Source organism: Cavia porcellus, unplaced genomic scaffold, assembly GCF_034190915.1.
Source record: "Cavia porcellus strain 051 isolate PalLab524CR breed Dunkin Hartley unplaced genomic scaffold, mCavPor4.1 scaffold_41, whole genome shotgun sequence".
NCBI classification, from domain to species: domain Eukaryota; kingdom Metazoa; phylum Chordata; class Mammalia; order Rodentia; family Caviidae; genus Cavia; species Cavia porcellus.
In genome coordinates, this window is record NW_026947524.1 from 2228686 (window position 1) to 2296489 (window position 67804).

A 67804-nucleotide genomic window follows, 5' to 3' on the forward strand; every position below is an offset into this window, starting at 1 on the left:
AGTTTTAGGGTTAGGGTTAGTTTTAGGGTTAGAAGTTAGGGTTAGGGTTATGGATTAGGCAAAGGGTTTGGGTTAGGATTAGGGTTATGTGTTAGGGATAGGGTTAGGGTTAGGCTTATCATTAGGGTTATTGATTAAGGATAGGGTTATGGTTAGTTTAGCGTTAGGGTTAGAGTTAGGGTTAGGGTTAGGTTTAGGCTTAGTTTTAGTGTTAGGGATAGGGGTTATGTTTTGGCTTAATGTAAGTGTGAGGGTTAGGTTTAGAGTTAGTTTTAAAATTTAGGTTTCGGTTAGTGTTAGGGTTATGTTTAGGGTTAGGGTTAGGGTTAGAAGTTTGTGTTTATGGTTAGTGTTAAGGTTTGGCTTATGTTTATGGTTAGGTGTATTTTAGAGTTAGGTTTATGGTTTAGGTGTTAGGGATAGGGTCTGGGTTAGTCTCCGATTACAAATAGGATTAGGGTTACTATTAGGTTTAGGGTAAGGTTTAGTGTTGGTTTTAGGGTTAGTTTTTGGATTAGCGTTACCTGTTAGTTATGAGAGGATATGGTTAGGTTTCTGGTTAGAGTTACAGTTAGGGTTAGGCTTATGTTTATGTTTACAGTTAGGGTTACTGTTAGGTTCAGTGTTAGGGTTAGGGATCAGGGAAAGGGTTAGGTTTAGTGTTAGGGTTAGAGTTAGGGGTTAATTTTACGTTTTGATTTAGGGTTATTGTAAGGGTTAAGGTTAGGGTTACGGATTAGGGATATTTTTTGAGTTAGTGTTTTACTTGGCGTTAGAGTTAGGTTTTAGGGTTAATGTTAGGATTAGGGTTAGTGTTAGGCTCAGTATTAGGATTAGTGTTAGTGATAGTTTTAGGTTTAGGGTAAATTTCATTTTCAGTTTTAGTTTTAGGGATAGGGTTGGCATTAGGTTTAGAGTTAGGGTTAGGGTTAGGTTAGGTGTAGGTTTAGGGTTAGGGATATGGGGTTAGGGTTCGGGTTAGGTTTAGGTTTAGGATTAGGGTCAGGATTAGGGTTAGAGTTAGTGTTAGAAGGTTAGTGTTAGAGTTAGAGTTAGGATTAAGGTTAGGGTTAATGTTTGCTTCATGTTTAGGATTAGGATTTCGTTGTTTCATTGGGTTAGGGTTAGGGTTAGCATTAGAGTTTAGTGATAGGGTTAGGGTTAGGGTTAGTGTTAGGTTTAGGGATTAGGTTTAGGTTTAAGGTTAGGATTAGGGTTAGGGTTAGCAGTTAGGTGTTAGGGGTAATGTTAGGGTTAGGGTTAGGTTTAGGGTAGGGTTAGGTGTTAGGTATTAGATTTAGGGTTAAGGTTAGGGTTAGTGTTAAGTTTAGGGTTAGGTTTAGGGTAAGGGTTAGGATTAGGTTTAGAGGTAAGGGTTAGTGTTAGTGTTATTGTTAGGTTTTGGGTTAGGGTTAGTGTTAGGATATGGGTTAGATTTAGAATTTTAGAGTTAAGGATCTGATTAGGCTTAGGATTTGAGATAGGGTTATTGTTAGAGTTTAGTGTTAAGGTTAGCGTTACAGTTAGGGTTAGGGTTTACGTGTTAGGCTTAGGGTTAGGGTTATTGTTAGGTTTCCGGTTAGGGTTAGTGTTACAGTTAAGGTTCCGGTTAGGGTTATGATTAATGTTCGGGTTAGTGTTAGTGTTAGGGTAAGGGTAGTGTTTTCGGTTAGGTTTAGGGTTAGGGTTAAGGTGAGGGTAAGGGTTATGTGTCAGAGTGAGGGTTAGGCTTATTGTTAGGGTTAGGGAATAGGGTTGGGGTTAGTGTTAAGGTTAGCGTTAGGGTTAGTGTTAGGGTTATTTTTAGCTATTATGGTTAGGGTTAGTGTTAGTTTTAGGGTTAGTGCTTGGGTTAGGGTTAGGCTTAGTTTTAGGGTTAGGGATAGTGTTAGGATTAGGGCTAGGGTTAGGTTTAGATTTAGAAGTTACGGTTAGGGTTAAAGTTAGGTTTAGGGTTACAGTTAAGGTTAGGTTTAAGTTTAGGGGTTAGGTATTAGGGATAGGGAAAGGGTTAGCTTCCGATTATGGTTAGGGTTTGGGTTGCCATAAGGTTTAGAGTTAGGGTTAGGGTTATGATTAGGGTTACTGTTAGGTTTAGGGTTAGGGTTTGGGTTAGGGTGAAGTTTAGGTGTTCGTTGTTAAGGATATGTTTAGGGTTATGTTTAGGGTTATGGTTAAGGTTAGGGTTGCTTTTAGGGCTACAGTTAGGGTTAGTTTTAGGGTTAGGGTGAGAGTTATGGATAGCGGCTAGGGCTAGGTTAAGGGTTAGGGTTAGTTTTAGGTGTTAGTGATAGGGTGAGGGTTACGCTTATCATGATGGTTAGGGATTAGGGTTAGGGTTAGGTTTAAGGTTAGTGTCAGGGTTAGGGATTGGGCTTAGGGTTATGTTTGGAGTTAGGGTTAGGGTTAGACTTAGGGTTAGGGTTAGGGCTATGGTTAGGGTTAGTGTTAGTGTTATGTTTAGTGCTATGGTTAGGGTTAGGGGTTGGTTAGTGTTAGGTTTAGGGGTTAGGTGTTAGGTATAGGGTAAGGGTTAGGCTTCGGATTATGGATAGGTTTAGGGTTACTATTAGGTTTAGGGTAAGTTTTAGGGTTAAGGTTAGGGTTAGTATTTGGGTTACGGTTAGGTGTTAGGTGTTAAAGATATAGTTAGGGTTATGGTTAGAGTTATGGTTACGGTTATGTTTAGGGTTACTGTTAGGGTTAGTGTTAGAGTCAGAGTTAGGGTTAGGGATTAGGGATAGGGTGAGGGTTAGGGTTAGGATTAGTGTTAGGGGTTAATGTCACATTTAGGGTCAGGGTTATTGTAAGGGTTAAGTTACGGTTATAAATTAGGGTCAGTGTTTTGGTTAGAGTTAGGGTTAGAGTTAGGGATTAGGGTTAGGGTTAGGTTTAGGGTTAGTGTTCGGCTCAGTATTAGGATTATGGTTAGTGATAGTTTTATGGTTAGGGTTAAGTTTATTGTTAGTGTTAGCTTTAGGGATAGGTTTAGTTATAGTTTTTGGGTTAGGGATAGGGTTAGGGTTAGTGTTAGGGGTTAGGGTTAGGGATTAGGGATAATGTGAGAGTGAGTGTTAGTGTTGGGGTTAGGGTTAGGGATTAGGGTTAGGGTTTGGTTGAGGGTTAGGTTTAGGGTTAGGGTTAGGGTTAGAGTTAAGGTTACAGTTAGGGTTGGGTTTATGGTTATGGTTATTTTAAGTGTTAGGATTAGGGAGAGTGTTTGTGTTATTGTTAGGGTTAGGGTTTGGGTTAGGGATAGTGTATGTTATGGGTTAGATTTAGATGTTTATGGTTAGGGTTAGGATTATGTTTAGGATTAGGAATACGGTTAGTGTTAGAGGTTAGGGTTAGGGTTAGGGTTAGGATTAGCATTAGGGTTAGGGTTAGGGTTATTTTTAGGGTTAGGGTTAGGGTAACTGTTAGGGTTAGTGTTACGGTTAAGGTTACCGTTAGGGATATGGTTAGTGTTCGGGTTAGGTTTAGGTTTGGGTTAGGGTAGGCATTTGGGTTAGGTTTAGGATTAGTATTAGGTAGAGGGTTAGGGTTAGGCTATGGGTTAGGGTTAAGTTTAGGCTTATCATTAGGGTTAGGGATTAGGGTTAGGCTTAGTGTTAGGTTTAGCGTTAAGGTTATGGTTAGGGTTAGGCTTAGTTTTAGGTTTAGGAATAGGCTTAGTTTTAGGCCTAAAATTAGGGTTAGGGTAAGGGTTATTGTTAGGTTTAGCGTTAGGTTTAGGGTTAGGTTTAGCTTTTGGGTTAGGGTTAGAGTTAGTGATAGGGTTAGGGTTAGCGTTAGGGTTAGTGTTAGGGTTAGGTTTAGGGTTAGAGTTCAGGTTAGGTTTAGGGTTAGGCTTAGGGTTAGAGGTTAGAGTTAGAGTTTAGGGTTAGTGTCAGGTTAGGCTAAAGTTTAGGGTTAGGGTGAGAGTTAGGGTTCAGGTTTGGTTTAGGGTTAGGCTTAGGTTTAGAGGTTAGAGTTAGAGTTTCAGGTTAGGGTTAGTGTAGGGTTAGGGCTAAAGTTTAGGGTTAGGGTTAGTGTTAGTGTTATGGTTGGTGTTAGTGTTAGGTTACGGGTTTAGGGTTAGGGTTAGGGTTATGATTAGGGTTACAGTTAGGTTTATGGTTCGGGTTTGGGTTAGGGTTAGGGTTAGGTGTTCATTGTTAAGGATATGGTTAGGGTTATGTTTAGGGTTATGGTTAAGTTTAGGGTTGCTTTTAGGGCTACAGTTAGGGTTAGTGTTAGGGTTATGGATTGCGGATAGGGCTAGGTTTAGGGTTAGGGTTAGGTTTAGGTGTTAGTGATAGGGTGAGGGTTACGCTTATCATTATGGTTAGGGATTAGGGTTAGGGTTAGGTTTAAAGTTAGTGTCAGGGTTAGGGATTAGGCTTAGGGTTATGTTTAGTGTTAGTGTTAGGGTTAGAGTTAGATTTAGGGTTAGGGTTAGATTTGGTTTAGTGTTAGTTTTAGGTTTAGGTTTATGGTTAGGGGTAGGTTAGGGTTAGGTTTAGGGGTTAGGTGTTAGGTATAGGGTCAGGGTTAGGCTTCGGATTATGGATAGATTTAGGGTTACTGTTAGGTTTAGGGTTAGGGTTAGTGTTAGTGTTTGGGTTATGATTAGGTGTTAGGTGTTAAGGATATGGTTAGGGTTATTGTTAGAGTTATGTTTAGGGTTAGGTTTATGTTTAGGGTTACGGTTAGGGTTAGTGTTAGGGTCAGGGTTAGGTTTAGGGATTAGCTTTAGGGTTAGTGTTAGTGTTAAGGGTTAATGTTACGTTTAGGGTTCGGGTTATTGTAAGGGGTAAGTTTAGGGTTACAAATTAGGGTCAGTGTTCGGGTTAGGGTTAGAGTTAAGGTTAGAGTTAGGGATTAGGGTTAGGGTTAGGTTTAGGGTTAGTGTTCGGCTCAGTATTAGGATTAGGGTTAGGGATAATTTTAGGGTTAGGGTTAAGTTTATTGTTAGAGTTAGGGGTTAGGGTTAGGTTTAGTGTTTGGGTTATGGTTAGGTGTTAGGTGTTAAGGATATTGTTAGGGTTATTGTTAGAGTTATGTTTAGGGTTAGGTTTATGTTTGGGGTTATGTTTAGGGTTAGTGTTAGGGTCAGGTTTAGGGTTAGTGATTAGCGATAAGGTTAGGGTTAGTGTTAGGGGTTAATGTTACATTTAGTGTTAGGGTTATTGTAAGGGTTAAGTTTAGGGTTACAAATTAGGGTCCGTGTTCGGGTTAGGGTTAGAGTTAAGGTTAGAGTTAGGGATTAGGGTTAGGTTTAGGTTTAGAGTTAGTGTTCGGCTCAGTATTAGGATTAGGGTTAGGGATAGTTTTAGGGTTAGTGTTAAGTTTATGGTTAGAGTTAGGGGTTAGGGTTAGGGTTAGTGTTTGGGTTATGGTTAGGAGTTAGGTGTTAAGGATATGGTTAGGGTTATTGTTAGATTTATGTTTAGGGTTATGTTTATGTTTAGGGTTACAGTTAGGGTTAGTGTTAGGGTCAGTGTTAGAGTTAGGGATTAGCGATAGTGTTAGGGTTAGTGTTAGGGGTTAATGTTACATTTAGGGTTAGGGTTATTTTAAGGGTTAAGTTTAGGGTTACAAATTAGAGTCAGTGTTCGGGTTAGAGTTAGAGTTAAGGTTAGAGTTAGGGATTAGGGTTAGGGTTAGGTTTAGGGTTAGTGTTCGGCTCAGTATTAGGATTAGGGTTAGGGATAGTTTTAGGGTTAGGTTTAAGTTTATTGTTAGTTTTAGTTTTAGGGATAGGTTTAGCATTAGTTTATGTGTTAGGGATAGGTTTAGGGATAGTGTTAGGGTTTAGGATTAGGGATAATGTTAGCGTGAGTGTTAGGGTTAGGGTTTGGGATTAGGGTTAGAGTTAGGTTGAGGGTTAGGTTTAGGGTTAGTTTAGGGTTAGGGTTAGGGTTACAGGTAGGGTTAGGTTTACAGTTATGGTTATTTTAAGTGTTACGATTAGGGTTAGAGGTTAGGGAGAGTGTTCGTGTTATTGTTAGTTTTAGGGTTTTTTGTTAGGGTTAGTGTTATGTTATGGGTTAGATTCAGAGGTTTATGGTTTTGGTTAGGATTAGGTTTAGGATTAGGAATAGGGTTAGTGTTAGAGGTTAGGGTTAGGGTTAGCATTAGGGTTAGGATTAAGGTTAGGTTTAGGGTTAGGGTGAGGGTTAGGGTGACTGTTAGGGTTAGTGTTATGGTTAAGGTTACCGTTAGGGTTATGGTTAGTGTTCAGGTTAGGTTTAGGGTTGGGTTAGGGTAGGCATTAGGGTTATGTTTAGGGTTAGTGTTAGGGTGAGGGTTAGGGTTAGGCTAAGGGTTAGGGTTAAGTTTAGGCTTATCATTAGGGTTTGGGATTAGGGTTAGGTTTAGTGTTAGGTTTAGCATTAGTGTTACGGTTAGGGTTAGGGTTAGGCTTAGTTTTAGGTTTAGGAATAGGCTTAGTTTTAGGCCTAAAATTAGGGTTAGTGTAAGGGTTATTGTTAGGTTTAGGGTTACGTTTATGTTTTGGGTTAGGGTTAGAGTTAGTGATAGGATTAGGGTTAGTGTTTGGGTTAGTGTTAGGGTTAGGTTTAGGGTTAGGGTTCAGGTTAAGTTTAGGGTTAGGCTTAGGGTTAGAGGTTAGAGTTAGAGTTTAGGGTTAGGATTAGTGTCGGGTTAGGGCTAAAGTTTAGGGTTAGTGTTAGTGTTAGGGTTATGGTTGGTGTTAGTGTTAGGGTTAGAGTTAGTGTTAGGGTTAAGGTTACCATAGTATAAGGGTTAGGTTAGGGTTGTGTTTATGGGTTAGGTGTTATGGATAGGGACAGTCTTAGGCTTCAGATTATGGTTAGGTTTCGTGTTACAGTTAGGTTTAGGCTTAGGATTTGGGTTAGGGTTAGGGGTTAGGTGCTAAGGTTATGGTTAGGGTTATGTTTACGGTTACGGTTATGGTTAGGTTTAGCATTAGGGTTAGTGATAGGGTTAGGATTAGGGTTAGGGTTAGGGTTACTTTTAGGATTAGTGTTCGGGTTAGGGTTGGGTTAGGGTTAGGGTTAGGTTAGGGTTCGAGTTAATGTTGGATTAGGGTTAGGGTTAATATTTAGAGTTAGATGTTAGGTTTAGGGTTAGGGTTAGTGTTAGAGATTACAGCTATGGTTAGAGTTAGGCTTATTGTTATGGTTAGGGTTAGGGTTAGAACTTAGAGTTAGGGTTATTGTTAGTGTTAGGGTTATGGTTAGGGTTAGTGTTAAGTTTGTGTTATGTTTAGCATTATTGTTAGGGGCTACGTGTTAGAGATAGGGTTAGGGTTAGTGTTAAGGTTAGGGTTATGGTTAGTTTTAGGGTTAGGTTTATGGTTAAGGTTAGTTTTAGGCTTCAGGTTATGGTTAGTTTTAGGTTTAGTGTTATGGTTAGGGTTAGGGTTAGAGTTTAGGGTTAGGGTTAGGGTTAGATTTAGTGTTAGGGTTAGAGTTAGTGTTAGGGTTAGGTTAAGGTTTAGATTTATGGATTAGGGTTAGTGTTAGGTTTAGCATTCGGGATTGGGTTAGGTTTAGGGTTAGGGTTAGATAAGGTTAGGCTTGGGGTCAGGGTTAGGTGTAGGGTTATGATAAGATTTAGGGCTGGGTGAGGGTTTTGGTTAGGGTTAGGGTTAGGGTTAGGTTTAGGGTTAGTGTTAGGGTTAGGGTTAGGTTTATCTTGGGTTAGGGTTATGGCTATGGATAGTGTTAGGGTTAGGGTTAATTTTAGGTTTAGGTTTAGGGTTAGGGTTAGTGTTTAGGATTAGTATTAGGTTTAGCGTTAGGTTTAGGTTTAGGATTAGGGCTAGAGTTTAGGTTTAGGGTTAGCGTTAGGGTTAGCTTTAGGGTTACGGTTAAGTTTAGTTTTAGGTTTAGGGATAAGGTTAATGTTTAGCTTAATATTAGGGTTAGGGTTAGGGATAGGTTTATGGTTAGGATTAGCGGTAGGAAAGGGTAGGGTTTAAGTGTTAGGAGTTAGTGTTAAGTGATAGGGTCAGTGTTAGGCTTCAGATTACGGATAGGGTTAGGGTTTCTTTTAGGTTTAGAGTAAGGTTTAGGGTTAGGGTTATGTTTAGGATTTGGGTTCGGGTTAGTTGTTAGGTGTTAAGGATATGGTTAGGGTTATGGTTAGAGCTACGTGTAGGGTTAGTGTTATGTTTACAGTTACGGTTAGGGTTAGTGTTAAGGTCAGGGATAGGGTTAGGGATTAGTGATAGAGTTAATGTTAGTGTTAGGTTAGGGTTAGGGGTTAGTGTTATGGTTAGGGTTAGGGTTATTGTAAGGGTTAAATTTAGGGTGACTGATTAGGGTTAGTGTTTGGCATAGCGTTAGACTTATGGTTAGGGTTAGGGTTATTGTTAGGTTTATGGTTAGGCTTAGGGTTACGGTTAAGGTTACTGTTAGTGTTACAATTCATTTTCAGGTCAGGGTTAGGGTAGCGATTAGTGTTACGTTTAGGGTTAGGTTTAGTGTGAATGTTAGCTTAAGGCATTAGAGTTAGGGTTAGGGTTAGGCTTATCATTAGGGTTAGGGATTAGGTTTAGGGTTAGTGTTAGGTTTAGATTTAGTGTTAGATTTTGGGTTAGGGTAAGGGATTAGGATTAGGGTTAGTGATAGGTTTAGAATTAGTTTTAGGGTTAGGGTTAAGCTTAGTTTCAGGGTTAGGTATAGGGTTAGGGTTAGGGTTAGGGTTAGGGTTAGAGTTAGGGTTAGAAGTTAGGGTTAGTGTTAGGGTTACAGTTAAGGTTAGGGTTAGGTTAGGGTTAATTTTAGGGTATAGGTGTTAGGGATAAGCATAGCGTTAGTCTTCAGATTATGGTTAGGTTTCGGGTTATAATAAGGTTTAGGGTTAGGGTTAGTGTTAGGGTTATAGTTAGGGTTATGGTTAGGTTCATGGTTAGTATTTAGTTTGGGCTTAGGGGTTAGGTGTTAAGGAAATGGTTAGTGTTATGTTTAGGGTTATGGTTAGGGTTAGGTTCACGTTTAGGGCTTTGGTTAGCGTTATTGTTAGGGTTAGGGTTGGGGTTATGAATTAGGGATAGGGTTAGGGTTAGGTGTTAGGGATAGGTTTTGTGTTAGGCTTATCAATATGGTTTGGGATTATGGTTATTGTTAGGGTTAGGGATTACCCTTAGGTTTAGGGGTAGGTTTAGGGTTACGGTTAAGGTCAGGGTTAGGGTTAGATTTAGGGTTATGCTTAATTTTATGGTTAGGGATAGGGTTAGGGTTTGGCTTAATGTAAGGGTTAGGGTTAGGGTTAGGTTTAGGGTTAGTTTTAGGGTTAGGGTAAGGGTTAAGGTTAGGGTTAGGGTTACCATTAGGGTTAGGCTTAGGGTTAGGGTTAGGGATAGGGTTATTGTTAGGGTTAGGATTACGTTTTGGGGTTAGTGATACCGTTAGAGTAAGTGTTAAGGTTAGGGTTACGGGTTAGTGTTAGTGTTCAGATTAAGGTTAGACTTAGCGTTAGAGTTAGGGATTAGGGTTAGGGTTAGTGTTAGTGTTAGGCTCAGTATTATTATTAGGGTTAGGGATAGTTTTAGGGTTAGAGTTAAGTTTATGGTTAGAGTTAGGTGTTAGGGTTAGGATTAGTGTTTGGGTTAGGTTTAGGGTTAGGTTTAGGTTTAGGATTAGGGTTAGGTTTAAGGTTACTCGTTTGGTGTTAGAGTTAGTGTTAGGGTTTGTGTTAGGGTTAGCGTTAGAGTTAGGTTTATGGGTTGTTAGGGATAGGGCAAGGGTTTTTTTTAGTGTTACGGTTAGATTTTGGGCTTATGGTTAAGGTTATGGTTAGGGTTACGATTAGTGTTTGGTTTAGGGTTAGGGTTAGGGTTAGGTTTAGTCTAGCGTTTAAGGTTAGGTTTAGGGTTAGCGTTGGTGTGAAGTTTAGGGTTAAGGTTTAGGTTAAGTGTTATGGTTAGGCTTATAGTGAGGTTTAGGGATTTGGGTTAGGGTTAGCATTAGGGTTAGTTGTCTGGTTAGAGTTAGTGATTGGGGTTAGGATTAGTGTTTGGGTTAGATTTAGGCTTAATTTTAGCGTTAAGGATAGGGTTAGGGTTAGGGTTAGTGTTAGGGTTATGTTTAGGGTTAGGTTTAGGGTTAGAATTTAGTGTTAGGGTTAGTGTTAGGTTTATGGTTAGTGTTAGGGTTAGTGTTAGTGTTATGGTTAAGGTTAGGGATAGGTTAGTGTTAGGTTTAGGGCTTAAGTGTTAGGGATAGGGTCAGGGTTAGGCTTTGGATTACAGATAGGGTCAGCATTATTATTAGATTTATTGTAAGGTTTACGGTTAGAGTTAGGTGTTAGTTGTTAAGGATATGGTTAGGGTTTGGCTTAGAGTTACATTTAGGGTTATGTTTAGGTTTACACTTAGTGTTAGTGTTAGTGTCAGTTTTGAGGTTAGAGATTAGGGATAGGGTCAGGGTTAGGGTTAGGAATTTGGGTTAGTGGTTAGGTGTTAGGGATAAGGGTTAGTGTTAGGGTTTGATTTAATGTTAAGTTAGGATTATGGTAAGGGTTAATCTTAGAGTTATGGTTAGATTTTAGCTTTAGGATTAGGGTTAGGTTTAGGGTTACGGTTAGGTTTATGTTTAGGATTATGTTTAGGTTAAGTGTTGGGATTAGGGTAGTTTTAGGATTATTTTTAAGGTTAGGGTTAAAGTTATGGTTAGTGTTAGGATATGGGTGAGATTTAGAACTTTAGGTTTAGGGTTAGGTTTACGGTTAGGATTATGGATAGGGTTAGTGTTAGAGGTTAGGGTTATTTTTACCGTTAGGGTTAGGGTTATGGGTTTGTGTTAGGGTTATATTTAGGATTAGGGTTAGGATCAGGATTAGGTTTAGGGTTAGGCTTAGAAGGTTAGTGTTAGAGATAGGGTTAGACTTAAGGTTAGGGTTTGGGTAAGGTTTAGGGTTAGGGTTAGGTTAGGGTTTGGGTTAAGTTTAGGTTTAGTGTTTCGGGGTTATGGTTTGTGGTTGGGTTAGTTTTAGGTTTAGGGATTAGGGATAGGGTTAGGGTGACTGTTAGTGTTAGGGTTAGGGTTAAGGATTAGGGTTAGTGTTAGGTTTAGTGTTAAGGTTAGGGGTTAGGTGTTAGGGATTGGGTGAGGGTTAGGCTTATCATTAGTGTTAGGGATTAGGCTTAGGGTTAGGGTTAGGTTTAGGGTTAGTGTTAGGGTTAGGGTTAGAGTTAAGGTTAGGGATAGGGTTAGGGTTAGGCTTAGTTTTAAGGTTAGGGTTTGGCTTAATGTAAGTGTTATTGTTAGGGTTATGGTTAAGGTTATCGTTAGGGTTACTATTAGTGTTCATTTTAGTGTTAGGGTTAGGGTTAGGGTAGCGTTTAGGGTTAGGTTTAGGGTTAGGGTTATGGTGAGGGTTAGTGTTAGGCGTTAAGTTTAGGGTTAGGGTTAGGCTTAGCATTAGGGTTAGGGATTAGGTTTAGGGTTAGTTTTAGGGTTAGTGTTAGGGTTAGTTTTAGGGTTAGGATTAGGGATTAGGGCTAGGGTGAGTGTTAGGTTTACAGTTAGTGTTAGGGTTAGGGTTAGGCTTAGTTTTAGGTTAGGGATAGGGTTAGGGGTTAGGGTTAGCATTAGTTTTAGGATTAGGGTTAGCGTTAGGCTTAGGTTTAGGTTGAGTATTAGGGTTTGGGTTAGGGTTATTGTTTAGCTTTAGGGTTAGGGTTATCGTTATGGTTAGGGTTAGGTTTAGTTTTAGGGTTAGTGTAAGGTTTGGATTAGGGTTAGAGGTTAGGGTTAGTGTTAGGGTTATTGTTAGGGTTAGGTTTAGGGTTAGTGTTAGGTTATGGGTTAGATTTAGAGGTTCAGGGTTAGGGATAGGATTAGGTTTAGGATTAGGGACGAGGTTAGTGTTAGAGGTTAGGGTTAGGGTTAGCGATTGGGTTAGGGTAATGGTTAAGTGTTAGGGTTAGGGTTAGGGTTATTTTTAGGGTTACATTTAGGGTTATGTTTACAGTTAAGGGTTAGGGTTAGGGTTATGGTTACGGTTAGGGTTATCGTTAGGGTTAGAGTTAGGGTTAGGTTTCCGGTTAGGGTTAAGGTTAAACTTAGTGTTTGGGTTAGGTTTAGGGTTAGGGTTTCAGGGTTGGGTTTTGGGTTAGGGTTAGGGTTAGTGTTAGGGATTAGTGATAGGTTTAAGGTTAGGTTTAGGTTTAGGGCTAGGATTAAATTTAGGGCTAGGATTAGATTTAGGGCTAGAGGTTAGGGTTAGGGTTAGGTTTAGAGTTAGGGTTAGTATAAGGTTTGGATTAGGGTTAGAGTTTAGGATTAGTGTTAGGGTTATTTTTAGGGTTAGGTTTAGGGTTAGTGTTAGGTTATGGGTTAGATTTAGAGGTTCAGGGTTAGGGATAGGATTAGGTTTAGGATTAGGGACAAGGTTATTGTTAGATGTTAGGGTTATGGTTAGCGATTGGGTTAGGGTTAGGGGTTAAGTGTTAGGGTTAGGGTTAGGGTTATTTTTAGCATTACATTTAGGGTTATGTTTACGGTTAAGGGTTAGGGTTAGGGTTATGGTTACGATTAGGGTTATCGTTAGGGTTTGAGTTAGGGTTAGGGTTCCGTTTAGGGTTAAGGTTAAGTTTATGGTTTGGGTTAGGTTTAGGGTTAGGGTTTCAGGGTTGGGTTTTGGGTTAGGGTTAGGGTTAGTGTTAGGGATTAGGGATAGGTTTAAGTTTAGGTTTAGGTTTAGGGCTAGGATTAAATTTAGGGCTAGGATTAGATTTAGGGCTAGAAGTTAGGGTTAGGGTTAGGTTTAGAGTTAGGGTTAGGCTTAGTTTTAGGGTTAGCGATAGAGTTAGGGTTTGGCTTAATGTAAGGGTTAGGGCTACGGTTAGGGCTATGGTTTGTGTTATGGTTATGGTTAGAGGTAGGTTAGGTTTAGGTTTAGGGTTAGGTATTAGGGATAGGGTCAGTGTCAGGCTTCAGATTACATATAGGATTAGTGTTACTATTAGGTTTAGGCTAAGGTTTAGTGTTAGGGTTAGGGTTAGGGTCAGGGTTTAGGTGTTAAGTTATGGTTAGGGTTATGTTTAGAGTTAAATTTACTGTTAGGGTTATGTTTACGGTTACAGTTAGCCGCTAGTGTTATGTACAGGGCTAAGGTTAGGGACTAGGGATAGGAATAGGGATAGGGATAGGGTTAGGGTTAGGGTTAGGGTTAGGGTTAGGGTTAGGGTTTAGTGTTATGGTTATTGTTAGGATTATTGTAAGGGTTAAGGTTAGGGTTACGGGTTAGGGTTAGTGTTCTGGTTAAGGTTAGACTTAGGGTTAGAGTTAGGGATTAGCATTAGGGTTAGTGTTAGTGTTAGGCTCAGGATTAGGGTTAGGGATAGTTTTAGGGTTATGGTTAAGTTTATTGTTAGTGTTAGGTTTATGGATAGGATTAGCATTAGGTTTAGGGTTAGGGATAGGGTTAGGATTAGGTGTTAGGTTTAGTGTTAGTGTTAGGGTTAGGGTTAGGATTAGGATTAAGTTTAAGGTTACAAGTTTGGTGTTAAAGTTAGGGTTAGGGTTAGGGTTTGGTTTAGTGTTAGGGTTAGTGTTAGGGTAAGGGGTTAAGTGTTAAGGGTAGGGTTAGGGTTATTGTTAGGGTTACGGTTAGTGTTAGACTTACAGTTAAGGTTATGGTTAGGGTTACAATTAGTGTTTGGGTTAGGGTTAGGGTTAGGGTTAGGAAAGCGAATATGGTTAGGTTTAGGGTTAGGGTTGGGGTGAGGGTTTGTGTTAGGGGTTAGGTTTAGGGTTATGGTTAGGCTTATTGTTTGGTTTAGGTATTAGGGTTAGGCTTAGCGTTAGGGTTTGTGGTTAGTGTTAGAGTTAGGGTTAGGCTTAGTTTTAGCATTAGGGATAGGGTTACGATTAGGGTTAGAGATACAGTAAAGGTTAGAATTAGTTAGGGTTAGGTTTAGGGGCTAGGTTTTAGGGATACGGATAGGGTTAGGCTTCGGTTACAGTTAGGGTTCGGTTTACAATAAGGTTTAGTGTTAGGTGTAGGGTTATGATTAGGGTTACGGTTAGGTTTTGGGTTAATGTTTGGGTTAGGGTTTGGGATTAGGTGTTAATGATATGGTTAGGGTTTTGTTTAGGGTTATGCTTAGTGTTAGGTTTACATTTATGGTTACCGTTAGGGATAGTTTTATGGTTAGGGATATCATTTAGGGATAGTATTAGGGTTAGGGTTAGGGTTAGTGTTAGGTGTTAGGCATAGGGTTAGGGTTAGGCTTATTGTTAGGATTAGGGATTAAGGTTAGTGTTAGGTTTTGGTTAGTGTTAGGGTTAGCAATTAGGCTTAGGGTTATTGTTAGGTTTATGGTTATGCTTAGGGTTAGGGTTAGTGTTAGGCTTATTTTTAGTGTTAGGGATAGTGTCAGGGTTTCACTTAATGTAAGGGTTAGTGTTAGGATTAGGGTAAGTGTTAGGTTAGGTTTAGAGTTAGAGTTAGAATTTAGGGTTAGTGTTATTGTAGGGTTATGTTTAGGGTTAGGTTTAGAATTTAGTGTTAGGGTGAGTGTTAGGTTTAGGTTTATGGTTTTGTTTAGAGATAGGTTAGTGTTAGGCTTAGGGGTTAGGGGTTAGGCATATGGTCAGGGTTAGGCTTCAGATTGCGGATAGGGTTAGCGTTACTATTAGATTTAGGGTAAGGTTTACAGTTAGTGTTAGGGTTAACATTTTGGTTAGGGTTAGGGTTTAGATGTTAAGGATATCATTAGGGTTATGGTTAGAGTTACAGTTAGGGCTAGGCTTATGTTTAGGCTTATGGTTAGGGTTAATGTTAGGGTCAGGGTTGGGGTTAGGGATTAGGGATAGGGTTAGGGTTAGGGATTGTGATTAGGGTTAGGGGTTAGATGTTAGGAATAAGGTTAGGGTTACGTTTTGGGTTAAGGTTATGTTAGGGTTAGGGGTAGTTTTTAGGAGTTAAGGTTACTGTTAAGGTTAGGGTTAGATTTCAGGTTAGGGTTAGGGTCATGATAAGGGTTAGGCTTAGGGTAAGGTTTAGAGTTTAGCTTTAGGGTTAGGGTTAGCATTTGGGTTACGGTTAGTTTTAGGTTTAGGATTAGGGTTAGGGTAAAAGTTAGAATTAGGGTTAGAGTTTAGGGTTAGTTTTAGTGTTATTGTTAGGTTTAGGCGTAAGGTTAGGGTTAGTGTTAGGGTATGGGTTGGATTTAGAGCCTTAGGGTTAAAGTTAGAAAGAGTTTTAGGATTAGGGATAGGGTTAATGTTAGAGGTTAGTGTTAGGTTTAGCGTTAGGGTTACGGTTACTGGTTTGGGTTAGGGTTAGGTTTAGATTTAGGTTTAGGGTTAGGATTAGGATTAGGTTTAGGGTTAGTATTAGGTTTAGGGTTAGTGTTAGAAGGTTAGTGTTAGAGTTAGGGTTAGGGTTAGGGATAGGGTTTGGGTGTGGGTTAAGTTTTGGTTAAGGGTCTCGGTGTTAGGTTTTGGGTTATGTTTGTTTAGGTTTAGGGATTAGGGATTAGTGATAGGGTTAGAGTGAGTGTTAGGTTTAAGGTTAGGTTTAGGGATTAGGGTTAGTCTTAGGGTTAGATTTAGGTTTAAGGTTAAGGGTTAGGTGTTAGGGATAAGGTTATGGTTAGGTTTAGGGTTAGGGTAAATGTAGGGTTAGGTTTAGGTGCTAGATGTTAGGGTTATCGTTAGAGTTAGTGTTAGGTTTAGGGTTAGGGTTACAGTTAGGGTAGCGTTTAGGGTTAGGTTTAGAGCTAAGTTTAGGGTGAGGGTTAGGGTTAGGCATTAGGTTTAGGGTTAGGGTTTGGCTTGTCGTTAGGGATTAGGTTTAGGTTTAGGGTTAGGGTTAGGGTTAGGGTTAGAAGTTAGGGTTTGTGTTAGTGTTAGGTTTAGTGTTAGGGATAAGTTAAGGCTTAAGTTAGGGTAGAGGATAGGTTTAGTGTTAGGGTTAGGATTATTGTTAGGATTAGGGTTAGAGTTTATTGTTAGGGTTAGTGTTAGGGTTAGGGTTAGTTTGAGGGTCATGTTTGGTTAAAGCTAGGGTTAGGGTTAGGGTTAGGGTTAGTGTTAGTGTTAGGGTTAGGGTTAGGTTTAGGTTTAGGGCATACATGTTAGGAATAGGGTTAGGGTTAGGCTTCGGGTTACAGTTAGTGTTAGGGCTACGAATAGGTTATTGTTACGGTAAGTGTTAGGTTTAGTGTTAGTTTTAGGATTAGAGTTAATGTTAGCGTTAGGTTTAAGGCTAGGGTTACATTAGGGTCTGTGTTAGGATTATGGTTTGGCATTAGGCTTAGTCTTAGCATTAGGGTTAGTGCTACGGTTAGTGTTAGTGTTAGGGTTAGGGTTAGGGATATGATTAGGGTTTAGTGTTTGTTGTTATGGTTAGAGTTATGGTTAGGTTTAGGGTTAGAGTGTTAGGGTTAGGGTTAGGGTTAGAGTTTAGGTTTAGGGTTATGTTTAGGGTTATGGTTCGGGTTTGGGTTCGGGTTAATGTTAGGGTTAGAGGTTAGGCTTCTGGTTAGGGTTATGTTTAGGTTTATGTTTATAGTTTAGTGTTAGTGTTAGGTTTATGGTAAGGTTTATGGTTAGTATTAGGGTTGGGGTTAAGTTATGGGTTCGAGGTATGGGTTAGGGTTAGGTTTAGAGTTTAGGATAGGGTTAGGGATATTATTAGGTTTTGGTGTTTGGTGTTACGGTTAGGGTTATGGTTAGGTTTAGGGTTAGAGGGTTAGGGTGAGGGTTAGGGTTAGGGTTAGAGGTTAGGTTTAGGGTTATGTTTAGGATCATGGTTCGTGTTTGGGTTCGGGTTATTGTTAGGATTAGAGTTTAGGCTTCTGGTTAGGGTTAGGATTAGGGTTAGGGTTAGGGTTAGGGTTAGGGTTAGATTTAGGTTTACTGTTAGGTTTAGCGTTAGGGTTAGACTTATGGTTAGTGGTAGCATTAGGGTTAGGTTTAGGGTTAGGGTTAGGGTTAGGGTTAGGTTAAGGCTTAAGGTTAGAGGTTAATATTAGGTTTAGTGTTAGTGTTAGGGTTAGCGTTATGGTTCTTGTTTAGGGTTAGTGTTAGCGATTGGGTTTGGGTTATGGTTAGAGGTTAGCTTTACATTTAGTGTTAGCATTTCGGTTAGGTTTCGGGTTTGGCTTAAAGGTTAGTATTAGGGTTAGGTTTAGCGTTGAACCTTAGGTTGAGGGTTAGGGTTAGGGTTAGAAGTTAGCTTTAGGGTTATGGTTAGGTTTAGGGTTAGATTCAGCTTTAGGGTTAGGGTTAGGGTTAGAATTTAGGGTTGTATTAGGTTTAAACTTATTGTTAGGGTTAGGGTTTGGGTTGGAAGTTAGGTTTGTGTTAGGGTTAGGGTTAGGTTTAGTGTTAGGGTTAGAGGTTAGGGTTAGTGTTAGTGTTAGGGTTGGGGTTAGTGTTAGGGTTAGGTTTAGGGTTTAAGGTCACAGTTATGGTTAGGGTTATTGTCGGCATATGTTTAGTGTTAGTCTTAGTATTAAACCCTAGGGCTAGTCTTAGTATTAAACCCTATGGTTAGGGTTTGAGTTATGTTTAGGGATAGGTTAAGGCTTAGGATTAGGGTTAAAGGATAGGTTTAGGGTAAGGTTTAGGGCTATTTTTAGGGCTATGGTTAGGGTTTTAGTTTACTGTTAGAGTTAGGTTTATGGTTAAGGTTAGGGTTAGGGTTAGGGTTACGGTTAGTGTTAGGGTTAGGGTTAGAAGTTAGGGTTTGTGTTAGTGTTAGGTTTAGTGTTAGGGATAGGTTAAGGCTTAAGTTAGGGTAGAGGATAGGTTTAGTGTTAGGATTAGGGTTATTGTTAGGGTTAGGGTTATAGTTTATTGTTAGGGTTAGTGTTAGGGTTAGTGTGAGTGTTAGGTTTAGGGTTAGAGCTAGGTTTAGTGTTAGGGTTTGGGTTAGTGTTAGTTTTAGCGTTACGGTTAGGGTTAGGTTTAGGTTTAGGTTTAGGGGTTAGGTGTTAGGAATAGGGTTAGGGTTAGGCTTCTGGTTACGGTTAGGGTTAGGGCTACGATTATGTTATGGTTACAGTAAGTGTTAGGTTTAGGGTTAGTTTTAGTATTAGAGTTAATGTTAGCGTTAGCTTTAGGACTAGGGTTAGGTTAGGGTTCGGGTTAGGATTATGGTTTGTCATTAGACTTAGTGTTAGTGTTAGCGTTAGTGTTACGGTTAGGATTAGTGTTAGGGTTAGGGTTAGGGATATGATTAGGGTTTGGCGTTTGTTTTTATGGTTAGATTTATGGTTAGGTTTAGGTGTAGAGTGTTAGGGTTAGGGTTAGGGTTAGAGTTTAGGGTTAGGGTTATGTTTAGGGTTATGGTTCGGGTTTGGTTTCTGGTTAATGGTAGGGTTAGAGGTTAGTCTGCTTGTTAGGGTTATGTTTAGGGATATATTTACAGCTTAGTGTTAGTGTTAGGTTTATGGTTAGGTTTATGGTTAGTGTTAGGATTAGGGTTAGGGTTAGGTTATGGATTCGAGGTATGGTTTATAGTTAGGTTTAGGGTTAAGGATAGGGTTAGGGATATTATTAGGTTTTGGGGTTTGGTGTTATGGTTAGGGTTATGGTTAGCTTTAAGATTAGAGGGATCGGGTTAGAGGTTAGGTTTAGGGTTATGTCTAGGGTCATGGTACGGATTTGTGTCTGGGTTAGTGTTAGGGTTAGAGTTTAGGCATGTGGTTAGGGTTAGGGTTATGGTTCAAGTTTAGTGTTAGTGTTAGCGTAAGGGTTAGGGTTAGTGTTAGTTTTAGGGTTAGGGTTAGGGTTAGGGTAAGAGGTATGGGTTAGGGTTATTTTTAGGGTTAGGGATATTATTAGGGTTTGGCGTTTAGTGTTATAGGTAGGGTTATTGATAGGTTTAGGGTTAGAGGGTTAGGGTGAGCATTAGGGTTAGTGTCATGTTTCAGGTTATGGTTCTGGTTTGGGATAGGGTTAGGTTTAGGGTCAGAAGTTAGGCTTCTGTTTAGGGTTAGGATTTGGGTTAAGGTTAAGGTTAGAGTTTAGTGTTAGTGTTAGGGTTAGTGTAAGGTTTAGGGTTAGTGTTAGTGTGAGGCTTAGGGTTAGGGTTAGGGTTTGTGTTAGGTTTAGAGGTATGATTTAGGGTTAGGTTTAGGTTTAGGGCTAGGACTAGTGTTAGGGATTATGTTTAGTGTTAGGTTTAGGGTTAGAGTTGGATTATGTTTAGTGTTAGGTTTAGTGTAATGGTTAGGGTTAGGGTTAGAGGTATGCGTTAGGTTTAGAGTTAGGGTGAGGGTTAGGGTTAGAGTTAGGTTTAAGGTTTATGGTTAGGGATAGGGTTAGCATTAGAGCTAGGGTTAGGGTTAGAGTGTTAGGGTTAGGGAAAGGGTTAGGCTTAGGTTTACGGTTAGGTTTAGTGTTAGGGTTAAAGTTATTGTTAGGGTTAGTTTTACGGTTAGTGTTAGTTTTAGGGTTAGAATTAGGGATTAGGTGTTAGGGATAGAGTTAAGTTTAGTGTTCGGTTTAGGGTTAGTGTAGGGTTTAGGCTTTGGGTTAGTTTGAGGGATACTGTTAGGTTTGGGTTGGGGTTTAGAGTTAGGGTTAGAGTTACGGTTAGGTTTAGGGTTAGGTTTAGGTTTAAGTTTAGGGTTTGGGGTAGGGTTAGAATTTAGGTTTAGTGTTAGCATTAAGGTTAGGGTTAGATGTTATTGTTGGTGTTAGGCTTATTGTTAGGTTTACGGTTCCAGTTTTGGGTTAGGGTTAGTGTTAGGATTACGGTTAGTGTTAGGGTTAGGGTTAGGATTATGGTTAGAGTTTCACATTAGATTTAGTATTAGGGTTAGTGTTATTGTTAAGGTTAGGCTTAGAAGTTAGTGTTAGAGTTAGGGTTGAAGCTTAGGTTTGGGGATAAGTTTAGTGTTAGAAGTTAGCTTTCGGTTTATGGTTAGGGTTATGGTTAGGTTGAGGTTTAAGTTTAGGTTTAGGGTTAGGGTTAGATGTTAGGTTTGTGTTAGAAGTAAGGTTAGGTTTAATGTTAGTGTTAGGGTTAGAGTTTAGGGGTAAGTTTAGGGTTAGTTTTACGGTTAGGTTTAGGTTTTGGTTTAGGGTTAGGATTAAGGTTAAGATTAGGTTTACGTTTAGGATTTACATTAGGGTTAGATTTTAGTGTTAGGGTTAGAGTTAGGGTTGGGGTTAGAGTTAGGTTTAGGCTTTATGGTTAGTGATAGCATTAGCGTTAGGGATAGGGTTAAGGTTAGATGGTTAGGGTTAGGGATCGGGTTATGCTTATTGTTGGTTTAGGGTTAGGGTTATGGTTAGAGGTTAGTTTTAGGCTTAGGGTTAGGGTTATGGTTAATGTTAGAGTTAGAGGTTAGTGTTAGGGTTAGGGTAAGAGTCAGGGTTAGTGGTAGAGTTTAGGGTTAGGCTTAGGTTTAGTTTTAGGGTTAGGGTTAGGGTTTGGCTTAGAAGTTAGGGTTATGGTTACGTTTGGAGTTAGGTGTTAGGGATAGCGTTAGTGTTAGGCTTTGGGTTATGGTTAGGGTTAGCGTTACGATTTGCTTAGGGTTAGGGTAAGGGATAGTGTTAGAGTTATTTTTAGGATTAGGGTTTGCATTAGGTGTAGTGTTAGGGTTAGCATTAGTGTTGGGGTAGTGTTAGTGGTTAGGTTTTAGGGATACGGTTAGGTTAGGGGTTAGCGTTAGGGTTAGGGTTAGGATTAGGGTTTGGCGTTAGTGTTACGATTAGGTTGAGGTGTAGGGTAAGGGTTAGGGTTTGGGTTAAGTTGAGATTTAAGGTTAGGGTTAGGGTTAGTTTTAGAAGTTAGGTTCATTTTAGGGTTAGGGTTAGGGTTAGGGTTATCGTTAGGATTAAGGTTTGGCGTTAGTGTTAGGATTAGGTTGAGGTGTAGGTTTAGGTTTAGGGTTAGGTTTAAGTTGAGGTTTAGGATTAGGGTTAGTGTTAGGTTTAGATGTTAGGTTTGTTTTACAGTTAGGGTTATGTTTAGGGTCAGGGTTAGAGGTTAGGGTTAGTGTTTGGGTTAGGATTAGTTTAAGCTTTAGGGTCAGGGTTAGGATTAGGGTTGGGAATAGGGTTTAGGGTTATGGTTATGGTTAGGGTTAGTGTTAGGTTTATGTTTAGTGTTAGGGTTAGTTTTAGGGTTTAGGTTATATTTATGGATATGGTAAGGCTTAGGATTATGGTTAGAGGATAGGTTTTGTGTTAGGGTTTGAATTATTTTTAGGGCTAGGGTTACGGTTTGAATTTAGTGTTAGAGTTAGTGTTAGGGTTACAGTTACGGTTAGTGTTAGGGTTTGGGTTAGAAGTTAGGTTTAGTGTTAGTGTTAGGTTTAGTGTTAGGGATAGGTTACAGCTTAGGGTTAGGGTTAGAGGATAGGTTTAGTGTTAGGGTTAGGGCTATTGTTAGGGTTCAGTAAGTGTTTATTGTTAGGCTTTGTGTTAGGGTTACGGTTAGTGCTAGGGTTAGGGTTAGGGTTAGAGTTACGGTTAGAGTTAGGGTTACTCTTAGTGTTAGTGTTACACTTAGTGTTAGGTTTAGGGTTAGGTTTAGGGTTAGGGTGTTAGGGATAGGGTTAGAGTTAGGCTTCGGGTTTGGTTACAGTTAGGGTTACGATTAGGTAGGGTTTCGGAAAGGGTTAGTGTTAGTGTTAGTTTTAGGATTAGGGTTAGTTTTAGCGTTAGGTTTATGGCTAGGGTTAGGTTTAGGATTAGGGTTTGGCGTTAGTGTTAGGATTAGGTTGAGGTGTAGGTTTAGGGTTAGGGTTAGGGTTAAGTTGAGGTTTAGGATTAGGGTTAGTGTTAGGTTTAGAAGTTAGGTTTGTTTTATGTTTAGGGTTAGGTTTAGGGTCAGGGTTAGAGGTTAGGGTTATTGTTTGGGTTAGGATTAGGTTAAGCTTTAGGGTCAGGGTTAGGATTAGGTTTGGGGATAGGGTTGAGGGTTACGGTTATGGTTAGGGTTAGTGTTAGGTTTATGTTTAGTGTTAGGGTTAGGTTTAGGGTTTAGGTTATGTTTATGGATATGGTAAGGCTTAGGGTTATGGTTAGAGGATAGGTTTTGTGTTAGGGTTAGAGTTATTTTTAGGGCTAGGGTTACGGTTTGAATTTAGTGTTAGAGTTAGTGTTAGGTTTACAGTTACGGTTAGTGTTAGGGTTTGGGTTAGAAGTTAGGTTTAGTGTTAGTGTTAGGTTTAGTGTTAGGGATAGGTTACGGCTTAGGATTAGGGTTAGAGGATAGGTTTAGTGTTAGGGTTAGGTTTATTGTTAGGGTTCGGGTAAGAGTTTATTGTTAGGCTTTGTGTTAGGGTTACGGTTAGTGTTAGTGTTAGGGTTAGGGTTAGGGTTACAGTTAGGGTTACGGTTACTCTTAGTGTTAGTGTTACACTTAGTGTTAGGTTTAGGGTTAGGTTTAGGGTTAAGGTGTTAGGGATAGGGTTAGAGTTAGGCTTCGGGTTATGGTTACATTTAGGGTTACGATTAGGTAGGGTTTCGGAAAGGGTTAGTGTTAGTGTTAGTTTTAGGATTAGGGTTAGTTTTAGCGTTAGGTTTATGGATAGGATTAGGTTTATGATTAGGGTTAGGATTATGATTTGATATTAGGTTTAGTGTTAGCGTTAGAGTTAGGGTTAGGGTTAGGGTTAGAGTTATGTGTTAGGGTTAGGTTTGGGGTTAGCGGTAGGATTACGGTTAGGGATTAGGGTTAGGTTTAGGGTTAGTGTTGAGTTAGGGATAGGGTTAGGGTTATTGTAAGGGTTAGGGTTAGGGTTAGATGTATGGGTTAGTGTTAGAGTTAGGGTGAGGGTTAAGGTTAGAGTTAGGTTTAGGGTTTATGGTTAGGAATAGGTTTAGCTTTAGGGCTATTGTTAGGGTTAGAGGGTTAGGGTTAGGCATAAGATTAGGCTCAGGGTTATGGTTAATGTTAGGGTTAAAGTTAGGGTTAGTGTTAGGGTTAGAGTTAGTGTTAGTGTTAGTTTTAGAGTTAGTGTTAGTATTAGGGTTAGGATTAGGGGTTAGGTGTTAGGTATAGTGTTAGGGTTAACTTTCAATTTAGCGTAAGTGTTGGGTTTATGCTTAGTGTTAGTGTTAGAGTTAGTGTTAGGTTTGGGTTAGGGTTTAGATATACGGTTATGGTTACAGTTAGGTTTAGGGCTAGGGTTAGGGTTTGGTTTAGGTTTAGGATTAGGATTTTGGTTTAGGGTTAGAAGTTAGTTTTAGTGTTAGTGTTAGGGTTAGGATTAGAGTTTAGGGTTAGGGTTAGGGTTAGTGTCAGTGTCAGGGTTATGGTTCCAGTTTTGGGTTATGGTTAGCGTTAGGGTTAGGGTTAGGGTTAGGGCTAGGGTTAGTGTTAGGGTTATGGTTTGAGGTTTGCGTTAGGTTTTGGTTAGGGTTAGGGTTAGGGTTAGTGTTAGGGTTATGCTTAGAGTTTAGGGTTAGGGTTACGGTTTGTGTGGAAGCTAAGGTTTAGGAGTAAGTTTAGTGTTAGAAGTTAGCTTTTGGTTTATGGTTAGTGTTAGGGTTAGGTTGAGGTTTAAGGCTAGGTTTAGGTTTAGATGTTATGTTTGTGTTAGATTAAGATTAGGGTTAGAGTTAATGTTAGGGTTAGAGTTTAGGGGTAGTGTTAGCGTTAGTGTTAGGGTTAGGTTTAGGGTTAGGGTTAGGTTTAACTTTAGTGTTAGGGTTAGGGTTAGGTTTAGCATTAGGATTAGGCTTAGGGTTAGGGTTAGGGTTACGGTAAAAGCTAGATGTCAGTGTTAGGGTTAGATTATGGTTTTCGGTTAGGTTTAAGTTTAGTGTTAGGTTTAGTTTTAGGATTAAGGTTATGGCTAGATGTTAGTGTTAGTGTTAGTGTTAGTGTTAGTGTTAGGGTTAGGGTTAGCGTTAGGGTTAGTTTTAGGGTTAGGATAGGGGTTAGGGTAGGGGTTGTGTTAGGTTTAGGGTTAGGGATATGATTAGGGTTTGGCGTTTGGTCTTATGGTTATGGTTATGGTTAGGTTTTGGGTTAGAGGGTTAGGGTTAGGGTTAGGATTAGAGTTAGATGTTAGGTTTAGGGTTACGTTTAGCATCATGTTTTGGGTTTGGGTTCTGGTTAGGGTTAGGGTTAGTGTTAAAGGTTAGGCCTTTGGTTAGGGTTAGAGTTAGGGTTAGGGTTAGAGCTTAGTATTAGTGTTAGGGTTAGGGTACAGGTTAGGGATAGGGTTAGTGTTATTTTTAGAGTTGGGGTTAGAGTTATGGGTTAGAGTTATGTTTAGGGGTAGGGCTAGGGTTAGGGTTAGGGTTAGGTTTAATTTTAGGGTTAGGGTTAGGATTAGGGCTAGAGATTAGGATTAGGGTTAGGTTTAGTTTTAGAGTTGGGTTATGGTTAGGGTTAGGTATAGTGTAAGGTTTAGGGTTAGGGTTAGTAGTATGGTTTAGGGTGTGATTTAGGGTTAGGGTTAGACAGGGCTAGGGTTAGGGTTAGACTTAAAATTAGGTTAGGGGTTAGGATAGGGGTTTGTGTTAGATTTAGGGTTAGGAATATGATTAGGGTTTGGCGTTTGGTGTTATGGTTAGGGTTATGGTTAGGTTTAGGGTTATACGGTTAGGGTTAGGGTTAGGGTTAGGGTTAGGGTTAGGGTTAGAGGTCAGGTGTAGTGTTATGTAGGGTTATGTTTCGGGTTTGAGTTTGGGTTAGTGTTAGGCTGAGGTTTAATGTTTATTTTAGGGTTAAGGATAGGATTAGTGTATGGGGATTAGGGTTAGGGTTAGGGTTAGTGTTAGAGTTGGGTTATGGTTAGGGTTAGGGTTAGTGTAAGGGTTAGGTTTAGGGTTATAGGTATGGGTTATGTTTACATTTAGGGTGAGGGTTAGGGTTAGAGTTAGGTTTAGGATTAATGGTTAGGAATAGGGTTAGGATTAGGGCTAGAGTTAGGGTTAGGGGGTTAGTGTGAGGGATAGGGTTAGGCTTATTGTTAGGTATAGAGTTAGTGTTAGGGTTAGTTTTAGGGTTAGTGTTAATTTTTGGGTTAGGATTAGGGAGTAGGTGTTTGGGTTAGGGTTAGGGTTAGGGATAGTGTTAGGTTTGGGTTAGGGTTTAGAGTTAGGTTTAGGGATATATGCTTAGGTTTTGGTTTAGGGTTTGGTTTAGGTTTAGGGTTTTGGTTATGGTTAGAAGTTAGGTTTATTGTTAGTTTTAGTTTTAGTGTTAGAGGTTAGGGTTAGCATTAGGGTTAGGGTTCGTGTTACGGTTCCAGTTTTGGGTTAGGGTTAGCATTATGGTTAGAGTTACCCTTAGGGTTAGGGTTAGGTTTATGGTTAGAGGTTCGCGTTACATTTAGGATTAGAGTTAGGGTTAGTGTTAGGATTGGGCTTAGAGGTTAGTGTTAGCATTAGGGTTAGTGTTGAAGCTTAGTTTGAGCGTTAAGTTTAGGGTTAGAAGTTAGATTTCGGTTTATGGTTAGGGTTAGGGTTAGGTTGAGGTTTAGGTTTAGGGTTAGGGTTAGATGTTAGGTTTGTGTTAGGATTAAGGTTAGGCTTTGTGTTAGTGTTAGGGTTAGAGGTTAGGGGTAGGTTTAGCGTTAGTGTTACAGTTAGGTTTAGGGTTAAGGTTATGTTTAGGGTTAGGGTTAAGTTTAAGTTCAGGTTGAGTTTTAGGATTAACGTTAGGGTTAGATCTTAGTGTTAGGGTTAGAGTTAGGGTTAGGGTTAGAGTTAGATTTAGGGTTTAAGGTTAAGGATAGTTTTAGTGTTATGGTTAGGGTTAGGGTTAGAAGGTTAGGGTTCGGGATAGGATTAGGTTTAGTGTCAGGATTAGGGTTAGGGTTACGGTTAGAGGTTAGTTTATGTTTAAGCTCAGGGTTAGGGTTAAGGTTATAGTTAGAGGTTAGTGTTAGTGTTAGGGTTAGGATTAGGGTTAGCCTTTAGGTTTAGGTTTAGGGTTAGGGTTAGGTTTAGGGTTAGAGTTTAGGGTTAGGGTTAGTTTTAGGTTTAGGTTTAGGGTTACGTTTAGGGTTACGTTTAGGATTAGAAGTTAGGGTTAGGTTTAGGCTTAGGGTTAGGATTGCAGTTAGGGTTAATGTTAGTGTTAGGGGTTAGGTGTTAGGGAGAGTGTTAGGGTAAGGCTTAGGTTTATGGTTAGGGTTTGGGTTAGGAATAGGTTTAGGGTTAGAGGGTTATGTTTAGGGTTAGGGTTAGGGTTAGCGTTGAAGCTCAGGTTTAGGGTTAGGGTTAGAGGGTTAGTGAGAGGGATAGGGTTCGGCTTATTGTTAGGTTTAGGGTTAACGTTAGGGTTAGGGTTAGCTTTAGAGATAGTGTTAGGGTTAGTTTTAGGGTTAGTGTTAATTTTTGGGTTAGGATTAGTGAGTAGGTGTTTGGGTTAGGGTTAGGGTTAGTGATAGTTTTAGGTTTGGTTTAGGGTTTAGAGTTAGGGTTAGGGTTATATGCTTAGGTTTAGGTTTAGGGTTAGGTAAAGGATTAGGGTTTTGGTTATTGTTAGAAGTTAGGTTTAGTGTTAGTATTAGTTTTAGTGTTAGAGGTTAGGGTTAGCGTTAGGGTTAGGGTTCGGGTTACGGTTCCAGTTTTGGGTTAGGGTTAGTATTATGGTTAGAGTTACCCTTAGGGTTAGGTTTAGGGTTATGGTTAGAGGTTCACATTAGATTTAGTGTTAGAGTTAGAGTTAGTGTTAGGGTTAGGCTTAGAGGTTAGTGTTAGCGGTATGGTTAGTGTTGAAGCTTAGTTTGAGGGTTAAGTTTAGTGTTATAAGTTAGATTTCGGTTTATGGTTAGGGTTAGGATTAGGTTGAGGTTTAGGTTTAGGTTTAGGGTTAGATGTTAGGTTTGTGTTAGGATTAAGGTTAGGCTTAGTATTAGGGTTAGGGTTAGAGGTTAGGTGTAGGGTTAGGGTTAGTGTTACAGTTAGGTTTAAGGTTAGGGTTATGTTTATGGTTAGGGTTAAGTTTAAGTTTAGGTTGAGTTGTAGGATTAACGTTAGGTTAGATGTTAGTGTTAGGGTTAGGGTTAAAGGGTTAGGGTTAGGGATAGGTTTAGGGTTAGTGTCAGGATTAGGATTAGGGTTACAGTTAGAGGTTAGTTTTACGCTTAGGGTTAGGGTTAGGGTTAAGGTTAAAGTTAGAGGTTAGAGTTAGTGTTAGGGATAGGATTAGGGTTAGCCTTTAGGTTTAAATTTATGGTTAGGGTTAGGTTTAAGGTTAGAGAGTAAGTTCAGGGTTAGTTTTAGGTTTAGGTTTAGGTTTAGGGTTAGGGTTATGTTTAGGATTAGAAGTTAGGGTTAGGTGTAGGCTTAGGGTTAGGATTACAGTTAGGGTTAGTGTTAGTGTTAAGAGTTAGGTGTTAGGGAGAGGTGTTAGGGTAAAGCTTACGTTTATGGTTAGGGTTTGGATTAGGAATAGGTTTAGGGTTAGAGGGTTAGGTTTAGGGTTAGGGTTAGGGTTAGGGTTAGGGTTTGCGTTGAAGCTCAGGTTTAGGGTTAAGTTTAGGATTTAGAAGTTAGCTTTAGTGTTATGGTTAGGGTTAGGTTGAGGTTTAGGGTTTGGGTTAGGGTTAGAAGTTTGATTTGTGTTATGATTAAGGTTATGGTTATGGTTAGGGTTAGGGGTTCGTTTTAGGGTTAGGTTTAGGTTTAGGATAAGGGTTAGGCTTAGATTTACGGTTAGGGTTAGGATTAGGTTTAGGGATACGGTTAAGTTTAGAGGTTAGTGTTAGGTTTAAGGTTATGGTTATGGTTTGTTTTAAGGTTAGTGTTTGGGTTAGATTTAGGATTAAGGTTATGGTTAGATGTTAGTGTTAGGGTTATTGTTAGGTTTTGAGTTAGGGTTAGGGTTAGACAGGGTTAGGGTTAGGGTTAAGGTTAGTTTTAGGGTTAGGATTGGGTTTAGGGTTAGGGTTAGTGTTAGAGTTTAGTGTTAGTGTTAGGGTTAGGATTAGGGTTAGAGTTTAGGTTTAGGGTTAGTGTTTGGTTTAGGGTTAGTTTTAGAGTTAGAGTTTATGGTTAGGATTAGGTTTAAGTTTAGGGTTAGGGTTAGGGTTAGGATTATAAATTAGGTTAAGTGTAGGCTTAGTTTAAGGGTTGTCATGAGGGTTAGGGTTAGGGTTAGGTTTAGGGGTTAGGTGTTAGGGATAGAGTTAGGGTTAGCATTCTGTTTAGGGTTACTTTTAGGGTTAGGGTTGTGTTGAGGGTTAGGGTTAGGGTTAGCGATAGTGTTAGTGTGAGCCTTAGGGTTTAGAGATAGTGTTAGAGTTACAGATATATTTAGGATAAGGTAAGGTTTAGGTTTAGGGTTAGGGTTAAGGTTAGGTTTAGAAGTTAGGTTTAGTGTTAGGGTTAGTGCTAGGTTTAGGATTAGATGTTAGGGTTAAGGTTAGGTTTTGGGTTAGACTTAACTTTAGGTTTATGTTTATGGTTAGGATTAGGTTGAGTTTTAGGGTAAGGGTTAGGTTTAGGTTTAGAAGTAAAGTTTGTGGTAGGGTTAATTTTAGGGTTAGTGTTAGTGTTAGGGTTAGAGGTTAGTGTTAGTGTTAGGGTTAGGTTTAGGTTTAGGGTTAGGGTTAGGGATAGTGTTAGTGTTGGGTTAGAGTCTAACGTTTCTGTTATTGTTAGGGTGAGGGTTAGGTTTTGGTTTAGGGTTAGGTTTAGGGTTAGTGTTATGGTTATTGAATCGTTAAAGTTTAGGATTAGCCTTAAAGTGTAGATTTAATGTTAGGGTTAGTGTTATTGTTAGGATTAGGATTAGGGTTAGAGTTTACTGTTATGGTTAGTGTTAGCTTTAGGGTCAGTGTTAGGGTTCGGGTTAGGGTTAGATTAGGTTTAGGGTTAGGCTTAGGTTTAGAGTTGGTGTTAGGTGTTAGGGATAGGGTTAGGCTTCGGGTTCTGATGTGGTTTAGGGTAATGATTAGGATAGGGTTAGGGTAAGGGTTATGGTTAGGGATAGTTTTGGATTAGGGTTAGCGTTAGGTTTAGGGTTTGGGTCAGGGTTAGTGGTTAGGTGTTAGGAATAGGGTTAGGGTTAGTGTTAGGATAAGGTTTAGGTGAGGGTTAGGGTTAGGTTAGGGTAGGCTAAGCTTTAGGGTAAAGTTAGGCCTAGGGTTAGCGTTAGGGTTAGTGTTAGGGGTAGCGTTAGCGTTAGGGTTAGGGTTAGGTTTAGGGTTATGTTTAGAAGTTAGTTGTTAGGGATAGTGTTAGGGTTAGGCTTCGGGTTACTGTTTGGGTTAGGGTTACGATTAGTTTAAGGTTAGGGTAAGTGTTAGTGTTAGGGGCTCGTTTAGGATTATGGTTAGCATTAGGTTTAGGGTTAGGGTTAGGATTAGGGTTATGTTTAGGTTTGGATTAAGATTAGGTTTAGGGTTAGTGTTAGTTTTAGGATTAAGGTTTAGCATTGGGGTTAAGGTTAGGGTTTGCTTGAGTTTTAGGGTTAGGGTTAGGTTTAGGGTTAAGTTTAGGGTTAGAGGTTAAGTTTAGTGTTAGGTTTATGGTTAGGTTTATTGTTATGTTTAGGGTTAGTTTTGAGGATAATGTAAGGATTAGGGTTAGTCTTAGGGTTAGGCTTAGGTTTATGTTTAAGGTTAGGGTTAGTGTTAGAGTTAGGGTTAGGTTTCATGATAGGATAAGGCTTAGGATTAGGGTTAGAGGATAGTTTTAAGGTTAGGGTTAGGGTTATTGTTAGGTTTAGGGTTAGGCTTAGAATTTGGTGTTAGGGTTAGTGTTAGTGTTAGTGTTAGTGTTAGAGTTACGGTTCGGTTTAGGGTTAGGGTTAGCATTAGGGTTAGTGTTAGGTTTAGGGGTTGGTTGTCAGGGAGAGGGTTGGGTTAGGCTTTGGGATACGGTTATTGTTAGGGTTACGATTAGGTTAGGTTTACGGTAAGAGTTGGTGTTGGTATTAGTGTTAATTTTAGGATTAGGGTTAGGGTTAGCATTAGGTTTAGGGGCATGGTTAGGTTTGTTGTTAGGATTAGGGTTTGGCGTTAGGGTTAGGTTTAGGGTAAGGGTTAGGGTTAGGGTTAGGTTTAGTATTAAGGTTAGTGTTAGGGTTAGTGTTAGAGGTATGTGTAAGTGTTTGGGTTAGGGTTAGAGTTAGAGTTAGGGTTAGGGTTAGGGTTAGGGTTAGGGTTAGTGTTAGGTTTACAGTTAAGTTTAGGGTTAAGTTTCGGATTAAGGTTAGTTTTCTGGTTACAATATGGTTTAGAGTTATGGTTAGGGTTATGATTAGGGTTCCGGGTAGGTTTACGGTTAGGGTTTGGGATAGAGTTAGGGTTTAGGTGTTAAGGATATTGTTATGGTTATGTTTAGTGTAATGGTTACATTTACGGTTATGTTTAGGTTTACAGTTAGGGTTAGTGTTTGTGTTAGCGTTAGGGTTATGGATTAGGGATAGGGTTAGGGTTAGGTTTAGGTGATAGGGATAGGGTTAGTGTTAGGCTTATTATTAGAGTTAAGCATTAGGGTTTTGGTTAGGTTTATGGTGAGTGTCAGGGTTTGTGATTGTGCTTATCGTTAAGGTTAGTTTTAGGGTTAGGTTTAGGGTTAGGTTTAGGGTTAGGGTTAGGCTTAGTTATAGGGTTAGGGTTAGGATTATGATTTGGCTTAATGTAAGGGTTAGGGTTAGGGTTAGGGTTAGGGTTAGTTTTAGGTTTAGATTTTAGTGTTAGGGTTAGTTTTAGGGTTATGTTAATGTTAGGATTAGGGTTAGAAGTTGGTGTTAGTGTCACGGTTATGGTTAGGTTTAGGGGTAGTTTAGGGTTAGTGTTAGTTTTAGGGTTTGGCTTAGTTTTAGACTTAGGGATAGTGTTAGCTTTAGGCTAAAGGTTCGGGTTAGTGTTAGGGATACGGTTAGAGTTAGGGTTAGGCTTAGTTTGGCTTAGTGTTATTTTTAGGTTTTAGGTTATGGTTAGAGTTAGTGTTAGTGTTAGGATTAGCCTTACGGTTAGGTTTAGGATTAGGTTTAGGGTTATCGTTAGGGTTAGGGTTAGGTTTAGTGTTAGGTTTTGGGTTTAGAGTTAGAGGTTAGTGTTAGGGTTAGGGTTAGAGATCAGGGTTAGTGTTAGTGTTAAGTTAGGTTTACAGTTAGGGTTAGGTTAGTGTTAGGTTTATGGGTTAGGTGTTAGGGATAGTTTAGGCTTCCAATTACAGTTCGGGTTCGGGTCACAATAAGGTTAGGGTTAGGGTTACTGTTAGGTTTAGGGTTAGGTTTTGGGTTAAGGTTAGGGTTTAGGTGTTAAGGATATGGCTAGAGTTATGTTTAGGCTTATGGTTAGGGCTAGATTTGCGTTTAGGGTTATGGTTATGGTTAGTGTTAGGGTTATTGATTAGGAATAGGGTTAGTGTTAGGTTTAGGTTTAGCATTAAGTGTTAGGGATAGGGTCAGGGTTAGACTTATTGTTAGGGTTAGGAATTAAGTTTAGTGTTAGGTTTCGGATTAGTGTTAGAGTTAGGGATTAGGCTTAGAGTTAGGGTTAGTTTTAGGGTTAGGGTTAGGGTGAGTTTTAGGATTAGGGATAGGGTTAGGGTAAGGTTCAATGTTAGGGTTTTCGTTAGGGTTAGGTTTATGGTTAGGTTTATGGGTCGGTTTTGGATTTGGGTTAGGGTAAGGTCTAGGTTTAGGGTTAGTGTTAGCTTTGGGGTTAGGGTTAGGGTTAGGTTTAGGGTTAGAGTTAATGTTAGGGTTAGTGTTAGGGTTTGGGGTTAGAGTCAGAGGTTAGGGTTAGGTTTAGGGTTAGGGATTAGGGTTAGTGTTAGTGTTAGGTTTTGGGTTTGAGTTAGGTGTTAGCGATATGGTTAGTGTTAGTGTTAGTTTTATGTTTAGGGTTACGGTTAGTGTTAGGGTTTAAGGTTAGTGTTAGGGTTTAAGGTTAGTGTTTGGGTTAGGGTTAAGGTTAGGGTTAGCGTTAGAGTTAGTTTTAGGATTAGGGTTAGGGTTTGGCTTAATGTAAGGGTTAAGTTTAGGGTTAGGGTTAGTGTTAGAGTTAGGGTTAGGGTTAGGGTTAGAGTTTATGGTTAGGGTTAGTGTTAGTGTAATGTTCTGGTTAGGGTTAGGGTTAGAAGTTAGTGTTAGAATTAGTGTTAATGTTAGGGTTATGGTTAGGTTTAGGGGTAGGTTAGTGTTCGGTTTAGGGGTTAGGTGTTAGGGATAGGGTCAGGGTTAGGCTTCAGATTACAGATAGGTTTAGGTTTACTATTAGGTTTAGGGTGAGTTTCAGAGTTAGGTTTAGTTTTAGCATTTGGGTTAGTGTTAGGTGTTAGCTGTTAAGGATATGCTTAGAGTTATGGTTAGAGTTACGTTGGGGTTAGGCTTATGATTAGGGTTACAGTTAGGGTTAGTGTTAGCGTCAGTGTTAGGGTTACAGATAAGGGATAGTGTTAGGGTCAGGGTTAGTGTTAGGGTTAGGGGTTAGTGTTACATTTAGGTTTATGGTTATTGTAAGGTTTAAGGTTAGGGTAACTGATTAGGGTTAGTTTTCAGGTTAGGGTTAGACTTAGGACTAGAGTTAGGGATTAGGGTTAGGGTTAGTGTTAGGCTCAGTATTTGGATTACTGTTAGGGATAGTTTTAAGGTTAGGGTTAAGTTCATTGTTATTGTTAGGTTTACGGATAGGGTTAGCATTAGGTTTAGGGTTAGTATTAGGTTTAGGGTTAGAGTTAAGGGTTAGGTTATGGCTAGGATTAGGGATAGGTGTTAGGGTTCAGGTAAGGTTTAGGTTTAGTGTTTAGGGTTAGGATTAGAGTTCGGGTTAGGGTTAGAAAGTTAGGGTTAGAGTTAGGGTTAGGATTAAGGTTAGGGTTATTGTTTGCATTAGGTTTAGGGTTAGGGATTCATGGTTTGAGTTAGGGTTATTGTTAGGGATTATAGATAGGGTTACTGTGAGTGTTAGGGTTAGGGTTAGGTTTAGATTTAGGGTTAGGGTTAGGGGTTAGGCATTAGGGATAAATTTAGGGTTAGGGTTAGGGTTGGGTTAGGTGTTAGGGGTTAGGGTTAGGGTTGGGATTAGGGTTAGGGTAAGCATTAGGGTTAGAGTTTAGCTTTATGGTTAGTGTTAGGTTTAGGGTTACAGATAGGGTTAGGTTTAGCATTAGGGTTAGGGTAAGTGTTAGGATTAGTGTTAGAGGTTATGGTTAGTGTTACGGTTATGATTGGGGTTAAGGTTAGGGTTAGTGTTAGGCTATGGTTTAGATTTAGTGTTCGGATTAGGCTTAGGATTAGGGATAGGTTTAGTGTAAGAGGTTAAGGTTAGCGTTAGCGTTACCGTTAGTGTTAGGGGTTAAGTGTTCAGGTTAGGGTTATGGTTATTGTTAGGGTTACATTTAGGATTAAGGTTATGCTTAAAGTTATGGTTAGGGTTTCGTTTAGTGTTCGGGTTAGTGTTAGGCTTAGGGTTAGGGTGGTGATTAGGGTCAGGTTTAGGATTAGGGTTAGCGTGAGTTTTAGGGTTAGGGTTTAATTTTAGGTTTAGTGTTAGGGCTATCATTAGTGTTAGGGTTTGGTGTTAGTGTTACAGTTAGCATTAGTGTAAGTGTTAGGTTTAGGGTTAGCGATTAGGTTTAGGGTTAGTGTTGGGTTTAGGGTTAGTTTTAGGGTTAAGGTTAGGCTTAGTTTTAGGGTTAGGAATAGGATTAGCATTAGGGTTTGGTTTAGGGTGTGGTTCGGGGTTACTGTTAGGATTAGGGTTAGGGTTAGGGTTAGGGTTAGATTTTAGGGCTAGGGTTAGTGTTAGGGTTATTTTTAGGCTTAGGGTTATTGTTAGAAGTTCGAGTTAGGGTTAGTGTTAATGTTAGGGTTATGGTTAGGGTTAGGGGTAGGTTAGGGTTAGGTTTAGGGGTTAGTTGTTAGCAATAGAATCAGGGTTAGGCTTTGGTTTACAGATAGGGTTAGGGTTACTATTAGGTTTAAGGTAAGGTTTAGTTTTATGTTTAGGTTTAGCCTTTGGGTTAGGGTTAGGTGTTAGGTGTGAAGGATATGGTTAGGTTTATGGTTAGAGTTATGCTTAGGGTTAGGCTTATGTTTAGGGTTACGGTTAGGGTTAGTGTTAGGGTCAGTGTTATGGTTAGGGATTAATGATAGGGTTACGGTTAGGGTTAGGGTTAGTGGTTAGTGTTACGTTTAGGTTTATGGTTATTGTAAGGGTTAAGGTTAGGGTTATGGATTAGGGTTAGTGTTTGGGTTAGGGTTACACTTGGGGTTAGAGTTAGGGATTAGAGTTAGGGATTATGGTTCGGGTTAGGGTTATGGTCAGTATTAGGATTAGGGTTAGGGATAGGTTTAGGGTTAGGGTTAAGTTCATTGTTACTGTTAGGTTTAGAGATAGGGTTAACATTAGGTTTAGGGTTAGGGATAGGGTTAGGGTGAGGGTTAGGGCTTAGTGTAGGTTTAGGTTTAGGGATGGGGGTTAAGTTACGGGTTTGGTTTAGGTTTAGGTTTAAGGTTAGTATTAGGGTTAGATTTAGGGTTAGAAGGTTAGTGTTACAGTTAGCCTTAGGATTAAGGTTAGGGTTAGGGTTTGTGTTAGGTTTAGCATTAGGGTTTCATGGTTAGGGTTTGGGTTAGGGTTAGGGATTAGTGATAGGATTTGTGTGAGTGTTAGGGTTAGTGCTATGTTTAGGTTTTGGGTTAGGGTTAGGATTAGAAGTTAGGTTAGGGTTAGGTGTATGCTTAGGTTTAGGGTTAGAGTTAAGGTTAGGGTAAGTGGTTAGGTGTTAGGGTGAGAATGATGGTTAGCCTTAGGGTTATGGTTAGTGTTAGAGTTATGATTAGTTTTAGGGTTAGTGATAGTGTTAGAGTTAGTGTTACAGTTCGTCGTAGGGTTATTTTAGTGCTAGGGTTTAGGATTAGGGTTAGCGTCAGGTTTAGGTTTAGGATTAGGGTTATGTTTAGGTTTAGGTTTAGGGTTAGGGTTAGGGTTACAGTTAAAATTTAGGTTTAGGTTTAGGGTTAGGGTTAGGTTTATGGTTAGAGGTTAGTGTTAGGATTAGAGTTAGGTTATTGTTACTGTTAGAGTTTAGGGTTAGGTTTAGCATTATGGTTAGTATTCGGGTTATGGTTAGAGGTTAGTTTTAGATTTAGGGTTAGAGTTGGGGCTAGGGTTAGGGTTAGGGTTTAAGTAGGCTTAGAAATTAGGTTTAGGGTTAAGGTTTTAAACTTAGGTTTAGGTTTAGGGTTAGGGTTAGAAGTTAGCTTTAGGATTATGGTTAGGTTTAGCATTAAGGTTAGTTTTAGGGTTAGTGTTAAAGTTAGAATTTAGGTTTGGGTTAGGGTTAGGGTCACAGTTAGTTTTAGGGTTAGTGTTATGGTTAGGGTTAGTGATAGTGTTAGGGTTAGGTTTAGGGTTTAAGGTTATGGTTAGCATTAAGTTTATGGTTAGTTTATGTTTAGGTTTAGGTTAGGGTTATGCTTAGGCTTAGCGATAGTCTAAGGGTTAGGATTAGGGTTAGAGTGTAAGTTTAGTGTTAGTGTTAGTGTTATTTAAGAGTGAGGTTTAGGGTTAGGGTTAGGGTTAGGGTTAGGTTTAGATGTAGGGATGTTGTTAGGGTTAGGATTAGGGTTTAGGCATATGGTTAGGTTTAGTGTTAGGTTTATGGTAAGGTTTATGGTTAGTATTAGGGTTAGGGTTAGGTTATGGGTTCGAGGTACAGGTTATGGTTAGGTTTAGGTTTATGGCTAGGATTAGTGTTAGGGATTATGGTTAGTGTTAGGTTTAGGGTTAGAATTGGGTTATGTTTAGTGTTAGGTTTTGTGTAAGGGTTAGGATTAGGTTTAGAGGTATGGGTTAGGGTTAGATTTAGGGTGAGAGTTAGGGTTAGAGTTAGGTTTATTGTTTATATTTAGGGATAGGATTAGCATTAGAGCTAGGGTTAGGGTTAGAGGGTTAGGGTTAGGGAAATTGTTAGACTTCGGTTTACGGTTAGGTTTAGGTTTAGGGTTAGGTTTAGTGTTAGGGTTAGTGTTAGTGTTAGGGTTAGTTTTATGGTTAGTGTTAGTTTTAGGGTTAGGATTAGGGATTAGGTGTTAGGGATAGAGTTAGGATTAGCGTTCGGTTTAGGGTTAGTGTTTGGTTTAGGCTTAGGGTTAGTTTGAGGGATAGTGGTAGGTTTGGGTTAGGGTTTAGAGTTAGGTTTATGGGTACAGTTGGTTTAGGGTTAGGGTTAGGTTTAGGTTTAAGTTTAGGGTTTGGGTTAGGGTTAGAATTTAGGTTTAGTGTTAGCGTTAGGGTTAGTGTTATGGTTAGATGTTAGTGTTAGTGTTAGCGTTAGTGTTAGGTTTACGGTTCCAGATTTGGGTTAGGGTTAGCGTTAGGATTAAGGTTAGGGTTAGGGTTAGGGTTATGGTTAGAGTTTCACGTTAGATTTAGTATTAGGGTTAGTGTTAGTGTTAAGGTCAGGCTTAGAAGTTAGAGTTAGGGTTAGGGTTGAAGCTTAGGTTTAGGTTTAAGTTTAGTTTTAGAAGTTAGCTTTCTGTTTATTCTGAGGGTTAGGGTTAGGTTTACGGTTAGGGTTAGTGTCAGGGTTAGGGTGAGAAGTTAGGCTTATGGTTAGGGTTAGGTTTAAGGTTAGGGATAGGGTTAGGTTTAGAGTTACAGTTAGGTTTAGGGTTTATGGTTAGGGATAGGGTTAAAGGTAGTGTTAGGGTTAGGGATAGAGGTTTAGGGTTACGGGTAGAGTTAGGCTTCTTAGGTTTAAGGTTAGGGTTAGGGTTAGAGGTTAGGTTTAGGCTTAGGGTTAGGGTTAGTGTTAGGTTTAGAGTTAGAGGTTAGTATTAGGGGTAGGGTTTGGGATAGGGTTAGCATTTAGGGTTGTGGTTAGGTTCAGGTTTAGGTTTAGTTTTAGAGTTTAGGTTTAGCATTATGTTTAGGTTTAGGGTTAGGGTTAGGATTAGAAGTTAGGGTTAGGTGTAGGCTTAGTGTTAGGGTTAGAGTTAAGGTTAGGTTTAGGCTTAGGTTTAGGGTTAGTGGTTAGGTGTTAGGGTGAGTGTTATGGTTAGGCTTAGTGCTATGGTTAGGGTTAGGATTACGATTTATTTTAGGGTTAGTGTTAGGGTTAGAGTTAGTCTTAGGGTTATTTTAGTGTTAGGGTTTAGGATTAGGGTTAGCGTCAGGTTTAGGTTTAGGGTTAGGGTTAGGGTTAGGTTTACAGTTAGAGGTTAGTGTTAGGATTAGAGTTAGGTTATTGTTACTGTTCGAGTTTAGGGTTAGGGTTAGCGTTAGGGTTAGGGTTAGGGTTATGGTTAGCGGTTAGTTTTAGATTATGGTTAGAGTTGGGGCTAGGGTTAGCGTTAGGGTTTGGGTAAGCTTAGAGTTTAGGTTTAGGGTTATGGTTAGGGTTTAAACTTAGGTTTAGGTTTAGGGTTAGGGTTAGACGTTTTCTTTAGGATTAGAGTTAGGTTTATCATTAGGGTTAGTATTAGGGTGTGGGTTAGGGTTAGGTTTTAGGTTTGGGTTAGGGTTAGGTTCACGGTTAGTGTTAGGGTTGGTGTTACGGTTAGGGATAGTGATAGCATTAGGGTTAGGGTTTAAGGTTATGGTTAGCATTAAGTTTACAGTTAGTTTTAGGTTTAGGTTTAAGTTTAGGATTAAGCTTTGGGTTAGCAATAGTCTAAGGGTTAGGATTAGGGTTAGAGGGTAAGTTTAGTATTAGTGTTAGTGTTATTTAAAAGTGAGGTTTAGGGTTAGGGTTAGAGTTAGGGTTAGGTTTAGATGTAGGGATATTGTTAGGGTTAGGTTTTAGGTGTATGGTTAGGGTTAGGGATAGGGTTAGGGTGCAATTTTAGTGTGTGTGTTTATGGTTTAGGTTTAGGGTTAGGGTTAGGTTAGGTTTAGGGTTAGGGTTAGGGATATGTTAAGTGTTAGTATTAGGGTTAGAAAATAGGTTTAGGGTTAGGGTTACTGCTATTGTTAGGCATAGGCTGAGGGTTAGAGTTTAGTGTTAGTCTTAGGGTTAGGGTTAGGGTTAGAGTTAGGGATAGTTTTAGGTTTAGGGTTAGTGTTATGGTTAGGGTTAGGGTTAGGGTTAGGGTTAGGGTTAGTGTTAGTGTTAGGGTTAGGTTTATGGGTTAGATTTTAGGGATAGGGTTACGGTTATTCTTTGGGTTAAGATTAGGGTTAGATTTATGATTAGTTGAGGGTTAGGTTTAGGGTTAGTATTAGGATAAGGGTTAGGGTTAGCATTAGGTTTAAGTTTAGGGTTAGGGTTAAGTTTAGGGTTAGGGTTAGAGTTAGGGGTTCGGTGTTAGGGATAGGGTTAGGGTTAGCATTACGTTTAGGGTTAGGGTTAGTGTTAGGATTAGGGCTTGGCGTTATTGGTTAGGGGTTAAGGTTAGGGTTAGAGTGTTAGGGTTTTTGGTTAGATTTAGGTTTAGGGTTAGAGTTTAGTGTTCTGGTTAGGGTAAGGATTAGGTTTAGGTGTAGGTTTAGGTTTCGTGTAACAGTTAGGGTTAGTGATAGTGTTAGGGTTAGGTTTTAGAGTTATGGTTAGATTTGGGGTGAGAGTTAGGTTTAGTTTTAGGTTTAGGTTTAAGCTTAGGGTTAGGGTTAGGGTTAGGGTTAGTGTTGGGGTTATGGTTATGGTTAGATTTAGGTTTACTGTTAGGTTTAGGGTTAGGGCTAGAGTTAAGGTTAGTAGTAGCATTAGGGTTAGGTTTAGGGTTAGGTTGAGATGTTAGGTTTAGGGTTAGGTTAAGTCTTAGGGTTAGATGTTAGTATTAGGTTTAGTGTTACTGTTAGGGTTAGCATTAATGTTTAGTTTAGGGTTAGGTTTAGCGTTAAGGTTAGGGTTAGAGGTTAGCTTTACATTAGGTGTTAGCATTTGGGTTAGGATTAGGATTTGGCTTAAATGTGAGTGTTAGGATTAGGTTTAGCGTTGAACCTTAGGTTGAGGGTTAGTGTTAGGGTTAGAAGTTAGCTTTAGGGGTATGGTTAGGATTAGGGTTAGATTCAGGTTTAGGGTTAGGTTTAGGGTTACGGTTAAAAGTTAGGGTTGTATTAGGTTTTAACAGTGTTAGGGTTAGGGTTAGGGTTAGGGTTAGGGTTAGAAATTAGGTTTGTTTTAGGGTTAGGGTTAGGGTTAGGGTTAGGGTTAGAAATTAAGTTTGTTTTAGGGTTAGTGTTAGGGTTAGAAGTTAGGTTTGTGTTAGGGTTAGGGTTAGAGGTTAGGGTTAGTGTTAGAGTTAGGGGTGGGGTTAGTGTTAGGGTTAGGTTTAGGGTTTAGTGTTACAGTTATGTTTAGGGTTATTGTAGGTTTATATTAAGTGTTAGTCTTAGGATTAGGGTTATGGTTTGTGTTATGTTTAAGCATAAGGTAAGGCTTAGGATTAGGTTTAAAGGATAGGTTTAGGGTAAGGGTTAGGTTTATTTTTAGGGCTAGGTTTAGGTTTTGAGTTTACCGTTAGTGTTAGGTTTATGGTTAGGATTAGGTTTAGGGTTACGGTTAGGGTTAGGGTTAGAAGTTAGGGTTTGTGTTAATGTTAGGTTTAGTGTTAGGAATAGGTTAAGGCTTAAGTTAGGGTAGAGGATAGGTTTAGTGTTAGGGTTAGGTTTATTGTTAGGGTTAGGGTTGGAGTTTATTTTTAGGGTTAGGGTTAGAGCTAGGGTTAGGGTTAATGTTAGAGCTAGGGTTAGGGTTAGGGTTTGGGTTAGGGTTCATATTAGTTTTAGTGTTACGGTTAGGGTTAAGGTTAGGTTTAGGTTTAGGGGTTAGGTGTTCGGAATGGGTTTAGGGTTAGGCTTCGGGTTTGGGTTATGGTTAGGCTTAGGTTTAGGATTAGAGGGTTCAGGTTAGAGGTTAGGTTTAGCGTTACGTTTAGGGTCATGGTATGCGTTTGGGTTTGGGTTAGTGTTAGGGTTAGAGTTTAGGCATCTGGTTAGGCTTAGGGTTAGGGTTATGGTTCGAGTTTAGCGTTAGTGTTAGTGTTAGGGTAAGGGTTAGGTTTAGTGTTTGTTTTAGGGTTAGGGTTAGGGTTAGGCTTATTTTTAGGGTAAGGGCTTGGGTTAGAGTTATTATTAGGGTTTGGCGTTTGGTGTTATGGTTAGGGTTAGGGATAGGTTTAGGTTTAGAGGGTTAGGGTGAGCGTTAGGGTTAGGGTCATGTTGCGGGTTATGGTTCGGGTTTGGGATCAGGTTAGGTTTAGTATCAGAAGTTAGGTTTCTGTTTATGGGTATGGTTAGGGTTAGGGTTAGAATTTAGTGTTATTGTTAGGTTAGGGTAAGGGTTAGGGTTAGTGTTAGTGTGAGGCTTAGGGTTAGGGTTAGGGTTAGAATTAGGGTTAGGGTTAGTGTTAGGTTTAGTGGTATGATTTAGGGTTAAGTTTATGTTTAGGGCTAGGATTAGGGTTAGGGATTATGGTTATTAGGTTTAGGGTTAGAGTTTGATTATGTTTAGGGTTAGGTTTAGTGTAATGGTTAGTGTTAGGGTTAGAGATATGCATTCGAGTTAGAGTTAGGATGAGGGTTAGGGTTAGAGTTAGGTTTAGGGTTTATGGTTAGGGATAGGGTTAGCATTAGAGCTAGCGTTAGGGTTAGAGGGATAGGGTTAGGGAAAGAGTTAGGCTTCGGTTTCTGGTTAGGTTTAGTGCTAGGGTTAGAGTTATTGTTAGGGTTAGTTTTACGGTTAGTGTGAGTTTTAGTGTTAGGTTTAGGGTTAGGGTTAGATTTAGGTATAGAGATTTGGTGTCAGAGATACGGTACTTGTTACACTTTGTATTACGATCAGGTTTAGGGTTATGATTGGGTTAGCACTAGAGCTAGGGCCAGGTTTAGGTTATTATATATTTTTTTTAATTGGTTAGGTGTTATGGATACAGTTAGTGTTAGGTTTACCGTTATCGTTAGGTTAGGGTTAGGGTTAGTGCTAGGTTTACGGTTAGGGATAGGATTAGGGTTTGTCATTAGGCTTAGTTTTAGGGTTAGGTTGAGCATTAGGAATAGGGTTAGGGTTAGGGTTGGAAGTTAAATTTAGTGTTATTGTTAGGATTAGGGTTAGGGTTATTATTAGGGTTAGTGTTAGGTTTAGGGTTAGGGTTAGGTTTAAGGTTAGAGTTAGGTTTAAGGTTAGGGTTAGGGTTCGTGTTACGAATAGGCTTAAGGTTAGAGTTAGGGTTAGGGTTAGGTTAGGTTTAGAGGTTAGGTGTTACAGATAGGGTTATGGTTAGGCTGCGGATTACGGTTAGGGTTAGGGATATGATTAGGTTAGGGTTAGGGTTAGTTTTAGTGTTAGGATTGGGTTCGGTGTTAGATTATAGGGAAATGGTTAGAGTGAGGGTTATGATTAGAGTTATGTTAGGTTAGGGTTAGTGTAAGGGTTAGAGTTAGGGTTAGGATTAGGGTTTGTCGTTAGGGTTAGGGTTAGGTTGACATTTAGGGTTAGGCTTAGGGTTAGGGTTAGAAGTTAAATTTAATGTTAAGGTTAGGGTTTGGGTTAGGATTAGGCTTAGATGTTAGTGTTAGGTTTAGGGTTAGGATTAGGGTTTTGTTTAGGTTGATGTTATATTTAAGGTTAGGGTTAGAGGTTAGTGTAAGTGGTAGGATTAGGTTTAGGATTAGACAGGGTTAGGGTTAGGATAGGGGTTAGTTATGATTAGGGTTAGGGTTAGGGTTAGTCTTAGGTTTAGGGTGAGGATTAGAGTTAGGTTTAGGATTATAATTAAGGTTAGGCTTAGAGGTTAGTGTTAGGGTTAGGGTTAGGGTTAGGTTTTGGTTAGAGTTAGGGTTACTATTGTGGTTATGGTTAGGATGGGATTAGGTTTAGGATAAAGTTTTGGGTTATAGGGTAGTTTTATGGTTAGTGTTAGGTTTAGGTTAGGGTTAGGGTTAGGGTTAGCGTTATGGTTAAGTTTAGTGATTAGGGTTAGGTTTAGGTTTACGGTTAGGGTTAGGGTTAGGGTTAGGTTTAGAAGTTAAGGGTTGTGTTAGTGTTAGGTTTAGTGTTAGGGATAGGTTAAGGCTTAAGTTAGGGTAGAGGATAGGTTTAGTGTTAGGGTTAGGTTTATTGTTAGGTTTAGGGTTGGAGTTTATTTTTAGGGTTAGGGTTAGAGCTAGGGTTAGGGTTAATGGTAGAGCTAGGGTTAGGGTAAGAGTTTGGCTTAGGGTTAGTGTTAGTTTTAGTGTTACGGTTAGGGTTAAGGTTAGGTTTAGGTTTAGGGGTTAGATGTTAGGAATGGGTCTAGCGTTAGGCTTCGAGTTAGGTTTAGGGTTAGGCTTAGGTTTAGGATTAGAGGGTTCAGGTTAGAGGTTAGGTTTAGGGTTACGTTTAGGCTCATGTTACGGGTTTGGGTTCGGGTTAGTGTTAGGGTTAGAGTTTAGGCATTTGGTTAGGGTTAGGGATAGGGTTATGTTTCGAGGTTAGTGTTAGTGTTAGAGTTAGGGTCAGAGTTAGGTTTAGTGTTAGTTTTAGGGTTAGGCTTAGGGTTAGGCTTATTTTTAGGGTAAGGGCTAGGGTTAGAATTATTGTTAGGGTTTGGCGTTTGGTGTTTTGGTTAGTGTTAGGGATAGGTTTAGGGTTAGAGGGTTAGGGTTAGCGTTAGGGTTAGGGTCATGTTGAGGGTTATGGTTCGGGTTTGGGATTGGGTTAGGTTTAGTATCAGAATTTAGGCTTCTGTTTATGGGTATGGTTAGGGTTAGGGTTAGAAGTTAGTGTTATTGTTAGGGTTAGGGTAAGGGTTAGGGTTAGTGTTAATGTGAGGCTTAGGGTTAGGGTTAGGGTTAGGGTTAGTGTTAGGTTTAGAGTTATGAGTTAGTGTTAAGTTTATGTTTAGGGCTAGGATTAGGGTTAGGGATTATGGTTATTGTTAGGTTTAGTGTTAGTGTTTGATTATGTTTAGCGTTAGGTTTAGTGTAATGGTTAGTGTTAGGGTTAGAGATATGTGTTAGGGTTAGAGTTAGGGTGAGGGTTAGGGTTAGAGTTAGGTTTAGGGTTTATGGTTAGGGATAGGGTTAGCATTAGAGCTAGGGTTAGGGTTAGAGGGTTAAGGTTAGGGAAAGGGTTATGCTTAGGTTTCTGGTTAGGTTTAGTGTTAGGGTTAGAGTTATTGTTAGGGTTAGTTTTATGGTTAGTGTGAGTTTTAGTGTTAGGGTTAGGGTTTAGGGTTAGTGCTAGGGTTTGGGTTAGGGTTAGGTTTAAGTATAGAGATTTGGTGTTAGCGATACGGTAATTGTTACACTTTGTATTACGGTCAGGTTTAGGGTTACGATTAGGTTAGCATTAGAGTTAGGGCTAGGTTTCGGTGATTGTTTTTTTTTTTGTTAGATATTATGGATACAGTTAGTGTTAGGTTTACTTTATCATTAGGTTAGGGTTAGGGTTATTGCTCGGTTTACAGTTAGGGATAGGATTTGGGTTTGTCATTAGGCTTAGTTTTAGGGTTAGGTTGAAGATTAGGTTTAGTCTTAGGGTTAGGGTTGGAAGTTAAATTTAGTGTTATTGTTAGGATTAGGGTAAGTGTTATTATTAGGGTTAGGGTAAGGGTTAGGGTTAGGGTTAGGGTTAAGGTTAGAGTTAGGTTTAGTTTTAGGGTTAGAGTTAGTGTTACGAATAGGGTCAAGGTTAGAGTTAGGGTTAGGGTTAGGGTTATTGTTAGGGTTAGGGTTAGGGTTTAGGGTTAGTGTTAGGGTTAGGGTTATGGTTAGGGTTAGGTTTAGGGTTAGGGTTAGGGTTAGTTATAGAGATTTGGTGTTAGAGATACGGTAATTGTTACACTTTGTATTACGGTCAGGTTTAATGTTACGATTAGGTTAGCATTAGAGTTAGCGCCAGGTTTAGGTTTTTTTTTTTTTTATTGGTTAGGTGTTATGGATACAGTTAGTGTTAGGTTTACCATTATCGTTAGGTTAGTGTTAGGGTTTGTGCTAGGTTCACGGTTAGGGATAGGATTAGGGTTTGTTATTAGGCTTAGTTGTAGGATTAGGTTGAGCATTGGGGTTAGGGTTAGGGTTAGGGTTGGAAGTTAAATTTAGTGTTATTGTTAGGATTAGGGTTAGGGTTATTATTAGGGTTAGTGTTAGGGTTAGGGTTAGGATTATTGTTAGGGTTAAGGTTAGAGTTATGTTTAGGGTTAGGGTTAGGGGTAGTGTTACGAATAGGGTCAAGGTTAGAGTTAGGGTAAGGGTTAGGTTAGGTTTAGAGGTTAGGTGTTAGAGATAGGGTTATGGTTAGGCTGCAGATTACGGTTAGGTTTAGGGTTATGATTAGGTTAGGGTTACGGTTAAGTTTAGTTTTAGGATTTGGTTCAGTGTTAGATTATAGGGATATGGTTAGTGTGAGGGTTATGATTAGATTTATGTTAGGTTAGGGTTAGTGTAAGGGTTAGAGTTAGGGTTAGGATTAGGGTTTGTCGTTAGGGTTAGGTTGACATTTAGGGTTAGGCTTAGGGTTAGGGTTAGAAGTTAAATTTAATGTTAAGGTTAGGGTTTGGGTTAGGATTAGGTTTAGATGGTAGTGTTCGGTTTAGGGTTAGGATTAGGGTTTTGTTTAAGTGTGTTGTTATAATTAAGGTTAGGGTTAGAGGTTAGTGTAAGCGGTAGGATTAGGTTTAGGGTTAGACAGGGTTAGGGTTAGGATAGGGGTTAGTTAGGATTAGCGTTAGGGTTAGGGTTAGTCTTAGGTTTAGGGTGAGGATTAGATTTAGGTTTAGGATTATAATTTAGGTTAGGCTTAGAGGTTAGTGTTAGGGTTAGGGTTAGGGTTTAGGTTTTGGTTAGAGTTAGGGTTAGTGTTGTGGTTATGGTTCGGGTTGGGGTTCGGTTTAGGATAAAGTTTTGGGTTATAGGGTAGTTTTATGTTTAGGGTTAGGTTTAGTTTAGGGTTAGGATTAGGGTTGGCATTATGGTTAAGGTTCGTGATTAGAGTTAGGTTTAGGGTTACGGTTAGGGTTAGGTTTAGGGTTAGGGTTAGGGTTAGAAGTTAGGGTTTGTGTTAGTGTTAGGTTCAGTGTTAAGGATAGGTTAAGGCTTAAGTTAGGGTAAAGGATAGGTTTAGTGTTAGGGTTAGCTTTATTGTTAGGGTTAGTGTTGGAGTTTATTTTTAGGGTTAAGGGTAGAGCTATTGTTACGGTTAATGTTAGAGCTATGGTTAGGTAAGAGTTTGCCTTAGGGTTAGTGTTAGTTTTAGTGTTACGGTTAGGGTTAAGGTTAGGTTTAGGTTTAGGTGTTAGATGTTAGGAATGGGTCTAGGGTTAGGCTTCGGGTTAGGTTTAGGGTTAGGCTTAGGTTTAGGATTAGAGGGTTCAGGTTAGAGGTTAGGTTTAGGGTTACGTTTAGGGTCATGTTACGGGTTTGGGTTCGGGTTAGTGTTAGGGTTAGAGTTTAGGCATCTGGTTAGGGTTAGGGTTAGGGTTATGGTTCGAGTTTAGTGTTAGTATTAGTGTTAGGGTAAGGGTTAGGTTTAGTGTTAGTTTTAGGGTTAGGCTTAGGGTTGGGCTTATTTTTAGGGTAAGGGCTAGGGTTAAAGTTATTATTAGGGTTTGGGGTTTGGTGTTTCGGTTAGGGTTAGGGATAGGTTTAGGGTTAGAGGGTTAGGGTTAGCGTTAGGGTTAGGGTCATGTTGCGGGTTATGGTTCGGGTTTGGGATCGGGTTAGGGTTAGTATCATAATTTAGGCTTCTGTTTATGGGTATTGTTAGGGTTAGGGTTAGAATTTAGTGTTATTGTTAGGGTTAGGGTAAGGGTTAGGGTTAGTGTTAGTGTGAGGCTTAGGGTTAGGGTTAGGGTTAGGGTTAGTGTTAGGTTTAGAGGTATGAGTTAGGGTTAAGTTTATGTTTAGGGCTAGGATTAGGGTTAGGGATTATTGTTAATGTTAGGTTTAGGGTTAGATTTGGATTATGTTTAGCGTTAGGTTTAGTGTAATGGTTAGTGTTAGGGTTAGAGATATGTGTTAGGGTTAGAGTTAGGGTGAGGGTTAGGTTAGAGTTAGGTTTTGGGTTTATGGTTAGGGATAGGGTTAGCATTAGAGCTAGGGTTAGGGTTAGAGGGTTAAGGTTAGGGAAAGGGTTATGCTTAGGTTTCTGGTTAGGTTTAGTGTTAGGGTTAGAGTTATTGTTAGGGTTAGTTTTATGGTTAGTGTGAGTTTTAGTGTTAGGGTTAAGGTTAGGGTTTAGGGTTAGTGCTAGGGTTTGGGTTAGGTTTAGGTTTAGGTATAGAGATTTGGTGTTAGAGATACGGTAATTGTTACACTTTGTATTACGGTCAGGTTTAGTTTTACGATTAGGTTAGCATTAGAGTTAGGGCTAGGTTTCGCGTTTTTTTTTTTTTTTTTATTGGTTAGGTATTATGGATACAGTTAGTGCTAGGTTTACCATTATGGTTAGGTTAGGGTTAGGGTTATTGCTAGGTTTACATTTAGGGATAGGATTTGGGTTTGTCATTAGGCTTAGTTTTAGGGTTAGGTTCAGGATTAGTGTTAGGCTTAGGGTTAGGGTTGGAAGTTAAATTTAGTGTTATTGTTAGGATTAGGGTTAGTGTTATTATTAGGGTTAGTGTTAGTTTTAGGGTTAGGGTTACGGTTAGGGTTAAGGTTAGAGTTAGGTTTAGGGTTAGGGTTAGAGTTAGTGTTACGAATAGGGTCAAGGTTAGAGTTAGGGTTAGGGTTAGTGTTAGTGTTAGGGTTAGTGTTAGGGTTAGGGTTTAGGGTTAGTGTTGGGGTTAGGGTTATGGTTAGGGTTAGGTTTAGGGTTAGGGTTAGAGTTCGGTATAGAGATTTGTTGTTAGAGATATGGTACTTGTTACACTTTGTATTACGGTCAGGTTTAGGGTTACGATTGGGTTAGCACTAGAGCTAGGGCCAGGTTTAAGTTATTATATTTTTTTTTAATTGGTTAGGTGTTATGGATACAGTTAGTGTTATGTTTACCGTTATCGTTAGGTTAGGGTTAGGGTTAGTGCTAGGTTTACGGTTAGGGATAGGATTAGGGTTTGTCATTAGGCTTAGTTTTAGGGTTAGGTTGAGCATTAGGATTAGGGTTAGGGTTAGGGTTAGAAGTTAAATTTAGTGTTATTGTTAGGATTAGGGTTAGGGTTATTATTAGGGTTAGTGTTACGGTTAGGGTTAGGGTTAGGGTTAAGGTTAGAGTTAGGTTTAAGGTTAGGGTTAGGGTTCGTGTTACGAATAGGGTTAAGGTTAGAGTTAGGGTTAGGGTTAGGTTAGGTTTAGAGGTTAGGTGTTACAGATAGGGTTATGGTTAGGCTGCGGATTACGGTTAGGGTTTGGGATATGATTAGGTTAGGGTTTGGGTTAGTTTTAGTGTTAGGATTGGGTTCGGTGTTAGATTATAGGGAAATGGTTAGAGTGAGGGTTATGATTAGAGTTATGTTAGGTTAGGGTTAGTGTAAGGGTTAGAGTTAGGGTTAGGATTAGGGTTTGTCATTAGGGTTAGGTTGACATTTAGGGTTAGGCTTAGGGTTAGGGTTAGAAGTTAAATTTAATGTTAAGGTTAGGGTTTGGGTTAGGATTAGGTTTAGATGTTAGTGTTCGGTTTAGGGTTAGGATTAGGGTTTTGTTTAGGTTTGTTGTTATAATTAAGGTTAGGGTTAGAGGTTAGTGTAAGCGGTAGGATTAGGTTTAGGGTTAGGATTAGGGTTTTGTTTAGGTTGATGTTATATTTAAGTTTAGGGTTAGAGGTTAGTGTAAGCGGTAGGATTAGGTTTAGGGTTAGACAGGGTTAGGGTTAGGATAGGGGTTAGTTAGGATTAGGGTTAGGGTTAGGGTTAGTCTTAGGTTTAGGGTGAGGATTAGAGTTAGGTTGAGGATTATAATTAAGGTTAGGCTTAGAGGTTAGTGTTAGGGTTAGGGTTAGGGTTAGGTTTTGGTTAGAGTTAGGGTTACTATTGTGGTTATGGTTAGGATGGGATTAGGTTTAGGATAAAGTTTTGGGTTATAGGGTAGTTTTATGGTTAGTGTTAGGTTTAGGTTAGGGTTAGGGTTAAGGTTAGCGTTATGGTTAAGTTTAGTGATTAGGGTTAGGTTTAGGTTTACGGTTAGGGTTAAGGTTAGGGTTAGGTTTAGAAGTTAGGCTTTGTGTTAGTGTTAGGTTTAGTGTTAGGGATAGGTTAAGGCTTAAGTTAGGGTAGAGGATAGGTTTAGTGTTAGGGTTAGGTTTATTGTTAGGATTAGGGTTGGAGTTTATTTTTAGGGTTATGGTTAGAGCTAGGGTTAGGGTTAATGTTAGAGCTAGGGTTAGGGTAATAGTTTGGCTTAGGGTTAGTGTTAGTTTTAGTGTTACGGTTAGGGTTAAGGTTAGGTTTAGGTTTAGGGGTTAGATGTTAGGAATGGGTCTAGGGTCAGGCTTCGGGTTAGGTTTAGGGTTAGGCTTAGGTTTAGGATTAGAGGGTTCAGGTTAGAGGTTAGGTTTCGGGTTACGTTTAGGGTCATGTTACGGGTTTGGGTTCGGGTTAGTGTTAGGGTTAGAGTTTAGGCATCTGGTTAGGGTTAGGGATAGAGTTATGTTTCGAGGTTAGTGTTAGTGTTAGAGTTAGGGTCAGGGTTAGGTTTAGTGTTAGTTTTAGGGTTAGGCTTAGGGTTAGGCTTATTTTTAGGGTAAGGGCTAGGGTTAGAGTTATTATTAGGGTTTGGCGTTTGGTGTTTTGGTTAGGATTAGGGATAGGTTTAGGGTTAGAGGGTTAGGGTTAGCGTTAAGGTTAGGGTCATGTTGCGGGTTATGGTTCGGGTTTGGGATCGGGTTAGGTTTAGTATCAGAATTTAGGCTTCTGTTTATGGGTATGTTTAGGGTTAGGGTTAGAAGTTAGTGTTATTGTTAGGGTTAGGGTAAGGGTTAGGGTTAGTGTTAATGTGAGGCTTAGGGTTAGGGTTAGGGTTAGGGTTAGTGTTAGGTTTAGAGGTATGAGTTAGTGTTAAGTTTATGTTTATGGCTAGGATTAGGGTTAGGGATTATGGTTATTGTTAGGTTTAGTGTTAGTGTTTGATTATGTTTAGCGTTAGGTTTAGTGTAATGGTTAGTGTTAGGGTTAGAGATATGTGTTAGGGTTAGAGTTAGGGTGAGGGTTAGGGTTAGAGTTATGTTTAGGGTTTATGGTTAGGGATAGGGTTAGCATTAGAGCTAGGGTTAGGGTTAGAGGGTTAAGGTTAGGGAAAGGGTTATTCTTAGGTTTCTGGTTAGGTTTAGTGTTAGGGTTAGAGTTATTGTTAGGGTTAGTTTTATGGTTAGTGTGAGTTTTAGGGTTAGGGTTAGGGTTAGGGTTTAGGGTTAGTCCTAGGGTTTGGGTTAGGGTTAGGTTTAAGTATAGAGATTTGGTGTTAGAGATACGGTAATTGTTACACGTTGTATTACGGTCAGGTTTAGGGTTACGATTAGGTTAGCATTGGAGTTAGGGCTAGGTTTCAGTGGTTTTTTTTTTTTTTTTTTTTTTTTTTTTTTTTTTTTTTTTTTTTTTTTTTTTTGTTAGGAATTATGGATACAGTTAGTGTTAGGTTTACCATTATCGTTAGGTTAGGGTTAGGGTTATTGCTCAGTTTACAGTTAGGGATAGGATTTGGGTTTGTCATTAGGCTTATTTTTTGGATTAGGTTGAAGATTAGGTTTAATCTTAGGATTAGGGTTGGAAGTTAAATTTAGTGTTACTGTTAGGATTAGGGTAAGTGTTATTATTAGGGTTAGGGTTAGGGTTAGGATTAGGGTTAGGTTTAGGGTTCAGGTTAGAGTTAGGTTTAGTTTTAGGGTTAGAGTTAGTGTGACGAATAGGGTCAAGGTTAGAGTTAGGGTTAGGGTTAGGGTTATTGTTAGGGTTAGGGTTAGTGTTTAGGGTTAGTGTTAGGGTGGGGGTTATGGTTAGGGTTAGGTTTAGGGTTAGGGTTAGAGTTAGGTATAGAGATTTGGTGTTAGAGATACGGTAATTGTTACACTTTGTATTACGGTCAGGTTTAGGGTTACGATTAGGTTAGCATTAGAATTAGGGCCAGGTTTAGTTTTTTTTTTTTTTTTATTGGTTAGGTGTTATGGATACAGTTAGTGTTAGGTTTACCATTATCGTTAGGTTAGGGTTAGGGTTAGTGCTAGGTTTACGGTTAGGGATAGGATTAGGGTTTGTTATTAGGCTTAGTTTTAGGGTTAGGTTGAGCATTGGGGTTAGGTTTAGGGTTAGGGTTGGAAGTTAAATTTAGTGTTATTGTTAGGATTAGGGTTAAGGTTACTACTAGGGTTAGTGTTTGGGTTAGGGTTAGGGTTTTTGTTAGGGTTAAGGTTAGTGTTATATTTAGGGTTAGGGTTAGGGATAGTGTTACGAATAGGGTCAAGGTTAGAGTTAGGGTAAGGGTTAGGTTAGGTTTAGAGGTTAGGTGTTAGAGATAGGGTTATGGTTAGGCTGCAGATTACGGTTAGGTTTAGGGTTATGATTAGGTTAGGGTTACGGTTAGGTTTAGTGTTAGGATTTGGTTCAGTGTTAGATTATAGGGATATGGTTAGTGTGAGGGTTATGATTAGAGTTATGTTAGGTTAGGGTTAGTGTAAGGGTTAGAGTTAGGGTTAGGATTAGGGTTTGTCGTTAGGGTTAGGGTTAGGTTGACATTTAGGGTTAGGCTTAGGGTTAGGGTTAGAAGTTAAATTTAATGTTAAGGTTAGGGTTTGGGTTAGGATTAGGTTTAGATGTTAGTGTTCGGTTTAGGGTTACGATTAGGGTTTTGTTTAGGTTTGTTGTTATAATTAAGGTTAGGGTTAGAGGTTAGTGTAAGCGGTAGGATTAAGTTTAGGGTTATACAGGGTTAGGGTTAGGATAGGGGTTAGTTAGGATTAGGGTTAGGGTTAGGGTTAGTCTTAGGTTTAGGGTGAGGATTAGATTTAGGTTTAGGATTATAATTAAGGTTAGGCTTAGAGGTTAGTGTTAGGGTTAGGGTTAGGGTTAGGTTTTGGTTAGAGTTAGGGTTAGTGTTGTGGTTATGGTTCGGGTTGGGGTTAGGTTTAGGATAAAGTTTTGGTTTATAGGGTAGTTTTATGTTTAGGGTTAGGTTTAGTTTAGGGTTAGGATTAGGGTTGGCATTATGGTTAAGGTTAGTGATTAGAGTTAGGTTTAGGGTTACGGATAGGTTTAGGGTTAGGGTTAGGTTTAGGGTTAGAAGTTAGGGTTTGTGTTAGTGTTAGGTTCAGTGTTAAGGATAGGTTAAGGCTTAAGTTAGGGTAGAGGAAAGGTTTAGTGTTAGGGTTAGGTTTATTGTTAGGGTTAGTGTTGGAGTTTATTTTTAGGGTTAGGGGTAGAGCTAGGGTTAGGGTTAATGTTAGAGCTAGGGTTAGGGTAAGAGTTTGGCTTAGGGTTAGTGTTAGTTTTAGTGTTACGGTTAGGGTTAAGGTTAGGTTTAGGTTTAGGGGTTAGATGTTAGGAATGGGTCTAGGGTTAGGCTTCGGGTTAGGTTTAGGGTTAGGCTTAGGTTTAGGATTAGAGGGTTCAGGTTAGAGGTTAGGTTTAGGGTTACGTTTAGGGTCATGTTACGGGTTTGGGTTCGGGTTAGTGTTAGGGTTAGAGTTTAGGCATCTGGTTAGGGTTAGGGTTAGGGTTATGGTTCGAGTTTAGTGTTAGTATTAGTGTTAGGGTAAGGGTTAGGTTTAGTGTTAGTTTTAGGGTTAGGCTTAGGGTTGGGCTTATTTTTAGGGTAAGGGCTAGTGTTAGAGTTATTATTAGGGTTTGGGGTTTGGTGTTTCAGTTAGTGTTAGGGATAGGTTTAGGGTTAGAGGGTTAGGGTTAGCGTTAGGGTTAGGGTCATGTTGCGGGTTATGGTTCGGGTTTGGGATCGGGTTAGGGTTAGTATCATAATTTAGGCTTCTGTTTATGGGTATTGTTAGGGTTAGGGTTAGAATTTAGTGTTATTGTTAGGGTTAGGGTAAGGGTTAGGGTTAGTGTTAGTGTGAGGCTTAGGGTTAGGGTTAGGGTTATGGTTAGTGTTAGGTTTAGAGGTATGAGTTAGGGTTAAGTTTATGTTTAGGGCTAGGATTAGGGTTAGGGATTATTGTTAATGTTAGGTTTAGGATTAGAGTTGGATTATGTTTAGCGTTAGGTTTAGTGTAATGGTTAGTGTTAGGGTTAGAGATATGTGTTAGTGTTAGAGTTAGGGTGAGGGTTAGGTTAGAGTTAGGTTTTGGGTTTATGGTTAGGGATAGGGTTAGCATTAGAGCTAGGGTTAGGGTTAGAGGGTTAAGGTTAGGGAAAGGGTTATGCTTAGGTTTCTGGTTAGGTTTAGTGTTAGGGTTAGAGTTATTGTTAGGGTTAGTTTTATGGTTAGTGTGAGTTTTAGGGTTAGGGTTACGGTTAGGGTTTAGGGTTAGTGCTAGGGTTTCTGTTAGGGTTAGGTTTAGGTATAGAGATTTGGTGTTAGAGATACGGTAATTGTTACACTTTGTATTACGGTCAGGTTTAGGGTTACGATTAGGTTAGCATTAGAGTTAGGGCTAGGTTTCGGGTTTTTTTTTTTTTATTGGTTAGGTGTTATGGATACAGTTAGTGTTAGGTTTACCATTATCGTTAGGTTAGGGTTAGGGTTATTGCTCGGTTTACAGTTAGGGATAGGATTTGGGTTTGTCATTAGGCTTAGTTTTAGGGTTAGGTTGAAGATTAGGTTTAGTCTTAGGGTTAGGGTTGGAAGTTAAATTTAGTGTTATTGTTAGGATTAGGGTAAGTGTTATTATTAGGGTTAGGGTAAGTGTTATTATTAGGGTTAGGGTTAGGGTTAGGGTTAAGGTTAGAGTTAGGTTTAGTTTTAGGGTTAGAGTTAGTGTTACGAATAGGGTCAAGGTTAGAGTTAGGGTTAGGGTTAGGGTTATTGTTAGGGTTAGGGTTAGGGTTTAGGGTTAATGTTAGGGTTAGGGTTATGGTTAGGGTTATGTTTAGGGTTAGGGTTAGAGTTAGGTATAGAGATTTGGTGTTAGAGATACGGTAATTGTTACACTTTGTATTACGGTCAGGTTTAGGGTTATGATTAGGTTAGCATTAGAGTTAGGGCCAGGTTTAGGTTTTTTTTTTTTTTTTTTTTTTGGTTAGGTGTTATGGATACAGTTAGTGTTAGGTTTACCATTATCGTTAGGTTAGGGTTAGGGTTAGTGCTAGGTTTACGGTTAGGGATAGGATTAGGGTTTGTTATTAGGCTTAGTTTTAGGGTTAGGTTGAGAATTGGGGTTAGGGTTAGGGTTAGGGTTGGAAGTTAAATTTAGTGTTATTGTGAGGATTAGGGTTAGGGTTATTATTAGGGTTAGTGTTAGGGTTAGGGTTAGGGTTATTGTTAGGGTTAAGGTTAGAGTTATGTTTAGGGTTAGGGTTAGGGGTAGTGTTACGAATAGGGTCAAGGTTAGAGTTAGGGTAAGGGTTAGGTTAGGTTTAGAGATTAGGTGTTAGAGATAGGGTTATGGTTAGGCTGCAGATTACGGTTAGGTTTAGGGTTATGATTAGGTTAGGGTTAGGGTTAGGTTTAGTGTTAGGATTTGGTTCAGTGTTAGCTTATAGGGATATGGTTAGTGTGAGGGTTAATATTAGAGTTATGTTAGGTTAGGGTTAGTCTAAGTGTTAGAGTTAGAGTTAGGATTAGGGTTTGTCGTTAGGGTTAGGGTTAGGTTGACATTTAGGGTTAGGCTTAGGGTTAGGGTTAGAAGTTAAATTTAATGTTAAGGTTAGGGTTTGGGTTAGGATTAGGTTTAGATGTTAGTGTTCGGTTTAGGGTTACGATTAGGGTTTTGTTTAGGTTTGTTGTTATAATTAAGTTAGGGTTAGAGGTTAGTGTAAGCGGTAGGATTAGGTTTAGGGTTAGACAGGTTTAGGGTTAGGATAGGGGTTAGTTAGGATTAGGGTTAGGGTTAGGGTTAGTCTTAGGTTTAGGTTGAGGATTAGAGTTAGGTTTAGGATTATAATTAAGGTTAGGCTTAGAGGTTAGTGTTAGGGTTAGGGTTAGGGTTAGGTTTTGGTTAGAGTTAGGGTGAGTGTTGTGGTTATGGTTCGGGTTGGGGTTAGGTTTAGGATAAAGTTTTGGGTTATAGGGTAGTTTTATGTTTAGGGTTAGGATTAGGGTTGGCATTATGGTTAAGGTTAGTGATTAGAGTTAGGTTTAGGGTTACGGTTAGGGTTAGGGTTAGGGTTGGGGTTAGGGTTAGGGTTAGAAGTTAGGGTTTGTGTTAGTGTTAGGTTCAGTGTTAAGGATAGGTTAAGGCTTAAGTTAGGGTAGAGGATAGTTTTAGTGTTAGCGTTAGGTTTATTGTTACGGTTAGTGTTGGAGTTTATCTTTAGGGTTAGGGGTAGAGCTAGGGTTAGGGTTAATGTTAGAGCTAGGGTTAGGGTAAGAGTTTGGCTTAGGGTTAGTGTTAGTTTTAGTGTTACGGTTAGGGTTAAGGTTAGTTTAGGTTTAGGGGTTAGATGTTAGGAATGGGTCTAGGGTTAGGCTTCGGGTTAGGTTTAGGGTTAGGCTTAGGTTTAGGATTAGAGGGTTCAGGTTAGAGGTTAGGTTTAGGGTTATGTTTAGGGTCATGTTACGGGTTTGGGTTCGGGTTAGTGTTAGGGTTAGAGTTTAGGCATCTGGTTAGGGTTAGGGTTAGGGTTATGGTTCGAGTTTAGTGTTAGTATTAGTGTTAGGGTAAGGGTTAGGTTTAGTGTTAGTTTTAGGGTTAGGCTTAGGGTTAGGCTTATTTTTAGGGTAAGGGCTAGTGTTAGAGTTATTATTAGTGTTTGGGGTTTGGTGTTTCGGTTAGGGTTAGGGATAGGTTTAGGGTTAGAGGGTTAGGGTTAGCGTTAGGGTTAGGGTCATGTTGCGGGTTATGGTTCGGGTTTGGGATCGGGTTAGGGTTAGTATCATAATTTAGGCTTCTGTTTATGGGTATTGTTAGGGTTAGGGTTAGAATTTAGTGTTATTGTTAGGGTTAGGGTAAGGGTTAGGGTTAGTGTTAGTGTGAGGCTTAGGGTTAGGGTTAGGGTTAGGGTTAGTGTTAGGTTTAGAGGTATGAGTTAGGGTTAAGTTTATGTTTAGGGCTAGGATTAGGGTTAGGGATTATTGTTAATGTTAGGTTTAGGGTTAGAGTTGGATTATGTTTAGCGTTAGGTTTAGTGTAATGGTTAGTGTTAGGGTTAGAGATATGTGTTAGGGTTAGAGTTAGGGTGAGGGTTAGGTTAGAGTTAGGTTTTGGGTTTATGGTTAGGGATAGGGTTAGCATTAGAGCTAGGGTTAGGGTTAGAGGGTTAAGGTTAGGGAAAGGGTTATGCTTAGGTTTCTGGTTAGGTTTAGTGTTAGGGTTAGAGTTATTGTTATGGTTAGTTTTATGGTTAGTGTGAGTTTTAGGGTTAGGGTTAGGGTTAGGGTTTAGGGTTAGTGCTAGAGTTTGGGTTAGGGTTAGGTTTAGGTATAGAGATTTGGTGTTAGAGATACGGTAATTGTTACACTTTGTATTACGGTCAGGTTTAGTTTTACGATTAGGTTAGCATTAGAGTTAGGGCTAGGTTTCGCGTTTTTTTTTTTTTTTTTTTTTATTGGTTAGGTGTTATGGATACAGTTAGTGTTAGGTTTACCATTATCGTTAGGTTAGGGTTAGGGTTATTGCTCGGTTTACAGTTAGGGATAGGATTTGGGTTTGTCATTAGGCTTAGTTTTAGGGTTAGGTTGAAGATTAGGTTTAGTCTTAGGGTTAGGGTTGGAAGTTAAATTTAGTGTTATTGTTAGGTTTAGGGTAAGTGTTATTATTAGGGTTAGGGTAAGTGTTATTATTAGGGTTATGGTTAGGGTTAGGGTTAAGTGTTAGAGTTAGGTTTAGTTTTAGGGTTAGAGTTAGTGTTACGAATAGGGTCAAGGTTAGAGTTAGGGTTAGGGTTAGGGTTATTGTTAGGGTTAGGGTTAGGGTTTAGGGTTAGTGTTAGGGTGAGGGTTATGGTTAGGGTTAGGTTTAGGGTTAGGGTTAGAGTTAGGTATAGATATTTGGTGTTAGAGATATGGTAATTGTTACACTTTGTATTACGGTCAGGTTTAGGGTTACGATTAGGTTAGCATTAGAGTTAGGGCCAGGTTTAGGTTTTTTTTTTTTTTTATTGGTTAGGTGTTATGGATACAGTTAGTGTTAGGTTTACCTTTATCGTTAGGTTAGGGTTAGGGTTAGTGCTAGGTTTACGTTTAGGGAAAGAATTAGGGTTTGTTATTAGGCTTAGTTTTAGGATTAGGTTGAGCATTGGGGTTAGGGTTAGGGTTAGGTTTGGAAGTTAAATTTAGTGTTATTGTTAGGATTAGGGTTAGGGTTATTATTAGGGTTAGTGTTAGGGTTAGGGTTAGGGTTATTGTTAGGGTTAAGGTTAGAGTTATGTTTAGGGTTAGGGTTAGGTGTAGTGTTACAAATAGGGTCAAGGTTAGAGTTAGGGTAAGGGTTAGGTTAGGTTTAGAGATTAGGTGTTAGAGATAGGGTTATGGTTAGGCTGCAGATTACGGTTAGGTTTAGGGTTATGATTAGGTTAGGGTTAGGGTTAGGTTTAGTGTTAGGATTTGGTTCAGTGTTAGATTATAGGGATATGGTTAGTTTGAGGGTTAATATTAGAGTTATGTTAGGTTAGGGTTAGTCTAAGGGTTAGAGTTAGGGTTAGGATTAGGGTTTGTCGTTAGGGTTAGGGTTAGGTTGACATTTAGGGTTAGGCTTAGCGTTAGGGTTAGAAGTTAAATTTAATGTTAAGGTTAGGGTTTGGGTTAGGATTAGGTTTAGATGTTAGTGTTCAGTTTAGTGTTACGATTAGGGTTTTGTTTAGGTTTGTTGTTATAATTAAGGTTAGGGTTAGAGGTTAGTGTAAATGGTAGTATTAGTTTTAGGGTTAGACAGGGTTAGGGTTAGGATAGGGGTTAGTTAGGATTAGGGTTAGGTTTAGGGTTAGTCTTAGGTTTAGGGTGAGGATTAGATTTAGGTTTAGGATTATAATTAAGGTTAGGCTTAGAGGTTAGTGTTAGGGTAAGGGTTAGGGTTAGGTTTTGGTTAGAGTTAGGGTTAGTGTTGTGGTTATGGTTAGGGTTGGGGTTAGGTTTAGGATAAAGTTTTGGGTTATAGGGTAGTTTTATGTTTAGGGTTAGGTTTAGTTTAGGGTTAGGATTAGGGTTGGCATTATGGTTAAGGTTAGTGATTAGGGTTACGGTTAGGGTTAGGGTTAGGGTTAGGGTTAGGGTTAGGGTTAGAAGTTAGGGTTTGTGTTAGTGTTAGGTTCAGTGTTAAGGATAGGTTAAGGCTTAAGTTAGGGTAGAGCATAGGTTTAGTGTTAGGGTTAGGTTTATTGTTAGGGTTAGGGTTGGAGTTTATTTTTAGGGTTAAGGGTAGAGCTATTGTTACGGTTAATGTTAGAGCTAGGGTTAGGGTAAGAGTTTGGCTTAGGGTTAGTGTTAGTTTTAGTGTTACGGTTAGGGTTAAGGTTAGGTTTAGGTTTAGGGGTTAGATGTTAGGAATGGGTCTAGGGTTAGGCTTCGGGTTAGGTTTAGGGTTAGGCTTAGGTTTAGGATTAGAGGGTTCAGGTTAGAGGTTAGGTTTAGGGTTACGTTTAGGGTCATGTTACGGGTTTGGGTTCGGGTTAGTGTTAGGGTTAGAGTTTAGGCATCTGGTTAGGGTTAGGGTTAGAGTTATGGTTCGAGTTTAGTGTTAGTATTAGTGTTAGGGTAAGGGTTAGGTTTAGTGTTAGTTTTAGGGTTAGGCTTAGGGTTAGGCTTATTTTTAGGGTAAGGGCTAGGGTTAGAGTTATTATTAGGGTTTGGGGTTTGGTGTTTCGGTTAGGGTTAGGGATAGGTTTAGGGTTAGAGGGTTAGGGTTAGCGTTAGGGTTAGGGTCATGTTGCGGGTTATGGTTCGGGTTTGGGATCGGGTTAGGGTTAGTATCATAATTTAGGCTTCTGTTTATGGGTATTGTTAGGGTTAGGGTTAGAATTTAGTGTTATTGTTAGGGTTAGGGTAAGGGTTAGGGTTAGTGTTAGTGTGAGGCTTAGGGTTAGGGTTAGTGTTAGGGTTAGTGTTAGGTTTAGAGGTATGAGTTAGGGTTAAGTTTATGTTTAGGGCTAGGATTAGGGTTAGGGATTATTGTTAATGTTAGGTTTAGGGTTAGAGTTGGATTATGTTTAGCGTAGGTTTAGTGTAATGGTTAGTGTTAGAGTTAGAGATATGTGTTAGGGTTAGAGTTAGGGTGAGGGTTAGGTAGAGTTAGGTTTTGGGTTTATGGTTAGGGATAGGGTTAGCATTAGAGCTAGGGTTAGGGTTAGAGGGTTAAGGTTAGGGAAAGGGTTATGCTTAGGTTTCTGGTTAGGTTTAGTGTTAGGGTTAGAGTTATTGTTAGGGTTAGTTTTATGGTTAGTGTGAGTTTTAGGGTTAGGGTTAGGGTTAGGGTTTAGGGTTAGTGCTAGGTTTTGGGTTAGGTTTAGGTTTAGGTATAGAGATTTGGTGTTAGAGATACGGTAATTGTTACACTTTGTATTACGGTCAGGTTTAGTTTTACGATTAGGTTAGCATTAGAGTTAGGGCTAGGTTTCGGTTTTTTTTTTTTTTTTTTTTTTTTTTTTATTGGTTAGGTATTATGGATACAGTTAGTGCTAGGTTTACCATTATGGTTAGGTTAGGGTTAGGGTTATTGCTAGGTTTACGGTTAGGGATAGGATTTGGGTTTGTCATTAGGCTTAGTTTTAGGGTTAGGTTCAGGATTTGTGTTAGGCTTAGGGTTAGGGTTGGAAGTTAAATTTAGTGTTATTGTTAGGATTAGGGTTAGTGTTATTATTAGGGTTAGTGTTAGTTTTAGGTTTAGGGTTACGGTTAGGGTTAAGGTTAGAGTTAGGTTTAGGGTTCGGGTTAGAGTTAGTGTTATGAATAGGGTCAAGGTTAGAGTTAGGGTTAGGGTTATTGTTAGTGTTAGGGTTAGTGTTAGGGTTAGGGTTTAGGGTTAGTGTTGGGGTTAGGGTTATGGTTAGGGTTATGGTTAGGGTTAGGTTTAGGGTTAGGGTTAGAGTTCGGTATAGAGATTTGTTGTTAGAGATATGGTACTTGTTACACTTTGTATTACGGTCAGGTTTAGGGTTACGATTGGGTTAGCACTAGAGCTAGGGCCAGGTTTAGGTTATTTTATATTTTTTTTAATTGGTTAGGTGTTATGGATACAGTTAGTGTTAGGTTTACCGTTATCGTTAGGTTAGGGTTAGGGTTAGTGCTAGGTTTACGGTTAGGGATAGGATTAGGGTTTGTCATTAGGCTTAGTTTTAGGGTTAGGTTGAGCATTAGGATTAGGGTTAGGGTTAGGGTTGGAAGTTAAATTTAGTGTTATTGTTAGGATTAGGGTTAGGGTTATTATTAGGGTTAGTGTTACGGTTAGGGTTAGGGTTAGGGTTAAGGTTAGAGTTAGGTTTAAGGTTAGGGTTAGGGTTCGTGTTACGAATAGGGTTAAGGTTAGAGTTAGGGTTAGGGTTAGGTTAGGTTTAGAGGTTAGGTGTTACAGATAGGGTTATGGTTAGGCTGCGGATTACGGTTAGGGTTAGGGATATGATTAGGTTAGGGTTAGGGTTAGTTTTAGTGTTAGGATTGGGTTCGGTGTTAGATTATTGGGAAATAGTTAGAGTGAGGGTTATGATTAGAGTTATGTTAGGTTAGGGTTAGTGTAAGGGTTAGAGTTAGGGTTAGGATTAGGGTTTGTTGTTAGGGTTTGGGTTAGGTTGACATTTAGGGTTAGGCTTAGGGTTAGGGTTAGAAGTTAAATTTAATGTTAAGGTTAGTGTTTGGGTTAGGATTAGGCTTAGATGTTAGTGTTAGGTTTAGTGTTAGGATTAGGGTTTTGTTTAGGTTGATGTTATATTTAAGTTTAGGGTTAGAGGTTAGTGTAAGCGGTAGGATTAGGTTTAGGGTTAGACAGGGTTAGGGTTAGGATAGGGGTTAGTTAGGATTAGGGTTAGGGTTAGGGTTAGTCTTAGGTTTAGGGTGAGGATTAGAGATAGGTTTAGGATTATAATTATGGTTAGGCTTAGAGGTTAGTGTTAGGGTTAGGGTTAGGGTTAGGTTTTGGTTAGAGTTAGGGTTACTATTGTGGTTATGGTTAGGATGGGATTAGGTTTAGGATAAAGTTTTGGGTTATAGGGTAGTTTTATGGTTAGTGTTAGGTTTAGGTTAGGGTTAGGGTTAGGGTTAGCGTTATGGTTAAGTTTAGTGATTAGGGTTAGGTTTAGGTTTACGGTTAGGGTTAGGGTTAGGGTTAGGTTTAGAAGTTAGGGGTTGTGTTAGTGTTAGGTTTAGTGTTAGGGATAGGTTAAGGCTTAAGTTAGGGTAGAGGATAGGTTTAGTGTTAGGGTTAGGTTTATTGTTAGGATTAGGGTTGGAGTTTATTTTTAGGGTAAGCGTTAGAGCTAGGGTTAGGGTTAATGTTAGAGCTAGGGTTAGGGTAAGAGTTTGGCTTAGGGTTAGTGTTAGTTTTAGTGTTACGGTTAGGGTTAAGGTTAGGTTTAGGTTTAGGGGTTAGATGTTAGGAATGGGTCTAGGGTTAGGCTTCGGGTTAGGTTTAGGGTTAGGCTTAGGTTTAGGATTAGAGGGTTCAGGTTAGAGGTTAGGTTTAGGGTTACGTTTAGGGTCATGTTACGGGTTTGGGTTCGGGTTAGTGTTAGGGTTAGAGTTTAGGCATCTGGTTAGGGTTAGGGATAGAGTTATGTTTCGAGGTTAGTGTTAGTGTTAGAGTTAGGGTCAGGGTTAGGTTTAGTGTTAGTTTTAGGGTTAGGCTTAGGGTTAGGCTTATTTTTAGGGTAAGGGCTAGTGTTAAAGTTATTATTAGGGTTTGGCGTTTGGTGTTTTGGTTAGGATTAGGGATAGGTTTAGGCTTAGAGGGTTAGGGTTAGCGTTAAGGTTAGGGTCATGTTGCGGGTTATGGTTCGGGTTTGGGATCGGGTTAGGTTTAGTATCAGAATTTAGGCTTCTGTTTATGGGTATGGTTAGGGTTAGGGTTAGAAGTTAGTGTTATTGTTAGGGTTAGGGTAAGGGTTAGGGTTAGTGTTAATGTGAGGCTTAGGGTTAGGGTTAGGGTTAGGGTTAGTGTTAGGTTTAGAGGTATGAGTTAGTGTTAAGTTTATGTTTATGGCTAGGATTAGGGTTAGGGATTATGGTTATTGTTAGGTTTAGTGTTAGTGTTTGATTATGTTTAGCGTTAGGTTTAGTGTAATGGTTAGTGTTAGGGTTAGAGATATGTGTTAGGGTTAGAGTTAGGGTGAGGGTTAGGGTTAGAGTTAGGTTTAGGGTTTATGGTTAGGGATAGGGTTAGCATTAGAGCTAGGGTTAGGGTTAGAGGGTTAAGGTTAGGGAAAGTGTTATGCTTAGGTTTCTGGTTAGGTTTAGTGTTAGGGTTAGAGTTATTGTTATGGTTAGTTTTATGGTTAGTGTGAGTTTTAGGTTTAGGGTTAGGGTTAGGGTTTAGGGTTAGTCCTAGGGTTTGGGTTAGGGTTAGGTTTAAGTATAGAGATTTGGTGTTAGAGATACGGTAATTGTTACACTTTGTATTACGGTCAGGTTTAGGGTTACGAGTAGGTTATCATTGGAGTTAGGGCTAGGTTTCGGTGGTTTTTTTTTTTGTTGTTGTTAGGTATTATGGATACAGTTAGTGTTAGGTTTACCATTATCGTTAGGTTAGGTTTAGGGTTATTGCTCAGTTTACAGTTAGGGATAGGATTTGGGTTTGTCATTAGGCTTATTTTTTGGATTAGGTTGAAGATTAGGTTTAGTCTTAGGATTAGGTTTGGAAGTTAAATTTAGTGTTACTGTTAGGATTAGGGTAAGTGTTATTATTAGGGTTAGGGTTAGGGTTAGGGTTAGGGTTAGGGTTAAGGTTAGAGTTAGGTTTAGTTTTAGGGTTAGAGTTAGTGTTACGAATAGGGTCAAGGTTAGAGTTAGGGTTAGGGTTAGGGTTATTGTTAGGGTTAGGGTTAGTGTTTAGGGTTAGTGTTAGGGTGAGGGTTATGTTTAGGGTTAGGTTTAGGGTTAGGGTTCGAGTTAGGTATAGAGATTTGGTGTTAGAGATACGGTGATTGTTACACTTTGTATTACGGTCAGTTTTAGGGTTACGATTAGGTTAGCATTAGAATTAGGGCCAGGTTTAGTTTTTTTTTTTTTTTTTTTTTTTTTTTTTTTTTTTTTTTTTATTGGTTAGGTGTTATGGATACAGTTAGTGTTAGGTTTACCATTATCGTTAGGTTAGGGTTAGGGTTAATGCTAGGTTTACGGTTAGGGATAGGATTAGGGTTTGTTATTAGGCTTAGTTTTAGGGTTAGGTTGAGCATTGGGGTTAGGTTTAGGGTTAGGGTTGGAAGTTAAATTTAGTGTTATTGTTAGGATTAGGGTTAGGGTTACTATTAGGGTTAGTATTAGGGTTAGGGTTAGGGTTTTTGTTAGGGTTAAGGTTAGAGTTATATTTAGGGTTAGGGTTAGGGATAGTGTTACGAATAGGGTCAAGGTTAGAGTTAGGGTAAGGGTTAGGTTAGGTTTAGAGGTTAGGTGTTAGAGATAGGGTTATGGTTAGGCTGCAGATTACGGTTAGGTTTAGGGTTATGATTAGGTTAGGTTTACGGTTAGGTTTAGTGTTAGGATTTGGTTCAGTGTTAGATTATAGGGATATGGTTAGTGTGAGGGTTATGATTAGAGTTATGTTAGGTTAGGGTTAGTGTAAGGGTTAGAGTTAGGGTTAGGATTAGGGTTTGTCGTTAGGGTTAGGGTTAGGTTGACATTTAGGGTTAGGCTTAGGGTTAGGGTTAGAAGTTAAATTTAATGTTAAGGTTAGGGTTTGGGTTAGGATTAGGTTTAGATGTTAGTGTTCGGTTTAGGGTTACGATTAGGGTTTTGTTTAGGTTTGTTGTTATAATTAAGGTTAGGGTTAGAGGTTAGTGTAAGCGGTAGGATTAAGTTTAGGGTTAGACAGGGTTAGGGTTAGGATAGGGGTTAGTTAGGATTAGGGTTAGGGTTAGGGTTAGTCTTAGGTTTAGGGTGAGGATTAGATTTAGGTTTAGGATTATAATTAAGGTTAGGCTTAGAGGTTAGTGTTAGGGTTAGGGTTAGGTTTTGGTTAGAGTTAGGGTTAGTGTTGTGGTTATGGTTCGGGTTGGGGTTAGGTTTAGGATAAAGTTTTGGGTTATAGGGTAGTTTTATGTTTAGGGTTAGGTTTAGTTTAGGGTTAGGATTAGGGTTGGCATTATGGTTAAGGTTAGTGATTAGAGTTAGGTTTACGGTTACGGATAGGTTTAGGGTTAGGTTTAGGTTTAGGGTTAGAAGTTAGGGTTTGTGTTAGTGTTAGGTTCAGTGTTAAGGATAGGTTAAGGCTTAAGTTAGGGTAGAGGAAAGGTTTAGTTTTAGGGTTAGGTTTATTGTTAGGGTTAGTGTTGGAGTTTATTTTTAGGGTTAGGGGTAGAGCTAGGGTTAGGGTTAATGTTAGAGCTAGGGTTAGGGTAAGAGTTTGGCTTAGGGTTAGTGTTAGTTTTAGTGTTACGGTTAGGGTTAAGGTTAGGTTTAGGTTTAGGGGTTAGATGTTAGGAATGGGTCTAGGGTTAGGCTTCGGGTTAGGTTTAGGGTTAGGCTTAGGTTTAGGATTAGAGGGTTCAGGTTAGAGGTTAGGTTTAGGGTTACGTTTAGGGTCATGTTACGGGTTTGGGTTCGGGTTAGTGTTAGGGTTAGAGTTTAGGCATCTGGTTAGGGTTAGGGTTAGGGTTATGGTTCGAGTTTAGTGTTAGTATTAGTGTTAGGGTAAGGGTTAGGTTTAGTGTTAGTTTTAGGGTTAGGCTTAGGGTTAAGCTTATTTTTAGGGTAAGGGCTAGTGTTAGAGTTATTATTAGGGTTTGGGGTTTGGTGTTTTGGTTAGGATTAGGGATAGGTTTAGGTTTAGAGGGTTAGGGTTAGCGTTAGGGTTAGGGTCATGTTGCGGGATATGGTTCGGGTTTGGAATCGGGTTAGGGTTAGTATCATAATTTAGGCTTCTGTTTATGGGTATTGTTAGGGTTAGGGTTAGAATTTAGTGTTATTGTTAGGGTTAGGGTAAGGGTTAGGGTTAGTGTTAGTGTGAGGCTTAGGGTTAGGGTTAGGGTTAGGGTTAGTGTTAGGTTTAGAGGTATGAGTTAGGGTTAAGTTTATGTTTAGGGCTAGGATTAGGGTTAGGGATTATTGTTAATGTTAGGTTTAGGGTTAGAGTTGGATTATGTTTAGCGTTAGGTTTAGTGTAATGGTTAGTGTTAGGGTTAGAGATATGTGTTAGGGTTAGAGTTAGGGTGAGGGTTAGGTTAGAGTTAGGTTTTGGGTTTATGGTTAGGGATAGGGTTAGCATTAGAGCTAGGGTTAGGGTTAGAGGGTTAAGGTTAGGGAAAGTGTTATGCTTAGGTTTCTGGTTAGGTTTAGTGTTAGGGTTAGAGTTATTGTTAGGGTTAGTTTTATGGTTAGTGTGAGTTTTAGGGTTAGGGTTACGGTTAGGGTTTAGGGTTAGTCCTAGGGTTTGGGTTAGGGTTAGGTTTAAGTATAGAGATTTGGTGTTAGAGATACGGTAATTGTTACACTTTGTATTACGGTCAGGTTTAGGGTTACGATTAGGTTAGCATTAGAGTTAGGGCTAGGTTTCGGGTTTTTTTTTTTTTTTTATTGGTTAGGTGTTATGGATACAGTTAGTGTTAGGTTTACCATTATCGTTAGGTTAGGGTTAGGGTTATTGCTCGGTTTACAGTTAGGGATAGGATTTGGGTTTGTCATTAGGCTTAGTTTTAGGGTTAGGTTGAAGATTAGGTTTAGTCTTAGGGTTAGGGTTGGAAGTTAAATTTAGTGTTATTGTTAGGATTAGGGTAAGTGTTATTATTAGGGTTAGGGTAAGTGTTACTATTAGGGTTAGGGTTAGGGTTAGGGTTAAGGTTAGAGTTAGGTTTAGTTTTAGGGTTAGAGTTAGTGTTACGAATAGGGTCAAGGTTAGAGTTAGGGTTAGGGTTAGGGTTATTGTTAGGCTTAGGGTTAGGGTTTAGGGTTAGTGTTAGGGTTAGGGTTATGGTTAGTGTTAGGTTTAGGGTTAGGGTTAGAGTTAGGTATAGAGATTTGGTGTTAGAGATACGGTAATCGTTACACTTTGTATTACGGTCAGGTTTAGGGTTATGATTAGGTTAGCATTAGAGTTAGGGCCAGGTTTAGGTTTTTTTTTTTTTTTTTTTTTTTATTGGTTAGGTGTTATGGATACAGTTAGTGTTAGGTTTACCATTATCGTTAGGTTAGTGTTAGGGTTAGTGCTAGGTTTACGGTTAGGGATAGGATTAGGGTTTGTTATTAGGCTTAGTTTTAGGGTTAGGTTGAGCATTGGGGTTATGGTTAGGGTTAGGGTTGGAAGTTAAATTTAGTGTTATTGTGAGGATTAGGGTTAGGGTTATTATTAGGGTTAGTGTTAGGGTTAGGGTTAGGGTTATTGTTAGGGTTAAGGTTAGAGTTATGTTTAGGGTTAGGGTTAGGGGTAGTGTTATGAATAGGGTCAAGGTTAGAGTTAGGGTAAGGGTTAGGTTAGGTTTAGAGATTAGGTGTTAGAGATAGGGTTATGGTTAGGCTGCAGATTACGGTTAGGTTTAGGGTTATGATTAGGTTAGGGTTAGGGTTAGGTTTAGTGTTAGGATTTGGTTCAGTATTAGATTATAGGGATATGGTTAGTGTGAGGGTTATGATTAGAGTTATGTTAGGTTAGGGTTAGTCTAAGTGTTAGAGTTAGAGTTAGGATTAGGGTTTGTCGTTAGGGTTAGGGTTAGGTTGACATTTAGGGTTAGGCTTAGGGTTAGGGTTAGAAGTTAAATTTAATGTTAAGGTTAGGGTTTGGGTTAGGATTAGGTTTAGATGTTAGTGTTCGGTTTAGGGTTACGATTAGGGTTTTGTTTAGGTTTGTTGTTATAATTAAGGTTAGGGTTAGAGGTTAGTGTAAGCGGTAGGATTAGGTTTAGGGTTAGACAGGTTTAGGGTTAGGATAGGGGTTAGTTAGGATTAGGGTTAGGGTTAGGGTTAGTCTTAGGTTTAGGGTGAGGATTAGAGTTGGGTTTAGGATTATAATTAAGGTTAGGCTTAGAGGTTAGTGTTAGGGTTAGGGTTAGGGTTAGGTTTTGGTTAGAGTTAGGGTTAGTGTTGTGGTTATGGTTCGGGTTGGGGTTAGGTTTAGGATAAAGTTTTGGGTTATAGGGTAGTTTTATGTTTAGGGTTAGGATTAGGGTTGGCATTATGTTTAAGGTTAGTGATTAGAGTTAGGTTTAGGGTTACGGTTAGGGTTAGGGTTAGGGTTAGGGTTAGAAGTTAGGGTTTGTGTTAGTGTTAGGTTCAGTGTTAAGGATAGGTTAAGGCTTAAGTTAGGGTAGACGATAGGTTTAGTGTTAGCGTTAGGTTTATTGTTAGGGTTAGTGTTGGAGTTTATTTTTAGGGTTAGGGGTAGAGCTAGGGTTAGGGTTAATGTTAGAGCTAGGGTTAGGGTAAGAGTTTGGCTTAGGGTTAGTGTTAGTTTTAGTGTTACGGTTAGGGTTAAGGTTAGTTTAGGTTTAGGGGTTAGATGTTAGGAATGGGTCTAGGGTTAGGCTTCGGGTTAGGTTTAGGGTTAGGCTTAGGTTTAGGATTAGAGGGTTCAGGTTAGAGGTTAGGTTTAGGGTTATGTTTAGGGTCATGTTACGGGTTTGGGTTCGGGTTAGAGTTAGGGTTAGAGTTTAGGCATCTGGTTAGGGTTAGGGTTAGGGTTAGGGTTATGGTTCGAGTTTAGTGTTAGTATTAGTGTTAGGGTAAGGGTTAGGTTTAGTGTTAGTTTTAGGGTTAGACTTAGGGTTAGGCTTATTTTTAGGGTAAGGGCTAGTGTTAAAGTTATTATTAGGGTTTGGGGTTTGGTGTTTCGGTTAGGGTTAGGGATAGGTTTAGGGTTAGAGGGTTAGGGTTAGCGTTAGGGTTAGGGTCATGTTGCGGGTTATGGTTCGGGTTTGGGATCGGGTTAGGGTTAGTATCATAATTTAGGCTTCTGTTTATGGGTATTGTTAGGGTTAGGGTTAGAATTTAGTGTTATTGTTAGGGTTAGGGTAAGGGTTAGGGTTAGTGTTAGTGTGAGGCTTAGGGTTAGGTTTAGGGTTAGGGTTAGTGTTAGGTTTAGAGGTATGAGTTAGGGTTAAGTTTATGTGTAGGGCTAGGATTAGGGTTAGGGATTATTGTTAATGTTAGGTTTAGGGTTAGAGTTGGATTATGTTTAGCGTTAGGTTTAGTGTAATGGTTAGTGTTAGGGTTAGAGATATGTGTTAGGGTTAGAGTTAGGGTGAGGGTTAGGTTAGAGTTAGGTTTAGGGTTTATGGTTAGGGTTAGCATTAGAGCTAGGGTTAGGGTTAGAGGATTAAGGTTAGAGAAATGGTTATGCTTAGGTTTCTGGTTAGGTTTAGTGTTAGGGTTAGAGTTATTGTTAGGGTTAGTTTTATGGTTAGTGTGAGTTTTAGGGTTAGGGTTAGGGTTAGGGTTTAGGGTTAGTGCTAGGTTTTGGGTTAGGGTTAGGTTTAGGTATAGAGATTTGGTGTTAGAGATACGGTAATTGTTACACTTTGTATTACGGTCAGGTTTAGGGTTACGATTAGGTTAGCATTAGAGTTAGGGCTAGGTTTCGCGTTTTTTTTTTTTTTTTTTTTTTTATTGGTTAGGTTTTATGGATACAGTTAGTGTTAGGTTTACCATTATCGTTAGGTTAGGGTTAGGGTTATTGCTCGGTTTACAGTTAGGGATAGGATTTGGGTTTGTCATTAGGCTTAGTTTTAGGTTTAGGTTGAAGATTAGGTTTAGTCTTAGGGTTAGGGTTGGAAGTTAAATTTAGTGTTATTGTTAGGTTTAGGGTAAGTGTTATTATTAGGGTTAGGGTAAGTGTTATTATTAGGGTTAGGGTTAGGGTTAGGGTTAGGGTTAAGGTTAGAGTTAGGTTTAGTTTTAGGGTTAGAGTTAGTGTTACGAATAGGGTCAAGGTTAGAGTTAGGGTTAGGGTTAGGGTTATTG